We start from the raw sequence: 72089 nt of genomic DNA, 5'->3' as shown, positions 1-72089 counted from the left end.
ATCTAGCCATATGGCAAAATTTGCCATACCTTTGAATCTGCGAATTAGCCACGCCTTGGGAGTTTTCTCAAACTTTGCTACTTTAATACCTTATCTGAATACTTTTGCAGCAAAGAAAAAAATTGGTATCAATCCATTGCTACTAGTCATGGAGTGTCTTAGCCGTGCTGGCATCTCAGCCAAATGAAGCAAAAAAGGAAAGGTGTATGAGGACACATCTGTATATGAGTTCATTTTCTATACCCATGCACCTTAGATGTATATGATAGGTACAGATGTGTGGTGAAACCTGTAATTTCTAATAAGGAAAAAAAAACAACAACAAAAAAAAACATTTTAAAATATAAACATTGTATGGGAATGCACCTACATAATTTACATTACACATGTCCATATTTCATGTTGTAAATATATGGTAAACATCACACTGAACAGGGATGCTCATCTACATCACCATCACATTTTATAAAGTTACACAAGCCTCATATATTTACAGACACATAAATTGCAAGTACTGTAATAAAACATACAACATGGATCAGAAAAATACTCTTATTTATTAAAACTGAAAATATATTTAATAAATGTAATAAAAGCAAATATAAATGGGTCTCTCAATGCCTGGCAAACACCCGCTTCAAAAGCAGCAAAACCAGGAAACAAAACCAGGATCCAGCAATATGGTTCGCAGAAAGGGATATGGTAATCCAGGGCCAAATCACTGGGCAAGTCCTGTACCAGGTAGGGCCCAAACACTAAGACCAAAAAGCCACAATTCAGCCTCATGAAGCTAAAGATCCTTGTTGTGACCAAGCCAAACTGGCCACAAGGAATTTGGGGTCTTCAGCTAAGATCTAGCAAGAGATCACTGTGCAGTCCATTAGGTGCTGACACTTCGGTGCAGACTGAGCACTACAAGGTGGCAGCTTCCGTAAAATATCTTGTTTGTCTCTGGCCAGGGATGGGGAACTGTTGTTGACAGGTGAAGGACTGTGTGGCCATTTACTAAGCAGTGTTAGGAGACAGAGTGAAAAATGATAAGAAAGTGATAAGGTGCCAGCCAATCAGCTCCCGACTGTCATCTCACAGGCTGTGTTTGAAAAATGACAGTTGGGAGCTGATTGGCTGGCACCTTATCACTTTCTTATCACTTTTCACTCTGTCTCCTAACACTGCTTAGTAAATAGACCCCTTAATGCAGATGGAGGGGCATGCATCCTGATCACAAATTTATCCCTCAGTCTTTGGGCTAAATGAGCAGCAAGGATCCGTATGCCACCAATGCTGTCGCCGGAGGAGCTCATTCTGCCAGGCGACCACTGCATTATGTATAAAGAAAAACCACACAGAAAGGGGAAAATTTACATAAAGTTAAAGCACATAAAAAGGGGGAAAAAATATTTGCTTAACATAAACAGAAAAATTAAAAAGAAAACCATTTTATACTAAAATATACTAGCCACAGCATGCAGGATTTGTAGTGTAGGAACTTCTGAATCAATGTGTCCCACGCCTACCACCTCCTGCTTATCTATTGACTTCAGTGCCAGTTGTTCCATGTGAGTCAACTCCAAGGACTGAGGGATTTATCCCCCTTGCACAGTGTTTCCTAACCTTGGTCCTCAAGGCACACTAACAGTCCAGGTTTTAGTTATATTCATGCTTCAGCACATACAAGAGCAACACACTAAAATAGTTTTGTCTTTTTTTTTGACAATGTTAAAATGCTGTGTTTGCATAAAAACCTCATCATATAATATGTATACTCAGCTGCAGGGCTGTCATCAGAAATTGTTATGCCTGGTACTGACAAATATACATGCCCCTCCTTTATTTTTTTTTGGGGGGGGCAGAGGTGATGTGGATAATGTGGGTGGAGCTACAGCTTATGTGGGACGTCAATTTTGGCGTAAACCAGTTTAAAAATCTGGGGTATGGGCTGTGGGGGTGGGTGTTATGTCGATTCTACACACACAAACACACAAACACAAACACACACACACACACATACAATACAAAATCCAAATACACGTAACATTCATTGAAATAGCCAGATCCAGATAAAATACATTAAAATAGCCAGATCCACATAAAATACATTGAAATAGCCAGTTCCACATAAAATACACTGAAATAGTCAGTCACACATAAAATACATTGGGAAAGCCAGATCCACATAAAACAAACAATGAAAAAGCCAGATCGTTATTAAAGAAACACTAAAAAAGCCAGCTAAACATAAAAAAAATATTGAAAAAGCCAGATCCACATAAAAAAATATTGAAAAAGCCAGATCCACATAAAATAATATTGAAAAAGCAAGATCCACATAAAGTACCACCATAACACTTGTGCAGTTCATATGGAGAAGCCTTCACTGGCGAAAACTGGCAAATTTTACTTGTCAGCAATAGCAGCATTAGAGTTCTGGTCCTGGGCTTCCCTGGTAAGAGGCTGCAGCACAGTTCAAAATTCAAATAGGGGAGTCACACTAACTGTCACTTCACACGCTGCCAAACATCACTGGCTGGGACTCACTGGTAGTTGGTGTGACTCACCTATTAGAATTTTGGACCCCCCCTCTGGAGCCGCCACCAATCATAAATTACCAGGGAAGTCCAGGACCAGAGCATTGTGTCCCTCCTGGAGAGGGTCATGTTGGGAGGTATGCTGTATGTGGCATAATGTGTAATGGGCATTACTGTAAGGAGTGAAAATGATAATGTAAACTGTCTATGGGGGGGTGGAGGCGCATTTTTAACTGTTCACACTGGGAGCCAAATTGCCTAGAAATGGCCCTGCATTAGTATTAGCAAAATGCCATGGGGGGGAGGGCGCCAAAACCTCTTTTTGGCAAGTGGCGAGCAAAATGTATAGTTACACCCAGGGGCGTAACTATACCTACAGGGGCCCCATAGCAAAAATTATTATGGGCCCCCCTCTCAGCCCGTGGCCCCCAATCTCGTCCCGCTCTTGCCCCCCCCCGGTCTGAGGCCCCCCCGCCAGTGGCGTAACTTCATCCCAGGTGCCCGGAGGCAAGATAAATGTTGGTGCCCCCCCAAACTAAAATGTACCACCCCCCAGCACCTATGCCAGCCCCAGCTGCCGCCGCCCCCCCCCTTATGCAGTTCCTTTTATTTAATGTAGTGCTCCCCAGTAATGGTCCCCCTATGCAGTACATCCAGTAGTGAGCCCCCGGTAGTTGCCCCCAGTAGTGAGGCCCCTTGTAGTTGCCCCCAGTAATGAGTCCCCTGTAGTTGCCCCCAGTAGTGAGGCCCCTGTAGTTGCCCCCAGTAGTGAGGCCCCTGTAGTTGCCCCCAGTAGTGAGCCCCTGTAGTTGCCCCCAGTAGTGAGCCCCTGTAGTTACCCCCAGTTGTGAGGCCCCTGTAGGTACCCCCAGTAGTAGGCACCTGTAGTTGCCCCCAGTAGTGAGGCCCCTGTAGTTGCCCCCAGTAGTGAGGCCCCTGTAGTTGCCCCCAGTATTAGGCACCTGTAGTTGCCCCCAGTAGTGAGGCCCCTGTAGTTGCCCCCAGTAGTGAGGCCCCTGTAGTTGCCCCCAGTAGTAGGCCCCTGTAGTTGCCCCCAGTAGTAGGCCCCTGTAGTTGCCCCCAGTAGTAGGCCCCTGTAGTTGCCCCCAGTAGTGAGCCCCTGTAGTTGCCCCCAGTAGTAGGCCCCTGTAGTTGCCCCCAGTAGTGAGCCCCTGTAGTTGCCCCCAGTAGTAGGCCCCTGTAGTTTCCCCCGGTAGTGAGCCCTTGTAGTTGCCCCCAGTAGTGATGGCCCCCACCGCGCGCACACACAAAACAAACAAACAACTTACCTTATCCCCGCTCCAGTGCTGCTGCCGTCCATCCCCGGCGTCCGCTCCTCGGCACTATGGGAGTGACGTCATTACGTCACTCCCATAGTGCACTGCGGGACCCGGAAGACGGAGGGAGCTCCGTCCTCTGGCTACCGCCAGGAGGATAGGAGCCGGGTGCCCACTGGTAACACACTCAGCGGGCGCCCGGCAAATGGAGGGTGCAGGGGTGCGACCGCACCCCTTGCACCCTCCGTAGTTACGCCAATGGAGGTGGAGCGCCGATCAGCGGCGCTCCTTCTCCATGCAGCTCCCGGAGCAGGTAAGTGCAGTAGAGGGGTTTGAGGAGGTTGCGGAGGGAAGGGCTGCGGACAGCGGCCTGGCACCGTAGGTGCAGGGGAAAGGCCGGGCCCCGGGTTGGTCCGGGCCCCATAGCAGCCGCACCCCCTGCACCCACGGTAGTTACGCCACTGGTTACACCACTGCACGGCTGCGTTCTGACTTTGACTAGTTAGGCACAGTTTCTCCATCTAAACATGACCTCTGTATCTGTGGCTCTGAATCTGAGAGCACAACAGCTTTTACTGATGACCCCCACAACACTCCCATAACATGCCCATGAGACACTCTTTTGTGTTCACTTCTGGTCCCGGCCCAGGAACGCCAATCACTCTGCCGCACCATTTTCAATACCATCTGATCCAATCGCAACGGCATCATTGTGTGTACACTCAGGAAGTTAATGTGATGAAAACTAAACAGAATATGGAAGTCATCCTGTGGTCTCTCCATCTTTTTTTTGGATATATAAATATCTGTAAACAATACAGCAATATAAAAATGTACACTGCCTGTATACAACAAGGGGAAAGACAAAATTTTATAAAAACATTTGACCCAACATTGTATAAACATACAATTATTAATAAAAAAACAGCATGGGGCTATAAAGATTAATGAATTTTACATGTGCTTAAAATTGGACTGACCATGATTGTCATCCTGTGACCCATATAGAATACCACTATAAATAGCTGAATGTATGGGAGTAGAGGCCCGTTGTGTACTGCTGGTCTCTCCACCATAGTTGTGGTGTGGCTATAACTTGTTTGGGGGGATGTGGTTGGGGCTGAGGCAACAGTGGCATAAATGTATGCTCAGGCCTTGTTTGGAGGTTGGAGTGTTGACCAGCTAACCCTGTCCTAAATACATCATAAATAGTGCGCTCTGCATGGGTACGTTGATCATCTGTCATTTTGTGATGCTGTCAGCACTTGGCGTGTGAGCTACACGTTGTCGTGTTGACGGTAATTTTCAGGCTGAGCTACCCTCTTTCGGCAGCGTGGTGGAATAGGCTCCACCATTCTGACTGTGTCACTTTCAACATTGACGCTTGACACGCCACTTTCTTGTGACAACTCCAAGGCATCCTCAGGTGGTGTTGACAAAGCAGATGGCTGGAAAATATAAGTAAATATTACATGAGTATTTGTTTAAATATATATATATGCCATGAAATTGACATGTAACATTAAAACACTGACATCTATATTTATTTTTACAGTTACCCACAACTATGGAGGAGTGGAAAGCTAATGCGAAAGAATTTGAGGTTTGCTGGAATTTTCCAAATTGTGGAGGAGCCATTGATGGGAAGCACATCAGAATAACACCACCACCCAAACAGCGTGTCACAAACGTGGGATTTAGAGGCTGTGTTCCCGGACTGGGCCTTGGACCTGTATTACTTGGCACAGATGCTTGCTGGAGGAGACTTGGCTTGATAAAGTTTCTCCGCATGAGAGGGTGCAGCGAACAGATAAGGAGTTTGAGTAATACAGAAGTAGCGTGGTAGTTTGGAAACCACTTGGAATGGCTGGATAGCCGTGGGTAGACGTTGGTAGCCGGGTGGCTACGTAGAGCGGCTGGTTAGCCGTGGGTAGACGTTGGTAGCTGGGTGGCTACGTGGAGTGGCTGGGTAGCCGTGGGGAGACGTTGGTAGCTGGGTGGCTACGTGGAGCGGCTGGATAGCCGTGGGTAGAAGTTGGTAGCTGGTTGGCTACGTGGAGCAGCTGGATAGCCGTGGGTAGACGTTGGTAGCTGGGTGGCTACGTGGAGCGGCTGCATAGCCGTGGGTAGACGTTGGTAGCTGGGTGGCTACGTGGAGCAGCTGGATAGCCGTGGGGAGACGTCAGTAGCTGGGAAGCTACATGGAGCGATGGATAGCCGTGGGGAGATGTCGGTAGCTGGGAAGCTACATGGAGCGACTGGAGCACAGTGGGAAGGCTCACTTAGTAATCTAAGAAACTAGTTGCACTGGCAACTTGTGTCAGCATTGGGGAGCCTTTTATAGTGGACGCTGGGAGCTGAGAGAGAAGGAGAAGACTCCTCATTGGTGGTAGTGGAGTCACATGGGCAATCCAAGATGGCCGCGCCCATGGACCGGAGGACAGCGCTTCTTAGAAGAAGTCAGCGGGGACCAGCGATCAGCAGGAGCCAGCGTGGGAGCAGCAGAGCAGCGGGACCCTCCAGAGGACAGCGGAGACCGGCCAGAGAGAGAAGGAAGCAGCGTTCAGCGCGGGAGCCGGAAGACAGCGCGGGTCAGCGCCCGCAAAGGTAAGCGATGGGGTCTGATTCTGGGGTCTCCAGGGTGGCTGGAGATGTGGAAGGTCGAATGAAGCCTTTACCTAAGTTTTCATTAATGTACTCTGACATGGCTTGAGTCTCAGGGAGAGATAGAGGGTAGGTTCGGCCTCTAGGAGGATTCATCCCGGGAATCAGATCTATGGGACAGTCCCAATCACGATGGGGAGGTAATAGATCTGCGCTCTGTTTGCTAAAGATGTCCAGAAAACCATCATAGGCCTTGGGCAGGTCTGTAGAATCCTGTACGACGGAAGATCGGACAGGTACTACCCGCTGAAGGCAGCCTTTGAAACAATTGGAACCCCAGGAGGTTATTTGCATGGTGGTCCTATCAATTTGTTGTGAATGTCTCTGTAGCCAGGGTAATTCAAGGACTAAAGAATGAGAGGCTTTGGGAATCACTAGGAAGGATAGTTGTTCGGAATGGAACACCCCAATGGTAAGTCTAAGTGGTGTTGTGCGATGGGTGATGGTTCCACTAGTGATGCGACTACCATCGATGGCGGTTAAAGTGATGACTCGAGGCAACGCTTCTATGGGGATTTGATGTTTCTGGGCAAAGTCCGTAGTGACAAAGTTCTCTGCCGCTCCAGAATCCAGAAGAGCTAATACAGCTTTGGAACCTCGAGGAAGCTTTAAATGAGCCTGGATGGTGGAATCATACTTCCTATGTGATTCAATGGCAACTCCTAACTTAACCTCTCTGTCATAAGTTAGGAGGAGGCATTTCCCAGACGAAATGGACGAATGGGATAGGATATAACTAAATGTTGAGGAGATTCGCAGTAAATACAGACGTTCTGTCTCTGCCTTTTCTGTCGTTCCTCAGCCGAGAGACGAGAGCTGTTGACCTGCATGGGTTCTTCACCCATAGGAGGAGAGGGTAATCAGGAAGCTGGACGCGGCCTTCCACGATCAAGTCTGCCTCTTTCCAAGGTACGCTCTCTGTGACAAAGATCCACCTTGTTGCAAAGAGATATTAAATCATCCAAATTGGTTGGAAGGTCACGGGAGGCTAGGTTGTCTTTGAGTCTTTCTGAAAGGCCACTCCAGAAGGCAGCAATGAGGGCATCCTCGTTCCAATTGAGTTCTGAAGCCAGAGTTTGGAACTGGACTGCATATTGGCCGACGGTCCTGCTGCCCTGACGGAGGCGTAGAATATCAGCTGATGCGGAAGTGGTTCTTCCAGGTTCGTCAAAGATCTTGCGAAATGTGGCAACGAATTCAGGGTAGTTGGAGAGCAGAGGATCCGACTTCTCCCAAAGGGGCGAGACCCAGTCGAGTGCTTGGCCAGAGAGTAGAGAGATGATATATGCCACCCTGGCTCTGGCTGTCGGAAAGTTGGCGGATTGTAGCTCGAACTGGATCTCGCATTGGTTTAAAAAACCCCTGCATAGTTTGGAGTTGCCATAGACCTTGCTCGGAGGGGAAAGCTGAAGACAAGCAGGAGGTAGAACCTGGGGAGCAGGTGGCACCACAGGAGGAGAGGCGGCTTAGGAGCCAGCGGGAGCGGCAGGGCGGGATTAAGGTCTGTGGGGGTCCCTGGGCAACAAACATGTAGGGGCCCCTATTAATTGTGACAAACTGGGGGTATGTGCAATGGGGACCTTATGCAGAGCCCCCAGTAGTGTCAGTACCCACAGTGGTAGTGCCCCGTATGCAGTGCACCTAGTAGTAATGCCCCCTGTATAAATCTCCCAGTAGAAATACCCATGTAGTTGTGCCCCCAATAGTAATGCCCCCAGTAGTCATTCCCCCTTTAGTAGAGCCCTCTGTAGAAATGCCCCCAGTAGTAATGCCCCTCTACTAGTGCCCCCCAATACTAATGCTCCCTCTCTAGTAGATCCCCCAATAGTAATGCCCCCAGCAGTAATGCCCCCCCCGAGTAATGCCCCCAGTAGTAATCCCCCCCAGTAATGCCCCCAGTAGTAATTCCCCCCCCAGTAATGCCCCCAGTAGTAATGCCCCCGCCAGTAATGCCCCCAATAGTAATGCCTCCCCCTTCCCCGAGTAATGCCCCAGTAGTAATGCTCCCCCCTGAATAATGCCCCCAGTAGTAATGCCCCCCACCAGTAATGCCCCCAGTAGTAATGCCTCCCCCCTCCCCAAGTAATGCCCCAGTAGTAATGCACCCAGTATTAATGCCTCCCCCCTCCCTGAGTAATGCTCCAGGTGTAATGCTCCCCCCTGAGTAATGTCCCCTGTAGTAATGCCCCTGACCAGTAATGCCCCCAGTAGGCCACTTGCACTGAAAAAAAAAAAAGCGCATACTTACCTTAAGCTCTAAGCCCCACGTCCGCTGCAGTCCGCCCGGCTGCTCCTCTGCACCATGGCAGAGACGTCATGACGTCTCTGCCATAGTGCTCTGCGTGAGCCGGAAGCTGGTGCTCACGTGAGCTCAAGCTTCCGACTCCGGCTGTCGCTGCGGGGAGGGAGCCGGGTGCCCGCTGGCTACAGCGGGCGCCTGGTAAATGGAGCCTCCCTGCGGCGCCGGGGATAGGTTGGCCGGAGGAGGCGGAACTGGTTCCGTCTCCATCGGTCCACTTTAACCCCGATAGGTGTGGGGGCCCTTAACATGTGGGGGCCCAGGGACGATTGCCCCTGTCGCCCCCCCATTAATCCAGCCCTGGGGAGTGGGATGAGCCAGTAAGGACTGAATGTTGTCCAGGCATGACGACATATCTTGGATGAATTGGATCAACTGGGCCTGAGAGGTCTCCTGTCTTTCCAGACGAGATAGTACATCCTGCGAGGGATCTACCCCAGATCCTTAACCACTTGCCGAGTCCATCGGGCCAGTGCAAACTGTCACAAACGTGGGATTTAGAGGCTGTGTTCCCGGACTGGGCCTTGGACCTGTATTACTTGGCGCAGATGCTCGCTGGAGGAGACTTGGCTTGATAAAGTTTCTCCGCATGAGAGGGTGCAGCGAACACATAAGGAGTTTGAGTAATGCAGAAGTAGCGTGGTAGTTTGGAAACCACTTGGAATGGCTGGATAACAGTTGGTAGCCAGGTGGCTACGTGGAGCGGCTGGTTAGCCGTGGGTAGACGTTGGTAGCTGGGTGGCTACGTGGAGCGGCTGGATAGCCGTGGGTAGACGTTGGTAGCTGGGTGGCTACGTGAAGTGGCTGGATAGCCGTGGGTAGACGTTGGTAGCTGGGTGGCTACGTGGAGCAGCTGGGTAGCCGTTCGGAGACATTGGTAGCTGGGTGGCTACGTGGAGTGGCTGGATAGCCATGGGTAGAAGTTGGTAGCTGGGTGGCTACGTGGAGCGGCTGGAAAGCCGTGGGGAGACGTTGGTAGCTGGGTGGCTACATGGAGCGGCTGGATAGCCGTGGGGAGACATCGGTAGCTGGGAAGCTATGTGGAGCGGCTGGATAGCCGTGGGGAGACGTCGGTAGCTGGGAAGCTATGTGGAGCGGCTGGATAGCCGTGGGGAGATGTCGGTAGCTGGGAAGCTACGTGGAGCGACTGGAGCACAGTGGAAAGGCTCACTTAGTAATCTAAGAAACTAGTTGCACTGGCAACTTGTGTCAGCATTGGGGAACCTTTTATAGTGGACGCTGGGAGCTGACAGGCTGAGAAAGAAGGAGAAGACTCCTCATTGGTGGTAGTGGAGTCACATGGGCAATCCAAGATGGCCGCGCCCATGGACCGGAGGACAGCGCTTCTTAGAAGAAGTCAGCGGGGACCAGCGATTAGCAGGAGCCAGTGTGGGAGCAGCAGAGCAGCGGGACCCTCCAGAGGACAGCGGAGACCGGCCAGAGAGAGAAGGAAGCAGCGTACAGCGCGGGAGCCAGAAGACAGTGCGGGTCAGCGCCCGTAAAGGTAAGCGACGGGGTCTGATTCTGGGGTCTCCAGGGTGGCGTGTGACACAGCGGATCTTATTTTTACAACTATAAAGGATTCTTTAGCATTGTACTGATGGCTGTGGTCAATGCTAATTATCAGTTTATTTATGTCGACATTGGTAAGAATAGCCGATGTTCTGATGGTGGCTCCTTTCAGCAGACATCATTTTATGACAAACTGAAGTCAAACACTTTAAACATACCATTGGGGGAAGAAAATAAGCATGGACTACCGTTTGTATTTGTGGCTGATAAGGCATTCGCTCTGCACGAGAATGTTATGAAGCCATAGCCCCAAAGGACACTTACCAGAGAGAGGCAATTTTTTAATTATAGACTGTCAAGAGCTTGTCACATTGTGGAGAGTGTGTTTGGGATTCTAAGCAATAAGTTCTGCATTTTCCATGGACCAATTCATCTGAGGGTGGACAAGATTTTCTGGGCTGTCATGGCATGCTGTGTGTTGCATAACCTACTACGCTCTAAAAGCCAACAGGAAAGGCACACTAGAACATTTATGCCTGTTCAAGTGGATAAACCAGAAGTGGAGGACACATGGACATCACTTGGTGTTTCAAGTCTGCAAACACTCAGTGCTCGTGCAAAGCAGACACGGGAGGACTGCATGACATACTTCAATGGTGTGTGGGCTGTGCTATGGCAAGAGGAGTTTATTAATGAAATATAAATGTTCACCTTTTATTGCCAAATAAAATGTTGTTTTTCCATTGCTCTGTTTGTTTATTTACCATCTCCATGCAGCTAATTTCTAAATCCTCTTCCTCGTCTCTTTCTATCAGGTCAATTGAGTTGAGCGATGTTCTTTTTTCCCCTTGATACAAAGTAAATTTAATCAAATTATAACACCATAATGTAGGTATATAGATGTCATCAGTGCCAGCCCCAGATCTATTGGACGCTAAACTTTTTTCGTGTTCCTTTATGAAAACTAGTTTGAAATTCTGAATTTTCTGCTTTACCCATTTTGGATCTGCTTCACTATGGTACGGCTTGGAAATGGATATCAATCTCTGGATAGCTGTGGCTCTCTTATCTTTATTACAGTAATTTTTGGACCATATTTTCCAAAGACATTCAATGTCTTGATACCCTTGTATAAATTATTTTTCAAAATCAGATTTTTTTCTCCAAAGGCATTTGGACCTGAAAAGAAGGACAACATTTTTTATATTATAACCACACACACACGCACACACATGCAGACACACACACACACACATGCAGCACTCAGGGCTATAAGGATTAATTAATTTTTTACAACTATAAAGGATTCTTTGGCATTGTACTGATGGCTGTGGTCAATGCTAATTATCAGTTTATTTATGTCAACATTGGTAAGAATGGGCGAACTTCTGACGGTGGCTCCTTTCAGCAGACATCATTTTATGACAACTGATATCAAACACTTTAAACATACCATCGGGGGAACAAAATAAGCTTGGACTACCGTTTGTGTTTGTGGCTGATGAGGCATTCGCTCTGCACGAGAATGTTATGAAGCCATACTCCCAAAGGACACTTGCCAGAGAGAGGCACATTTTTAATTATAGACTGTCAAGAGCTCGCTGCATTGTGGATAGTGCTTTTGGGATTCTAAGCAATATGTTCTGCATTTTCCATGGACCAATTAATCTGAGGGTGGAAAAGTTTGACTGGGTTGTCATGGCATGCTGTGTGTTGCATAACTTACTACGCTCTAAAAGCCAACAGGAAAGGCACACTAGAACTAGAGATGTGCACCAACCATGTTTTGGTTTTGGATCTGTATTTCCTTGTGTTTTAGATATGGATCTGGTTTTGGATCTTTATCCTTGGTGTTTTGTTTTTAGGTTTTGGTTTTGGATCTGTCTTTTTTCCAAAAAATTATATAAACAGCTAAAACCACATAATTTGGGCCTGTTTTTGTTCCTACAGTATTATTAACCTCAATAACAATAATTTTCAGGCATTTCCATGCATATTTAACCACCTCACAGCTCACAATATTGATTTCACTAATTTTCACCAATATAGGCCAAAGGCTGCAGCGAGCTGGCTGGCTAAAGTAAGCGACAGAGCAGCAGCACAAACACACGGCAGTTTAAAAAAATATAGGACATCTATGAAACCTTACCACACAGCAGTGGCAGACAGGGTGGCAGTTTAATAAACTACAATAATGTCAGTCGGCAATGCCCCAAATTGTGCAAAATGTAAAGAAAAGAGGTGCAAGATAGTATTGGGACATGCACAGTTTAACAAACCAAGCACTTTAGTGACTAGGACTGAACTCCTTGGTTGTATGGGACAAATTATTAAGGAAGAGGTTTTTTTCTTGTGTAAGCAGCACTACAGGGAGCATTACTATGGGGGCATAACTATAGGGTCACTGCTGAAGGGGGCATTACTATAGGTTCACTTCTGCAGGGGGTATTACTATGGGTGCATTACTATAGGGGCACTGCTGCAGGAGGTATTACTATGGGGGCATTACCTTAGGGGGCATTACTATAGGTGCACTGCTGAAGGGGGCATTACTATAGGTGTACTGCTGCAGGGGGCATTACTATAGAGGTACTGCTGCAGGGGGTATTAATATAGGGGCACTACTACAGGGGGCATTACTATAGGGGCACTGCTGCAGGGGGCATTGCTATAAGGGCACTACTACAGGGGGCATTACTATAGGGGCACTGCTGCAGGGGGCAGTACTATAGGCAGGGCCAGCACTACAATTAGGCAGCTGCCTAAGGGCCTGATTCAGAGCCGGACGCTATTTGCGCTCGCTCATTCAGAAAAAAGGGGTGGCTATTCAAATGAACCGTTCGCTCTTTGCGGTCTGTTCGCGCCTCTATGTCTGAACGAGTGAACAAAACTTGCGGTAGTTTTTTGGGAAACTACGCCCTCTGGCCGCTCGCATCCTACGTCATGTCCGCTATTTATTAGATTAATCGAGTACATCGACCAGCGTATGAACTGCTCGCTATTCTTGTGGTTGGTTTTTCCTACTGCAATCATGCGAGCAGTTCTGACTATAAAATAACCCAGGGACGTGGTCAATGAACGTGCTGTATTAATTATGCACACCCATAAAACGCCCGTTTTGACCTTTTGGCACGCCTGCGTTCGGATCTCCACTCCCCGTTTTCAAGCACCTTCCCCTGTTACCACTCACATACGCCTCTTCCTGTCACTCAAAATAGCAGGCATTCGCTATTTAGTGAACAAACGATTTTCTGCCGCACTGACTGGTTCGCGCATGCGTATTACGATCCGTACGCATGCGCAGTTGTGCAAACATCGCTCAGAACGAACGAGCGGCCGCTTACGAGCGGCTCTGAATCAGGCCCTAAGTTCACAGGCCCTTGGAGGGTGCACTGAATCAAATAGGAAAGGAGAGAGTGCCTGCGCTAGCGCCAGTCTGCGGTGCCGCCTACCAGAACTTGCTTCCAGGACTCTCCGGTGACCAGCGCAGTGCTGCTCAGTAGCAGATCATCAGTGGTGGGCGGGAGTCCCAGGGGACGGAGCCTGGGTATGTCATCAGCGGCGCCTAGCAGCCATCAGGGCTAGCTGCCAGGTGTCTGCTCAGTGTGGCTGGGAGCAGCAACTCAGCCGGAGGAAGTGAAAGGCGGTGGTGTGTGTCTGACCAGCTTCCGATACCTGAGGCCAGCTGAGCGGAGTGTCAGCTGAGTACCAGCTGTCATCAGAAGGCATGCTTTCTGCAGACAGTAGCTGACAGAAGAGGGCTGGATAGCTCACGCAGAGCGAAGGTGATAAAGCTGGAGCTATAGCTGTGAGTGAATTAACACATCCACCGCACTATACTAGACATTTCTTCTACTCCTCAGCCACATTTACCTGGGTCCATTGCAGCTACCTCATTGCAGAGCTCATATGAGACACTGGAAAAGCAGGTGGTGGCTGTGGAGCTTCTAAGAGGCTACCTCCACACTTTCACCTGAAAGGCTGGAAAGTTTGTATTGGTGTATATGTGTGTGTGTCGGGAAGGGGGGGGGGGTAGGTCAAAATTCTGCCTAGGGTGCTGAGGGACCTTGCACTGGCCCTGACTATAGGGGCACTACTACAGGGGGCATTACTATAGGGGTACTGCTGCAGGGGGCATTACTATAGGGGCACTGCTGCAGGGTGGTCATTATGTGTAAATGGCATTATAATATGTGGCATTACATGTAAAGGGCATTACAAATAGGGATGAGAGGGTTCAGATCTCCGAAATCCGAACTCCCTCGAGCCCACCCGATCAGAGCCGGGAACTGAGTCCGGCTCGGGTTTTCCCACCTGGTTCGGAACTGAAATCGAGGCAAAACATCATCATCAGGCTGTCAGATTCTCACGGGTTTTGGATTCTATAAAAGGTCCCGCGATTGCCGCCATTTTTCATTCCGGCTGTGGAGCGTGCATGCAGAGGGAGGGAGCTGGGAGCTAGTATTGTATGATACTGTTGTGTGATACATACTGGGCTGACTGGCTACTGTGAAGAGGCTGGCTCGCTACTGTTGTCCATACATAGGGGTTGACTGGCTACTGTTGTCCATATAAGGGCTGGCTGTTGTCCTGTCCATAGGGGCTGGCAGAGAGAGGGAGCTGGGAGCTGTTGGCTGCTGTACTGTTGTGATAATAAATAAAAATAATAAACTTAGCAGTACACTACTACTTATATGGTTATATACATTACAATACTGGTCTGGCTGGCTACTGTGAAGAGGGAAGGAGCTGGGAGCTGTTGCTGACGCTGGCTGGCTACTGTGAAGAGGGAAGGAGCTGGGAGCTGTTGCTGACGCTGGCTGGCTACTGTGAAGAGGGAAGGAGCTGGGAGCTTTTGCTGACATTGGCTGGCTGGCTACTGTTGTCCATATACATACTGCTGATGCTGACCATAGGCAGTGGCGTAACTAGGGTCTTCGGAGCCCAGGGCAAGTTTCAGATTGGCGCCCCCCCCCCACTACACAGCTAAAAATGTCTTGCGCGTCTTTGGCGCACCACAAAAATATGGGCGTGGTCACCTACCAGAAGGGGCGTGGCAACTGAAAATGGGGCGTGCCAACATGACACGCCACCCATTTTTTGTCACATTCCTTTACATTCCATATGCTAGATAGATTTGAGTGCGCTGATCACCTAGATAGTATATCCTGATTATGACAGGCTGCTCCTACAGCAGGATCTGCACCTGCTAATATGATAAACAAGAGAAAAGGTGTGTATGGAGCACTAGTCAAGATCAGGTGACCACGATGTGTAAATTGTATTTATTAAAACTCTTATAACAAATTAGAACGCGCACACAGGATACAATAAATGATAAGTATCAAATCACAATAACAGAAAAAATGTGGGTAAAGAGCATCTGAGAACACCTGGAGATGTAATACGGAACAGCTATGAAAGTCCCTCTCCTAAGACAGAGCTTAAGACGGAGTCTTTGCTACCTTGTATTTATCCGTATTACATCTCCAGGTGTTCTCAGATGCTCTTTACCCACGTTTTTTCTGTTATTGTGATATGATACTTATCACTTATTGTATCCTGTGTGCACGTTCTCATTTTTTCTAAGAGTCTTAATAAATACAATTTACACACCGTGGTCACCTGATCCTCACTAGCGCTCCATACACACCTTTTTTCACATTCCATATGCACCTTACCTTTGCGGTAGTTTCTCACAATGTGGAACCTCTGAAGAAATGTATCCTCCCTGGAACGATGGCATCTTCAGTCAGTATTCACTATTCATGTAGGTCACGTCGACCGGAAGATGCCTGTTTGTGTGTTAAAAAAGTAATCATAAAACAGCGGTTCAACCAGACTCGTTCCCCCTGTGTAACTTCCTTCCCCTGCGCCTCTCAGCCACACCATCATCTCACTGCATCTTCTCCCTCCCTGTGTCATCTCTTCTTAGCTACACCATCGCCTCCCCCTGCGTCGTCTCTCAGCACATCATCACCGTCCTCCCTGCGTTGTCTCTCAGTCAGGCGATCAGCTCCCCCCTGCATTGTCTGTCACACCATCATCTTCCCCTGCATTGTCTCTCAACACAGATACACACACACACACTGACACATATATATATATATATATATATATATACACACATATACACATACACACAGACATATATATACACAATGAGATATACACATACACACACTGACATATACAGTACACACACACATACACACACTGACATATACACACTGACACATACACATACACACTCTGACATATACACATACACACACTGACATATACACATACACACACTGACACATATAGACATGCACACTAACATATACAGTTCACTGACACATATATACATACACACACTGACATATACAGTACACTGACACATATATACATACACACACTACCATTTACAGTACACTGACATATATATACATGCACACACTGACATATACAGTACACTGACACATATATACACATGCACACACTGACATATACAGTACACTGACATATATATATATATATATATATATATATATGCACACACTGACATATACAGTACACTGACATATATATACATGCACACACTGACATACAGTACACTGACACATATATACATGCACACACTGACATATACAGTACACTGACATATATACATGCACAGACTGACAGCCTACACAGACACACTTATCTATTTCACACAAATGCAGCCAGCAGCCCCCTCCCAACACATAACACACACCAACTTCCACACACCCCCTGCCCCACCCACACATAACACACACCAACCTCCCCCCCCCATTACCCACCTGCAGTCAGCAGAGAGGGCTTGGGACGGAAGAATCACTCCTCTCCTGGTACCCGGAGTCAGACGGCAGCTCGTCTCAGGCAGGTCAGGGAACAGGAAGAGCTCTCTCACTGTCTCATCAACAAGACTGCCTGTGAGGGGCTGTGCGCTTCCACTGCAGCTCCCCCTAGACACAGCCCAATTAGCAGCAGGCACAGCACACTGACCTGCTCGTTAGTCGGGATACAATGATGGCGGGAGGGGGAAGGGCGGGTGTGCGTGTGGGTATGATGCCCTGTCAGCGCCCCCTCTGCTGGGCTTGCCAGGGCGCCCAGGGCACGTGCCCCGCTCGACCTCCTAGTTACGCCACTGACCATAGGGGCTCACTGGCTACTGTTGTCCAGTGCTGTGCTGCTGTCTGTCAAGGACTGCTACCCCGAATTTTAAAAAGAAAAACACACCTGTCACTGTCATTGGTGTAGCTGTGCAGAGGTCCTGTGCTGCTGTCAGTCAAGGAGTCAAATATATATAAAAAACACCTGTCACTGTCATCGGCATAGCTGTCACTGTCATCGGTGTAGCTGTCACTGTCATCGGCGTAGCTGTCGCTGTTATCAGTGTAGCTGTCGCTGTCATCGGCATAGGTGTCACTGTCATCGCGTAGCTGTGCAGAAAAAAAAACACCTGTCACTGTCATCGGCATAGCTGTCACTGTCACTGTCGTTGGCATAGCTGTCACTGTCACTGTCATCGTTGTAGCTGTCACTGTCACTGTCATCGGCGTAGCTGCGTAGAAAAAAAACACCTGTCAATGTCATCAGCGTGGGTGTCGCTGTCACTGTCGTCGGCATAGCTGTCACTGTCATCATTGTAGCTGTCACTGTCATCAGCGTAGCTGCGTAGAAAAAAAAACACCTGTCAATGTCATCGGCGTAGCTGTCGCTGTCACCGTCATCGGCGTAGCTGTCACTGTCATAGTTGTAGCTGTCGCTGTCACTGTTACTGTCATCGGTGTAGCTGTCGCTGTCACTCTCATTGGAGTAGCTGTCGCTGTCACTGTCATCGGCGTAGCTGTCACTGTCATCAGTGTAGCTGTGCAGAAAAAAAACACCTGTCACTGTCAACGGCGTAGCTGTGCAAGGGTGCTGTGCTGCTGTCTGTCAAGGGGCTGCTGCCTCTTTCAGTGGTTCACCCCCAGTGTGAAAAAAACAAACAATTTTTTTCTTTGTGCGTGTTAGCCACACCATCAGTGAAAAAAATAATAAAAAATTTTGATAAATATTTTTATTGCATTTTGTAAACAAAACCAGTAATAAAAAAATTCTCTTTTTTTAAAAAACCAAACAAGAATATTGCAATGAAAACTTTTTTTTAAGTTATTGGGTTACAAACATTTTTTTGTTTTTAATCTTAAACATACTGTAGCAGAAATGTTATCCTAACAGCTTATAAAGTTATATGCTCTAAAAAACTAAAGCCTATATTTATTTACAAACCTATATAGAGTGGACATCCTAAATTTTAAAACTGTTCTATTCAAAATTGTAAACAAAAGCAAAGATTATAAGTCTAGTGTGTTATAGTGTGCTATTATGATGTTAGAATGTAGAAGGCAAAAAATTGGTTGGACCACACATGGCTGATTGACCAACCATGGTGACTGGATTAGTGTCATAAGAAAGAGGAGGCTGCAAACTGGGTGTCATGTTATGAGTTGGACATATGGGGTATGTTGCTGTTAAGGTGTCAGGCTGGTTATCAGTGGACACATTATTAGAGTTGCTGTTATTTTGGGTTGCCATCTCCTGAAGGGTGTTTATCAACAGACAGAGACTACCTATCAGCTCAGGCATAAACACTTCCTGAGGAACAGAGCTCTGCCCTCTGGAGGGAAGCCAAATAGGTGGGAGCCCCTGTTCCAACATCTGAAGCTCTTCTATCTCCACATCATATATTATAGATAAAAAAAAATATCATCGGGGACATGTAGCTCCTCTTTCTGTTCTCTGCTCACCCTTTTTGGACAGGAAGTCCAGGATGAATGGTTTGGAAGAAGAAGGCCTAGCAACAGATGGGGATGATCAATATCAAGACCTGGTCCCCCCAGTGGGTGTAGTCTGGGAGGTATTGGTTGGCATGCAGGCGGTGGAATGACAAAGGCATCCATGTTGTCTTTGCTCACTATTCCATATTTCAGTTTGCGATTCAGGTAGGAATAAAGTTGGCTACAGAACACAGAATCACTGGATGTCTTAGTGCATTCAGGCCAGATACGATCCATGAATTCCCAGACAGATTCCGGACAGATGAATCCTTTGCTTGTGATAGTCTTTGGTAATTCCTGGCAAAGGTGGGTGTTATAGCCAGACACTTTGAAGGCTGTAACTTTGAACTGCTTTATAGAAAACATGTGAATGAAACCTTTCCACACTGCAGAACATGATGGAGAAATCCCTTGAAGTTCAGCACCTAGAGCATCTTTGTTCATGTTCTCTGAGGCCTCTCCTGACTGTGAAGAAAGATTCTCCACACTGTAGTCTTCCATTGTGACTTTTAATGGTAATTTCAATGTTGTCCACTGGCTGAGATTCATCTCATCTGAGGGTTGGGTTTTCCCCATGCAAATGAGACAATTCACATCCAGACGGTGACATTTATGTTTAGCCGTGGTGTTAGTCTCTCTTTTGGCAGAATTTGCTGGTGAACAGGTGTATTCATTACTCAGCACCACATTTGAAAAGATCCACAGATGGAGTTAATTATTTATTACAGTTGTGATTCTGTGAGGAGACCTGGAAAACATGCACTGTTGGTATCTCTCGAGGACCAGGGTTGGCTACCTCTGCCTTAAAGCATAGATCTTACTTTTTATGTCCCTGTACAGGTTGGGAAATGCCTTTAGAAGGTTTGCAAAGGATTATTTAAGTCAATTGTTTATTTGTTTTTGGAAAGCACTCTTCCTGGTCCCCTTCTTGGATGAGAAAATCAACTCCCAGCAGCAGCAGCAGCCATGCTCAAGGATTCTTCTGTGGCAAGGCTGCTGGCCGAAAAAATAAATAAATAAAAAAAACTTTTTTTGTGTGTGCGTGTTAGCTACACCTTTCACTGTCATCGGCACACCTGTCATGACATCTTGCCTCTGTAGAGCCAGTTTGTGCAGGAACAGATTAATTTCCAGCTTGTTTTGTGGGGGCCCAAACGAACCAATCATTTCAGCCACAGTCGTGTGGCAGACCCTGGCGCTGAAATGATTGATTTGTTAAAGTGTGCATGTCCTGTTTATACAACATAAGGGTCCAAGGACAATTCCATCTTGCACCTCTTTTTTTTCTTTGCAGTATGTACTCTTTGGGGCCTAGTTTTACAAACTGCCGTCCTGTCTGCCACTGCAGTGCCACTCCTAGATGGGCCACGTGTTTGTGCCGCCCATTTGTGTCGCTTAGCATAGTTATCCAGCTACCTTGGCCTAAAAACAATATTGTGTGGTGTGAGGTGTTCAGAATAGACTGGATATGAATGGAAATTAATGTTATTGAGGTTAATAATAGCGTAGGAAAAAAAAAAAAAGTCTGTGATTCTAGCTGTTTATATGCTTTTTTCCAAAAAATTTCAGATCCAAAATACAAAACCCAAAACACGGAAGGGTGATTTTGGCAAAACCAATCCAGATCCAAAACACGAAGAAAGATCCAGATCCAAAAACCAAAACACAAAACATGAAAAGTGGCGGGTGCACACCACTAATTACAATATGTAGCATTATGTGTAAGGGGTATTACAATATGTGGCATTATATGTAAAGGGCATTAGAATATGTGGCATTATGTGTAATATGTTTGTTCTGTCGATATTTGTAATTTTAATAAAATAATTTGGACATTTGATGGTGTTACAGGAGAAATATATTATTTATCATTTAGGACTCTCAGATACTGATCATTTTGTGAATAGAAACCAGTTTTACTGGTTTCCATTAAGACTAGCTACTCTTACACACTATCAGCTTTTGAATAAAAATTACTTCCCCCCTGGATCAGGTTATAGCCAGAATCATATAAGTGAAGAAACAAAGGCTGTGACCAAACACATGTGCTAAGACTGCAAGCTGAACAACATCTGAGCAGGCCTGTGATCTCCAAGGACCAATAAGTATCTATATATATATATATATATATATATATATATATATATATATATACATATACAGGTTAAGTCTCCCATATCCAAATATTCTGAAATACGGAATATTCCGAAATAAGGAATTTTTTTGACATGACTGAGATAATAAAACCTTTGATTTTTGATGGTTCAATGTACACAAACTTTGTCTAAAGCACAAATTATTAAAGATATTGTATAAAATTACCTTCAGGCTGTGTGTATTCGGTGTATATGAAACAAATTAATTTCATTTCTGTACACAAACTTTGCTTGGGCCACAAAATTATTGATAATATTGTATAAAATTACCTGCAGGCTGTGTGTATAAGGTGTATATAATACATAAATGTATTCTATGTGTATATTTGGGTCCCATTCCCAAGATATATCATTATGGTTATCCAAAATACCCCTGGTCCCAAGCATTTTGGATATGGGAGACTCAACCTACATATATATATGTGTGTGTGTGTGTGTGTAAACTGTATTTTGTGTGTAATTGAATATATATTGTTTTGTAGTTAATTGTAACAGGGTATTGTATGTACTGTGTATCCTACTTTGATAAACTAATATTATACAGAGAACTCTATGGTTGTTTTATGTTATTTCATTTGATGATAGGACTTATATAGCGGGAACTAAGATTTATACAAAGAAAAATATGAGGAATTAAAGGGAATATAAGTATCCGCTAACAATGGCGAGCCAGTCCTACTGTTTTAATTGTAATGTTATGCTAGGATACAGCAGTGAATGTGCTAATCTGTAGGATAAATATTTGGTAGAAAAGCCAGGGATAGGTAACAAGTACACAGAATGAAGTGTTACTAGTGTGTTATTATTGCAAGTCTTTTCTAGAAATTTGGACAGATAACAAGCTTTTGCCTGAATACTAGACAAAAAAAATACAATTAATTACAGTGAACCTAGAAATATTTAAAAATTCCTGGATACTTGGTTATTTCTTTGTCTTCACAAATTTAAAGAGGTTTTTCTGCACACAGCAAGTTAAGTCTCGGGGGCCTATTCATCATCACTTAATTTATACAAAAGCAGGTGAAAAATAAAATTTTCACCTAATTTTGTATAATATAAGTGTCAGCCCCATTCATCAATCATGTAACGCAGGAGATATCACAGATATCTCCTGGTTACAATTCTCCCCCGATAATTTCCACAGTCCCCATACTATAGTGTGGGGATGTGGAAATTGTGGAATTCATCAAGTTACGAAAAAGCATTTTTTTCGGAACTTGACAGTGATGCTATTCGCCACTCTGAGGTGGCGAATAGCATCCGATACAGCAGAGGGATCTGAAAAGATCCCTCCTTGCTGTGCTCTCTCACCTGCCTGATGCTCCCTCCCGGCTCTCAGAGCAGTCCTTCTGTGAGCCGGAGCCAGGAGAGGGCACAGCGGTGGCGGCCAGCAGCCGCGGCCAGCGGCGGCGGTTATCCTACAGGGGCAGCTGGTATGACGGGGGGCCGGCTGTCTCCGGCAACAGCTTAGGCGAGTAGGTCCCCCGCACAGCAGTGGCGGCAGCGGGGGCCCTACTCGATCAGCGGGGGTGCACAGGATCCGGCGGCCGCGGTGATGGACCTACAGCGGTTGCAGCAGGGGACAAGGATCTAGCAGGTCTCAGCAGGGGGGGGACTCACAGTCTCCGGCGGCCACGGCAGAAAAAGAGTGCATCTGGCAGCTCTCAGCGGTGGGGAGGCTCCGGGTGACACGGGAGTAGCCGTCAGCTTTAAAAGACGCCAGCAAGGTTAGGTGAAGGAAGGGGTTAAGTCTCTCTTCGCTGCCTGTCTTCAAGCTGGGCATGTGCAGCTTGAAGACAGGCAGTGAAAACTGAAGAGGGACAAGAGAAAAGTCTCTCACTTCTGAAAAACTGCTTCGCATTTAGGGCAGGAGGCATGATGAATGCCTCCTAAACTGCGTTTGCTCGCAGCGAGTTCAAACCATAATTATCACATGTGATAATTATGTTTTGATGAATAGGCCCCTCGGTGACTTAAGGGGATCAGCTTTACTACGGTGAGAAATAACACAGATCACAGACAGACAATGAGTTCTGCAAATGAACAGGTACGTATAGATTTTATTACTTTTGGCAAATTGAGGAGAAACAGTACATTTCAGCCTGTAATTCCCAACAAATACACCTCAGCTGAGATGCTATGGAACACACTGCTAGAGCAGGTTTTTACACATGATACTTTATGTATAAATAAGTGCAGTGTGTTCAAAAAAAAAAAACAAATGTTTGCAGATGTTAGCCAAACTGGTACATGCATTTGAGGATACAATTTGGAGACCAGAACATGCTGAGATGTTGGTGAATAACAAAAAGATAGATGCAAATTCTCATTGCTAGTGCTGTATTGAAAAAATGAAAAAGGTGTGTACCCTATAATCACAATTACAAGAGAAAGATTTGAGCAATATTGATAGAGGAAGGCAAATTTGGATGCTCGATTCTCAATTGAAAAAGAGAGATATTATGTGGATGTTGATAATGAGTTAACAGTACTATATACAGATATTAATGAATTCAAAGATAAAGCAGCATCCAATGAAGCTTTAATTGTGGTGTTAAAGAATAATTTGAGCACCAAAACCCAAATGATAACAAATATGCAGAAAACTATAAATGATTTATCTAATATGGTGTCTAGAAAACAAGTCTGTGTAACTGAAAATAGAGGCAGTGACATGGGAAGCATGTGATATACTATGCCCATACTTACTCCTGAGGGTGTAACACCCCCAGTGGGTGACCTCAAGTACCCTGTAGCACGTACATTATTCCCCATCACCCATTGGGAGTGGATCTAATGTTCATGCACATGTTGATGACCATGTTTTTGGATTCAGCAATGCATGGCAAATGGTACAGTCTGCTCCTATTCTCCAAACAGGTCACAGTAATGGAACTGGATTGCACACTCCCTATAGAAATTATAGCATAGAGAAGATGCAATTTAAAAATTTGTAAGGAAATCCCAAAGTACGACCCCAGCATAGACCCCTTTACCGCTTGTGATATTTTTGAGTGACACTGCAAAACATTTAATGTTGCCCCAGAATATCGCATGGAGTTGTTTAAAGTATGGTCACCCACTCACCTTAACCAGAGGTATGCCGCAACTGGGAAGACTACTCCCAAAAATTTTCTATTTCATGATAAAGAAGAGAGACTTTCTGTTCTCATGAAATTGGCAACAGGTCATTGGGAAGTAACCCCAGATATTCTATCTAACTTTAAACCCACCATACATGATGAGCCTTTGTCTCTATGTGGTAGGTTTGAAGCCATGTATAGAAGTACAGAAGTCCCACAAGGCATGATAGCCATGTTTGTGGAAAGATTTATGTACATTGACATAGCAATTTGCTTAAGTGCGGCAAAAGAATCAATGCTTGCAGATGCAGTGTCGGTTATAGAAGAATACAAGCAAGATTTATTGAAAAACAAAAGATCACTGAATATCAGGGACCATGTTGTGGTAAACAGCAGATCACAAAATGGCCGATACAGAACTTATGGTAACACATACAGGTAAACACATCTTACTCCTACAGCTCCACCTCAGAAGAAATGGGATAAGGTTCATTGCCATGCATGTTTAAAGTATGGACATATACAACGTAATTGTCCACAAGGGGCACACAGAGAATATGTAAACAACCTGGGCAATAATAATGGATTCAAAAAGAAACCTTGTTATAACAGACAGGTAGAAGAGCAAATTTATGTTCACCCACATACTCTATTGAGGGATACTTTTCCCTTATAATTCCTTATACTGTTCTTTGCTTTATGAATCCTAGTCCCCACTGTATAAGTCCTATCATCACATGAAATAACATAAAACAACATAGAGGTATCTGCATAATATTAGTTTATCAAAGTAGGATTACACAATAAATATATAACCCTGTCACAATGAACTACAAAGCAATATATATTCAATTACACACAAAATACAGTTCATATATATTGATACTTATTGGTCCTTGGAGATCACAGGCTTGCCTTAGATGTTGTTCAGCTTGCAGTCCTAGCACATGTGTGCTCACAGCCTTTGATCATCATATATAAGAGTCTGGCTGTAACTTGACCCCAAAAAACGAGGGATGCAATCTCTATTCAAAAGCTGATAGTGTATGTGAGTGACTAGGTCTTAATGGAACCAAGTAAATCTGGTTTCATTCATGAAATGACCAGTCCAAAATGGTGAATAGATTTCTCCTGTAACATACTCAAACACAGATGCAGCCCATAGACCAGATGCAAAAATGCATTGCATTGGTGGGTACGCACACAGGACAAGTAGAAGAACTGACCCATGTGCAGACACATACATCGGGACCTCTACAAAAACAAACACAGGACATGTGATTAACTGCACAGTACAAAAGGCAGCGATAGCAGTTCGCACAACAGATGTCCCTACTGGAAGTCTGGTGCAACTAGACTGTTAGTTAGGGGTCCCTAAGGATCTGACTCCAATATGTGATCTTATATTGGGTTCCTCAGGGAGACCCCATATAATGGCCAGAATAAAAAAACAAGTTATTGAATTTCATACTTGACACTGGAGCAGAAATTTCAATCATCAATGTTGAACATGATTTACATCAAGACAGCCCTCAGTGTGTGGTGATTGGATTTGATCACCAACAAGGGGGGGTGAGAGCCCATAGAATTGACAAAGTCACTTTAGAAATCAGCAATGACCTCACATTAAAAATCCCAATGTGGTATTACTCTGGTTCTGATAACATCATTGGAACTGAATACACAGGATGGGTGGATCCTAGATTTAGTGAATTGCATGTTATGGAGAGGCCCGCAAAACTCAAAGGTCTGAGTGATAAAGCAACATCACCTAGAACCACCCATAAATGCAATTGATGACACTGCTATATGGTAGTACACAAATGGCCAGATATCTCTCACAATAGAGACCTTGAACCAATTGTGTACCAATACCCAGAACTATGGGCCCAAGGAAAACATGACTGTGGAAAGATGGTTGGTGTCCAAGTGGACATACAAGGTCCAGATCCACCACCTCAATGTCAATATCATTTTGCCCCTGAAGCCATGGAATCAGTCATAGAAGCTGTGACTGATTTAGAGTCAAGGGGGGTGGTCATAAAGGGGAATTCCAAGTGCAATTATCCTTTATGGCCTGTTAAAAAAAAGAGACAAATGCCTGGAGACTTACCATTGATCTCAGAGTTTTGAATAAGTATACCCCAATGTCAGCACAAGTTGTTGCAGAAACACTAGAGAATAAATGGCAAAAGGAAAGTATTCTCTACCATTGATGTAGCCAATGGTTTCTTCTCAATATCATTGGCAGAAGACTGCCATTACAAATTTGCATTCACGGTGCAAGATACACAATACATGTTTTGTTCCTTTTCCCCAGGGATTACACAGTAGCCCCACATATTTTCATCAGGCACTAGCAAAAGTGTTGAGTGTGTTTTCATGACCAGATTGCCTGTTGCAATATGTGGATGATTTACTCCTCCATACAGAAACTATGGAGGAGCACTTAATTCTACATGAATTGTTAGGCCTCCTTTTTCATGCAGGGCTCAAATTGAGTCCTCATAAGTCAAACCTGGCTATGTCAGAGGTCATATTCCTAGGGGTTAAGATTTCTCATGGGACAAAAGGTATAATGGCTGCCTGTATTGAAGCAATGGTCGTTTTCCAGGCCTGGCACTCTACAAGACTTACGCAAGTTCTTGGGGGTTGCAAACGTCATGAGGGAGTTCATAGAGGATTTTGCAACAAAAGCAAAGCACCTTTATGAACTGCTAAGAGCTGAGGAGCCTTCATTAAAAGACTGGGCAAAAACACAGGAAGTGGCATTTTCTACACTGAAAAGAGATCTTTCCTCTGCCCCAGTGCTAGCCACTCCACACCCAGAAGGTGAAATGGCAATTCAGGCCCATTCTGGCCCAGAGTCTATATATGCGGTCCTGCTACAACAAGTAGGATCTGTGAGTAGACCACTAGGGTATTTCTCAAGACTCCTTTCACCAGTTGAAAGAGGTTTTGATGAGTGTGCAACTTGCAGCCATTCATTATGCTGTCAAAATGACTGAGCATATTGTAGGGTTCAGGCAGCTCAATGTGCAAATACCACACTCTCCATTAACCCTCCTACTCTGGGACACGCTTCCTGGAGTTTCTCAACAGAGGTTTGGGAGGTGGATAATGGACCTCAGTGGACGGAATATAAAAATCTGTCACAAGGCTAAGTATGTCCTTTACCAGTTGTTAAACATAACTGGAATAGAGCATGATTGTGGTCAGGTAACACATTCCTTTACAACACCATTCTTTAGACAGGTAGTGCACCCTGATGACAGAATCATCTTTGTTGATGGGTCACGCTTTCATCTTGATGGGTCATATGTGACAGGATATGTGGTCTTGGATGAGACCACAGGAACCCAGAGTCTGGTTAGACTCCCAGGTCACTTGTCAGCCCAACATGCTGAATTGGAGGCAGTGAAGGAAGCACTCTTCCTCCATCCCCCAGAGAGATGCACTATATATAGTACAGCTCATATGTAGTGCGGTCTCTCACATTACATCTTGAAAATTGGCATATTGGAATAAACCTCTGGTGCATGTTTCAGTTTTAAGGGAACTTTGGGAATGGGGTAAGACCCATCCTGATGATGCAGCTATCATCAAAGTGCCTGCACTCCAAAGAGGAGTGATCCCTTAATCTTGGGTAACAATGCAGCAGATGAAGCAGCAAAAATGGCAGCAGTATCTGGGATCTTTCAGGATCCGGATGCTGAAACTTTGTCCTCAGTCCCGGTGGCAGTGTGTAGAAAAGTCCTTGAAGAAGGACCGGTGTCATTTGAAGAGGAACAGGCAAAAGACTCTGTTCTTATGACTCACAGAATTTCACCACAAGATCCCTGGTCTATCAGACAGGGTATAGGGTATACTGGGCCACTCACCAGGAGAAGGATTAAAATGTCTCCCTGCAGTACCCTCACATCTTCAAGTGGAACCGACAAGGCTCAATCATCAGCTCTTTGGATATCCTGGCTGGGATAAATTTTTCTCTCTTTTAATAAGCAATTTATACTGGTCAGGAATGTTCAAAACAGTAGAAAATGTCACCCATAAGTGTTTGGTGTGTGCCCAAATCAACCCTCGGGCACCAGCTCTTAAACCAGTGTTGCAGCATGTGTCTCCTGCAGAGGGACTCCTGTCAACCTTACAAATAGACTTCATGGGAACACTACCAGCTGGCAACCAAAATTTTCACTATGCCTTAGTAGTAGTTGACGTGTTCTCAAAGAGGGTAGAAGTCATTCCTACAGCAAATGACTCAGCGGCCACTACAGCATAGGTTCTATGGGAACAGATTTTGTCATGCTGGGGTATCCCTAGGATCATAGAATCTGATCAAGGGACCCATTTCACTGGCAAGGTCATGAAAGCCCTTTGTGAACTTCTGGACATAAAGCAAAGCTTCCATGTTTCTTATCATACCCAATCGGCAGGGATTGTGGAACGAATGAATCGGACCATCAAGGCCCGGTTAGACAAGGCACTGTTTCAGAAGGGCTCTTCTTGGGTAACAGCTTTACCTGCAATACTCATGGGTATTATGGCTTCGGAAGCATCCACCACAGGGATCACTCCATTTGAGTTCATGACAGGTCGCAAAATGCCACTTTGTTTCCCTAATGAGCCACAATTGTCAAATCCCATTAAAGATGCTGTCACGAGAGATATGTTCCTATAACAGGTGCAACATAATATCAAGGGACTTTTGCCTTATGCAGCTTTGCGGCTGCATAAACCCTATCTACTGGGGGAGACACCTATGCTCTCTGTAGGTGATTTAGTAATGGTTAAAGTTTTCTGTAAAGCAGGTCCTTGGGATGCAACTGGGAAGGGCCATATCAAGTTCTTGAAGTCATGGGTGATACTATGTTAAAAGTACAAAGATCATTGACAACAAAAAAAGAATTTTGAAGGAGGTGCAAGGTATTCTGGGTACATATTGATCAGTTGAAAACCACATGTGCTATTTCCACTCAATAAAGTTTGAAAAAATCTGTATATACATATTTTTTTGTTTTTTCTCTCCTACAGGCAATAAGAGTAGGTTGTTTAAAATGGTCTAATATTTAAAAAGGTTGCACAGGATGATTTTTGATGTATAATAACATTTATTTCTATTTTCACAGTACATCGATAAGCAGGCTAAAGTGGATCACATAGCCAAGACTTTTCTGATTCTCCTCAACAATTAATACACAGATTATTGTCAGGAGAAATATGGGTATTTGAAGGATGAAAATTTAGGATATTTTTGGAGATTTTCATTGGAAATGAGAAAAGCAAAGGCGTTGTAACAACTTGAATGCTACCTAGTGGAGGAAACAATGTAAAGTTCAGTCTGTAACACTCGCCAAGACTAATGATGTGTGATTATCATAGAGGGTTGGGGAGACAGCTAATGCTCGGAGAATCTGTTTTTCATCCATATAGGAAAATCAAGTCAATAACAGGGTATCTGAAGACTGCAGGCAGATCGGATAGAAGACAAGACGTCAGATTTGGTAGGAAAGGTACTGATATCTCTTTCTTATTCAGATGCTGATGAGGCCCAGCTGTAGATAGACAATATTTCTGGCAGATGACTGCATGGACCCTAAGATGATCGGACGGAACACAGATCGGAAGGACCGGGACACAGATGATCCAAACCAGATGTCCAAAGATGACTACACTCCAGAAGTGCTCCTCACCTCATTTGGCGAAGAAGATGACATCAAAGAAACAACTAGAGACTTTTTGTTTGAAATGTAGATGGACATTAGGAAAGGGCCTGCTACTTACATAGGAAGATTTTTTTGTCCTTGCATAAATACAAAAAAACAAGGTTTTTTTCCCCATCTACCTATGTCGTAGGAGAGAAAGGTTGCTTCTCAACTCTATCATTACTTCTTACTCTGAACTGTAAAAAGTACATTGTCATAATACACCTTCTTTCATCAGATGTTTATATAAACACTAAAATGGTGACATAATATACATATGTCAGTTTATCTGGTGAGAACAGGCAACTGCAATCAGGGGGACTTGTTATAGGAGAAATATATTATTCACCATTTAGGACTCTCAGATACTGGTCATTTCATGAATAGAAACCAGTCTTACTTGTTTCCATTAAGACTAGCCACTCTTACACACTATCAGCTTTTGAATAAAAATTACTTCCCCCATTTCCTGGATTAGGTTACAGCCAGAATCATATAAGTGAAGAAACAAAGGCTGTGAGCAGACACATGTGCTAAGACTGCAAGCTGAACAACACCTAAGCAGGCCTGTGATCTCCAAGGACCAATAAGTATCTATATCTATATATATATATATATATATATATATTTATAGAGAGAGAGAGAGAGAGAGAGAGAGAGAGATGAGCGGTTTCGGATTTACTCGGTTTTACTCGGATTCACTCGGATCTCAAAACTGCATTTTATTGGCTATCGGCTATCACGTGTTTTGGATAGCTAATAAAATAAATCCGAACTAATCCGAACTTGCAGTAAAATGGCGATAAGAACTGAGTAAATCCGAACCCGCACATCTCTAAAATTATATATATATATATATATATGTAAACTGTATTTTGTTTGTAATTGAATATATATTGCTTTGTAGTTAATTGTAACAGGGTTATGTATGTACTAAAAACAAACAAACAAACAAACACAAAAAAATCAGGTGCTCCAGAGGTACTAAGTAGTACAATCAAGATGCAGCTCACCACTTTTGGGGTAGGCAGACCCCAAGAGAATTTGTGGAAGAAAGAAAAAACAATTGGGGGAGCGCTAATTGGTTGATAACTACAGTACACATAAAAATTAAAAAGATATTTTAACACACATTTATTGTCTCTATAACATAAATACCTTAGTAGGTTAAATAAAATATGTATAAAAGGATGTACATCTAGTATGAATCAGCACATATAATCAAATAAATACATAACAAATTAATAAAAACAACAGCAGTATGTATAAAGATATATATAAATGTATGGGATACTAAAATATGAGAGTCCCTGAGTATAACGAAAGAGTCTTAAGTGGAACTGTACATATATCATCCAACAATTGGAGACAATAGCGACTTGATTTAGATCATAAATGTCTCAAATGTCTCATATGATGTGTAAAAAAAGGGGCAGCTTTCACAACCAAATAGTGAAAGGTTGTGCTAGCTTACTTACTGGTTGAAGAAAAAATCCTTCGGTAGTTGGTGGTGGGGAGCAGTAAGCTGTGTATCATTTGTGATATCCCGGCCGGGATTGACCACTTTGGTGGGTAGATGGGCAGTGCAGGTCGTGGTAATGCCATTTCAAAACACAGTGGAGCGCTAATTCCACTTGGTGATCTAGTTGTGGTAATGCCGTAGCTTGTAGGTGGAGCAGCTGGGAAGAAAGTGTGCCGCTCTGAGAATAAGCAGTGTCCCACTGAATGGCAGAGCTCACTGGGGGTTACCTAAGTTCAGGTAAATATGCAGCCGTAGTTTGGAATCAGCATGTAGCTGTGCTGGATCGTGCGTGTGGGGAACGCCTCCGGAGATGGTCTCTCACTTGCCTGGCTGCCGTGGGATTGTGAAACACAGTACGTCTTGTTCATCAGATAGCAATTGGGAGCACCTAATGCGTTTCTCGGCTCTGGTATACTGGCCGTTTCCTCAGAGGTATAAGCTCCCATTCTCATCACTTAGTCTTATAGTACACAATTCTTTTTACAAACACGGGGCACGGCCATGGGCACCAGGTTCGCTCCGAGCTAAGCCAACCTTTACATGGGTCTCTTCAAGGAGCACCACGTTTGGTCAGGCGAGTTCGGAGTGAACCTGGTGCTCTGTGGTCACTATATTGACGACATATTCATTGTCTGGGATGGTGGGATTGATAAGTTAGATCACTTTATCAATCACCTCAATCACAACACTTTTGGTTTGACTTTCACTCACACTTATGATTCCACCACTATTAATTTTCTTGACATTCAAGTTAAATTATCAGATGGGAGAGTACAATCAGCCACATATATAAAAGAGGTGGATTGTCAGAATTACTTACACTATAAGAGCAGCCACTACAGACCTTGGAAAAACAATATTCCTAAAGGACAATTTCTTTGTCTTAGACGGAACTGCTCAACAGAACATACTTTTAAGACACAGAGCCAAGATCTCTATCAAACGTTTGTGCATAAAGGTTATCCGACTTCCATTTTAGATCAAGCTCTCAATGAAGTTTACAAAATACCCAGATCATCCATAATTTCTAAAAGAGATCATGAAGATAAAAAAAACTGCCGACAATATTATATTTGACAGATAATTTACTTTTGTTACTCAATTTAATACAGCTGCACATGAGATTAAAAAAATCCTTAACAATAATATGACCGTTCTACGTAATGATAGATATCTTGGCTCTTTACTTCCATCGAAGAATGTTGTTACCTTTAGGAAAGCCCAGACTCTGCAAAACAAACTGGCTCCTAGTGCTCTCCCTACTGATATACCGACAACATCTATATCTTCTGTTGGCAACTGGTTACCACCCAAACCTAAAGGTTTTTATAAATGTGGAAGAGACAAATGTATAACTTGCAAACATACGATTAATAATACACATACCATCATTTCAAACAGCACTAAAGCAGAATTTGCTATTAATAGTTTTCTAAATTGTAGATCACAATTTGTCATTTATGTTATCCAATGTAAATGTGGTATTCAATATGTCGGTAGGACCACACAGAGTTTACATTTGAGATTTTTAGAACATAGAAGGAATATTCTAAAAGGCTTCAAACAACACAGCCTTTCATGACATATATACAATTGCCAAGCCAGCAATATGCAGGACATCACTATCACAGCCTTGGAAATAATAAACCCCACCAAAAGAGGTGGAGACAGATTTAATCTTCTATGCAAACGTGAGGCTTTTTGGATCTTCAGTTTAGATACTCTTTCACCAAAAGGTCTAAATGACACTATTGAGCTTAACAATTGCTGAAGTTGGTACAACTGTGGACTTCCAGATCCTAGGTCCCTAGGGGTGGTTGCCACCCACATTTGTTACTAACTTTTTGAATTATTTGGGCTGACCAGTTGCCTAATCCATCACCACCCCCTTTTCTCCTTCTTTTTTTTTCTCTTCCTTCTTTATGAATAGTGACATGTGCGCGATTCACCATGGTCAGTCCCTGCGTTTTGAGTTTAAATATATCTCAATGCTGAGACTGACCCCTGCTGCATCGTGCACATCTCTTCAGGGCTTAATTATCAATTATTTACTCACTTATTCACATTTATTTATTTATATAGTCACTAGATATACTCATTGTTTTTTATCTATTATTATTATTTTTTCTATTTTTCACATAACTTTATATTGGGTCTCCTTGATTTTGTACAAACATAATCATAATCAATATTATTATTTATATCTTGGATTATTATATCCATTACCCCGTTTTAGTTTTCAGTTTTTATACATAGACATACACCCGTGCGTGCTGTGGTACCGATCAGCCCCCACATCTTGAGTTTAAATATATCTACATTTTTGGGGGATGGTCACTGCCATAGCACATATGGGAGAATCTAACATATTTCAATAAATTATGTACATCACCGCATGTACATTCCTTAGACATATGATATACACTCCTATGCACTTATTTACTCCAGTTGCACTTATGTTCCAACATCATTTCTGTTGTCCCCCCCCTTGCATATCGAGGTTCATTAGACTTACTAGTCATCAGATGTCACGTTTTTTTTACTTTCCTATGTCTTTTTTTAGATTTATGATCCTCTTTTTTCAACATATTTGCTATATTGACACCCATCTTATTAGATCATTTGTGTGTACACATTTTCATGTGTATACACATATATATATTTATATCTGTGTATTTACCACGATGCATTTACTTTTTTCTTATTGCTATTTCTTCTACCTTATTCTATCAATATTTTTATACTTTTATATATATCTTTTCACACTAATGTGTATACATGGTTATATTAATATTATATATATATATATATATATGTATAATTTTATGGACATTCCCATTTTTATACTGCTCATATATGTGAAGGATAATCTAGAATTCTCCATTAATGTACAAGTGGTGGATAACTCCCAACAAATGGGTTACTTTAAAGCGACACTAATGATTGAATTCACAAACGCTGTGGTTCTCACCTGTAATTGATCATTATCACCCATAAGACTAAGTGATGAGAATGGGAGCTTATACCTCTTGGGAAACGGCCAGTATACCAGAGCCGTGAAACGCGTTAGTTGCTCCCAATTGCTATCTGATGAACAAGACATACTGTGTTTCACAATCCCACGGCAGCCAGGCAAGTGAGAGACCATCTCCGGAGGCGTTCCCCACATGCACGATCCAGCACAGCTACATGCTGATTCCAAACTATGGCTGCATATTTACCTGAACGTAGGTAACCCCCAGTGAGCTCTGCCATTCAGTGGGACACTGCTTATTCTCAGAGCGGCACACTTTCTTCCCAGCTGCTCCACCTACAAGCTACGGCATTACCACGAGCTGCACTGCCCATCTACCCACCAAAGTGGTCAATTCCGGCCGGGATATCACAAATGATACACAGCTTACTGCTCCCCACCACCAACTACCGAAGGATTTTTTCTTCAACCAGTGAGTAAGCTAGCACAACCTTTCACTATTTGGTTGTGAAAGCTGCCCCTTTTTTTACACATCATATGAGACATTTATGATCCAAATCAAGTCGCTATTGTCTCCAATTGTTGGATGATATATGTACAGTTCCACTTAAGACTCTTTCGTTACCTCACAAGCTACGAAGATTTACTCTGTTTGATACCTTCATACTCAGCGAGTCTTATATTTTAGTATCCCATACATTTATATATATCTTTATACATACTGCTGTTGTTTTTATTAATTTATGTTATGTATTTATTTGATTATATGTGCTGATTCATACTAGATGTACATCCTGTTATACATATTTTATTTAACCTACTATGGTATTTTATGTTATAGAGACAATAAATGTGAGTTAAAATATCTTTTTAATTTTTATGTGTACTGTAGTTATCAACCAATTAGCGCTCCCACAATTGTTTTTTCTTTATGTATGTACTGTGTAATCCTACTTTGATAAACTCATATTATACAGAGAACTCTATGTTTGTTTTATGTTATTTCATTTGTTGATAGGACTTATATAGTGGGGACTAAGATTTATAAGATAAAGAACAGTATAAGGGATTAAAGGAAATATAAGTATCCCCTAACAGATGGTATTATTTAAGAAACCTTAACTAATATTTTTAAGGGATGGATATTAAATTTATGTCAGAAAATGCCATCTTATGATGGGCAGGGTTTTTTTTTTTTGCCAAATTACTATCTTGCCCCGGGTGACAAAAATCCTAGTTTCGGCACTGTCCTGGTGCGTATGCACCCTTAGGGTTAGAATACTTAACAACGTGCATTGTGATTTTGACCGTCTGGATTCCGCTGCCTGTATTGTGACCATCAGGATGGTCACCGGCGGGACATTGTACCCAACCCATTACAGGTATGTAAATTATCACTCCAAAACAAAATTGTGTTAATATTAATGGCAACATTTTTGCAAATTTTTTTCTTGTCTTTTTTATGTAGATGCTGATGTAGAGAGGCCACTCTTTTGTCAGGATGTAAGAGCCAAATTGTTGAGAATGTAAGGAAGCCTGAATTTGCTGCAAGAGTCTATTGATAGACTGTTCAATCTATTTTATTAAAAATCAGCATCTGCGGTTTTGGCTTACTTTGCAGCATTTTGAAACGTGTCAAATACACCCATATGGAACAAAGATAATTGTAAATAATGCAATGCAAGTTAGGTACATGAAAAAGCACAAATATGACCTTGCTTGGTACAATGATTTTTAGGGGTAAGTGTAATAGCCTGTGATTTGGTTGTTTTTAATTTTTAAATGATTGTCCTTTTAAAAACATCAGACAGACTCACCGATAAGGCTATTACATTAATCCCTTAGTATCACATCTGTTTTTAGGCACTTAGGGCCTGATTTAGAGATTTACAAAACTCTGATGTGTATGTAAATCTCTGATGATTGAATATCTGCCCATGTGAAGGAGCCACACTGCAATGCGCAGATCAGGTCCTAGATTGTCTCTCCCAGTGCCTCAAAAGGCGTAGCATGATTGACATGCTTCTGGCGTTTGGGGATGGATACGGGCTGCATTACAGTAAACAGTGGCGTGTCTGCCCCATTTTCTGGACTTGCTAAAGTCAGTGGTAGCCAGGGGCGCCGAGAGGGTGGGGGAGCGGGTACAGATTACCCGGGCCCGGGCTTCCTGAGGGGCCCGGCGGTGGCCCGGGTCTGACGCCGCCCCCCCCTCCCTCACAGCAGCCCAGCACACAGCGTGTGCTGAGCTGCAGTTGGACACTGCTCGTGGCTGCTGAGCAGCAGCCACAGCAGTCTCCTATGCCTGTGTGGGGGAGCAATCACACTGATCGTGCCCCCCCTGGCTTTGCGCCGGGCTGAGGGGGCTCAGAGCGCCCCCCTCCCGCGCCGCTTCGCGGTGCTGCAAATCTTTTTTATTTATTTTTTTTCGGCAAGGGGGCGTGGACACGCCTCCCAAGATTAGGCCATGCCCCCTATTACCGGGGCCCGCCTTGGCTCTTGGCGGCCCTGGTGGTAGCGTCTCTGGATGCAGCTTCATTAGCCCCGGCTTTGTGATTTTGCCGAACATCCTGAGTAACCTGAGGTTACTCAGATGTGCGTGGTTCACACAGTTGATCCAATGCATCTTTGGATGCAGCCAAGGGATCACAGAAGCTGGCAGTGGGTGACTTTTTGCTAAAGCATGCATCTCTGAATTTGGCCCTTAGTTTGCATCTATTGTCAGTGGATATATAGTAGAGATGTGCACTGACCCCCATGTTTTGGTGGTTTTAAATCATGATCATGTTTTGGTTTTGGCAAAACCACACTCAAATGTTTTGGTTTTGATTTTCTTTTAAATGTGTAAAAACATATAAAATTATGTAAATTTAAATAGTTTTTGTTTCTACAGTAATATTAACAGCAATAGCATTCATTTCCAGCCATTACCAGTCAATTTTGATCTGCTCACAATATTGTTTTCACCAATATTGGCCAAAGACTGCAGCAGGCTGGCTGGCTAAACTAACCAACATAACTATGGCACAAACACATGGCAGTTTAAAAGAATATGGCACATCTGTGAATCATAGTGCCAATGCAGTAGTAGACAGGATGGCAGTTTAATAAACTATACGATCCCAGAGTAACATGCTATTCAAAGTCGAAAAATATGAATTATATGATTTGATTATACTACTCTGTATCTGTGAAGAAGCTGCCAGAAATGGGGCCTATATGCCTGAATGAGAAGTTGCAAGATGCAAAACAACATGAATGCCCCAGTAAAGTACAGTAATATACACTGCATGTCAAACACACACAATCTTGGCAAAGCCCATCTTGAATAATGGTGGCCCTGCCACCCATTCTTATGTTGTATATTAAAAAGGATATGCACAGTTTAAAAAAAACAAGCACTTCAGCGACAGAGTCTGCCGCTTTTGTGGCTGAAGTGCTTTGTTTGTTTGGGCCCCCACAAACCAAGCTACCAATGGGCTTAAGGCTGCTAACAATGTTGTTAATAACTGTCACAGTTGTAAGATATCATTAACACTTCATCATCACCCTCACCATTGTTGTTAATATCATCACCACGCAATATTAGCTCATCCTCACTGGAATCCACTGTTACAAATTCTCTCTATTGTATTTGGCGGCAAACATCTAGTGTGCTCCAAACTGCCTTTTTTCCTCTGAGTATTCTAAGGGAATGTGTGAGATGCTAATTTGTACATTGTCATTAAATAATCCTCCACCATTCTATTGATGCTTACTGTATCAAATTGAGTCATGGTAAAGGTGTCAATAATTGTGGGCAACTCTTTTAAGTCTTACCAGATGTCATAATGTTTCACTCTGGTGCACTGACTTGACTCATTATTATTACCAGTGGGTCTCTCTGAAAATGCCAGTGTTTTTTCTGACAGCAGTATTAGCAGGAGAAACTGAAGCAGGAGATGTCATCATGTGCCATTTGAGCTGACAACTTGCTTGCCAGGAGCTCTTTGCTTTTCTTAAGATCTTTGTCAGTTGAAAACAAAAGCATTACATACGACTTAAGCCTAGGATCAAGCACAGTTGCCAAAATGTACTGATCCAATTGCAAGATATTGCAAACCCTATGACCCTGGTGAATTGAAAAAAGAACTTGATCTACAAGTCCAATATACTAGTGCAATTGCTTAGTTTCATCACCTTCCACTTCTCTAGCTGTAGTATAAATAAGGGTATGACCTGACTCAGAATGGCAGTGCCTGAACTCACTTCATTGGTTGCTATTTCAAAAGGTTTCAGTAGCTTGAGTATTTTTCACTGAGCTTGACTAAAATAAAATGCCCCCTCTCCTTCTATCTCCTGATTGGCTGCCAGTCTGCAAGCTGTGATTGGCTTGTGGCCGGCACCACATTTAAAATACTCTTTCTCCATGGTTGCCGGTGCATTCCGCATCACTATGCTGCCACCTGGTTACCCCTCAGGGGATGACACCGATGCTTTTTCTCCATACCTGGAAAACACAGACATGTAGTGCTTGACCCTGCCCTGTACCCTACCCCTAATACAACCAGCCATCTCTGCACTGCCCCCCCTAATCCAGCCTGCCTTTCCAGTCTGAACGGTCTTCCCTGCCCTTTGTCACCTAGTCATCCAGCCTTCCCTGCCTTGTGCCCCCCCAGTCCACCCTTCCCAGCCCTGTGCCTCTCCTTTTCCAGCCATCCCTCTTCTATGCCTCCCCATTAAGGTGCAGCCTTCTCTGCCCTGTGCCACCCCCTCATGTCTAGTCATACCTGTCCCCGAATGTGTCCAGCCCCCCTGTGCTGCACTTCCCCTTCCTTCTGGCTTTTTGTGTGGATTTGGCTTTTTCAGTGTATTTTATGTGGATCTGACTATTTCAGTGTATTTTATGTGGATCTGGCTTTTTCATGTATTTTCTGTGGTTCTGGCTATTTCAATATATTATACGGATCTGGCTATTTCAATTGTTTTTTTTATTTGGATCCAGCTTTTTCAATGTATTTTATGTAGCTCCGGCTTTTCTTTTGTATATTTATATATATATATAGAATAGAGGTTGCTTTCCTTATAAATTTAGTATAGATTCTGGCTTTCTGTGTGTGTGAATTTACAGCAGTTTTCTCTCCTAAATTTCTGTATTTGTATAGTTTCATATATAATATATATTATAAGAACAACCACCCCTACAGCCCAAACTTTGAGAACTTTTAAATTGGTTTACGCACCAATTGATGCCCCATCCCCAAAGTAGTTCCACCCACATTATCCACAGCTCTGCCCACCATTGTCCCATAACCCTGTGCAGGGGTGCTGAGAGCCGGGCCTGGGGGAAGGGGGCATGGCTTAATCGTGGGAGGCATGTCCATGTCCCTTTGGATAAAAATTATTTTTTTGGTGCCATTGTGTGCTGGGGAGGGGTGCTGTGAACCCCTCAGCCTGGCACAAAGCTAGGGGGGAAGCGATCAGTGTGATCGCTTCCCCCCACAGGCATAGGAGACTGCTGCGGTTGCTGCAGTTGAGCAGTCTCCCACTGCAGCCCAGCATGCAGCAGCGTGTAATTAGTACCCGCTCCCTCTCCCTCTCGGCGCCCGTGATCCTGTAGGGGGGACTGCCTATTTTGTCAGTACTGGGCCCCAGAATTTCAGATTGCTGCCCTGCTTCCTGATGGCTTCCTAATGGCGTTTTTTATGCACAACCCACAGTCCCACAGTCCCACACCCTCTCCCCCCACTCTCATGTGTGAAATGGTACCTGATTATGAGGGAGGGACTCGTATGGAATCCAAAACATGCAAGATCCGACATTTCCATAAAAATTAAATTTTGCCTTGTCCTGAGACCAGAATTTGGTGGGAAGACCAGATTCACTCAGATCCTCTAAGTTCAGGTGTGTTTGGTTTTCAGAAAAAACGAACCGATCATCTCTAATATTTGCCATTGAAGGCACAGTACGGAACAGAAGAATTTTTTTTAAAAATCATTCATTATTTTAAGTTGCGTTATACTGGAAAGTGGTGTAGAGGGCTTCGCTATCCAGTAGATGGCACTGTGTCATCGACATTGGGAATGCTTTTAGAGATGCATTTCTCTGACTAATTGTGAGGTTAAACAGGTCAGTAGTGTTTTTCTTTTACCTGTAATTTGTATTAGATGTCAGGGCTGTTATGAAATATTCAATTTGACAGTTATATCATAATTATATGAATAGTCTAAACAACCTTGCAAAACAAGCCATTAGCATTCTGTTTTGTCTATCTTTGTTTCAAGGTAGTAATTGTTACATTGTAATATCACTGACAACCATGAACAATATTGAGACACACTTTTCTGTAAGTGTATCTTGCACTTTCTAACTCAGGCAAAATAAATATTGCAGAAGTCATCATGAAATGCAAATATCTTCATCATTTGTGCTATCCAATAACTGCATCTGCACAAACAGTAAAATGAGGATAGCTGGGCGATGAGCTCTAACCCTGGATCAATTGTTTCTAGCATTATTCTTTTAAAATGTGTCTTTGCTCAGGTATGTCGTGTTGTTAATTACAAGGTGAGGAAGGTGTTGCTTTTTATTAGTCACTTTGGGTCTGATTCAGAGATGGACGCAAAACTGTTTATGCAGCTGAGCGATTATTGGTAATCTGCGCATGTATCTGAGTCGCACTAAGCTCCAACAATGGCTCCAGGGTCTCAGTTATTGCGGCCATTCTGTGCAACTATAAGGTTACTCAGAAGGCCGGTTATCGACTGATCTGCGACAAATGATGTATTTCTGTACACAGTCGCTTGGATTTGTGATGCCGCCAGTGGGCGTCTCAATACAAATCCAAGCAGCTGCGACCTTTGCTTATTTTTCGCACAGCGGCAGTGTACAAATTCACAGCTGCGGCGGCATTAGTGTACATCTCTGATCAGGACCTTTGTCAGTTTGGACTGTGCCCTTTTGCTATATTTGGCTATCTTTACAGCATGAATAGAGTTTCCAACTGTCCCTAATTTACATTTGCGGTCCCAGGTTAAATTATTTTTACAATTATGCTATAAGTTCAAGTATTATCCAGGTTATAAAATATTTATTTATCTTGATTATTTCCTGGGCTATCTAACTTGATATTTGTTGAAGAATATTTGAAATGCACTTTAGATGGTAAATGTATTCATCACCAATTTGCTTAAGTCTCTGCTTTTTGGTGTGATTTGGAGTGAAGTTATTGAAGTAAAGTTGCCAGAAAATTGCAGCAAACCCAACATGCTATACATTGCCATCCTCGTCACTTTACATATAAAATATGCAGAATTCCATGATATACTAAAACAGGGGTAGCCAACCCTGGTCCTTGAGAGCTACTAACAGTGCATGTTTTCCAGGTCTCTTCACAGAATCACAAGTGAAATAATTAGCTCCACCTGTGGATCTTTTCAAATGCGTTAGTGAGTAATTACTACACCTGTGCACCAGCTAGGTGATCTGGAAAATGTGAACTGTAATACCCCTTTTACACCGGAGCTAAAACCCGGGTTTTTGAAGGGTTAACCCGGGCAGCTCCCTGGTGTAAAAGGGCAAAGGGTTGGATCGCCGGGTCGAGTGACCCGGCAATCCAACCCAGATAACTAGCAGGGTTTAACACGGGCGTAGCCCGTGAAACCCTGCTATGGGAACAGCGCATTCCGGGTCACGAAGACCTGGAGTGCGCTGCTAGCCGGCCGATTGGTCCGGCTTCAGTGGCGCTTGGAGATGACGTCATCTCCAAGCGTCCACTTTCACTCCGCAAAAGCCGGGTCTATGCAGACCCGACTGCGGTGTGAGCGGCGCTGACTCTGGAATATCCCGAGTCAGCGCTGGCAAAATTCCGGGTCTGATCCGGATAGGAACTTTGTTCCAACTCCGGGTCAGACCCGGAATTTAGGTGGAAAAGGGGTATTAGTAGTTCTCAAGGACTGAGGTTGGCTACCACTGTATTAAAACTACAGAAAACCTTACTGGAAAAATGGCAGAAAAAAAAGGAAAAAAGTTTGAGCTGTCTTGACTATCAGCCCGTGTTATAAAAAACCAGAGGGCCTGATTCTGAGCTGGGAGTAAAGCAAAGAAGAGCAAGTAACTGTACACCTGGACAAGCCATGTATTTTAAGATCCAGCACCGGGCTCTGTTGAGCTGGTCCCAGGTTCCCAAGTATTTTCCATAACCAGCACTTGACTCTTTCGAGGGGGGTTTGTAATGCCACAGCCGAGGAACCCTTTCACCAGGTCCCCGGCCAAAGCATTGCACCGGACTGTGCTGTTTCATAAAATACAGGGGAACCCTACACATTTTTTGCCATGTATTTTAAGAACCAGGACAGGCTCAATAGAGCCTGGTGCTGGTTCATACACTAAAGGGAAACCTACACATTTTTTTCCTGTATTTATTTAACCAGGACAGGCTCAACAGAGCCCGGGGTTGGTTATGCTTGTATGGGGGGCACGTAATTTAAAAAAAAATGTATTTTTTTTAAACACACAGAGACATGCATGGATTTCACGGATCTGTGCATCTTTCTGTGTAACTCTGACCTGCTCAGACTAGACTTGCTATCCTGAAGCAGGTCTGTTTTTTTTCGAGTTAACAGACAGTGATAGTGCACTGTGTTACATTACATAACTTTTATGATCACAATGGCAAAACATCTGGATGCATGTTTTGCCATTTTGAGTTGTGGGGGTGAGAAACATGTGAGTTTGCATGTTCTCACAATCTTTTACATAGTGTGAGTTACATAGTGAAAATGTGCGGGTATAGCTCTAGACTCGCTCATTTTCAAAACTCTCACCCTATTACATCTAGGCTAAAGAGTTAATGTTGAGAGAGATTTAGAAAGGAGCCAGGTCATACACTGTTTATATTAAATAGAACACAGGTTCTCAAACTCGGTCCTCATGACCCCAAAGAGTGCATGTTTTGCAGGTCTCCTCACATAATCACAAGTGAAATAATTATCTCCACCTGTAGCTCTTTTAAAATGTGTCAGTGAGTAATGAATATGCCTGTGCACCTGCTGTGTGACCTGGAAAATGTGAACTGTGTTGGGTCCTGAGGACCGAGTTTGAGAACCACTAAAATAGAAACATGAATTCTGGAGTCTTGGTATTTGAAGCCTAATACAGTGGCAGCTTGTAGCAACCAGAGTGGGTTTCAAATAGTTGCTTTAAATCTCCTGTTCCTGTGATGTTAGTGGTCACCTGACCACTAGTGTATTATGTACTGAGGATGGTACCAGCACAATACCAGCGAAGAACCAGTGCTGTGGAGCAGAGAAAGCAAGCAAGGGATAGCAACTAATACCCCTTTTCCACCTAAATTCCGGCTCTGACCCAGAGTTGGAACAAAGTTCCTATCCGGATCAGACCCGGAATTTTGCCGGCGCCGACTCAGGATATTCCCGAGTCAGCGCCGCTCACACCGCAGTCGGGCCTGCATAGACCCGGCTTTTGCGGAGTGAAAGTGGTCGCTTGGAGATGACGTCATCTCCAAGCGCCACTGAAGACGGACCAATCGGCCGGCTAGCAGCGCACTCCAGGTCATCGTGACCCGGAGTGCGCTGTTCTCACAGCAGGGTTTCATGGGCTATGCCCGTGTTAAGCCCTGCTAGTTACCTGGGTTGGATTGCCGGGTCACTCGACCCGGCGATCCAACTCTCTCCCCTTTTACATCAGGGAGCTGCCCGGGTTAACCCTTCAAAAACCCGGGTTTTAGCTCCGGTGTAAAAGGGGTATAACAAACCCAGTAAATAGAATCCTGGTGCCGCAAACAGCATTTTTTACAGTTTATTTAGAATCTGAAAAGGACCAATTCAGCATTCTACTAATTTCTGGGAAGGTCATTCTAAACTGAGTTTTTATTAGTAGAGTAATAGACTAGTGACCTGGGGCTCAGAACCTATTAGCAGGGTGCTGGGGATGTGGGTTGGATGCACTGTGGATGTGCGAGTGGGGGTTAGTCCACACAAGTAACTTAACCAGGAGGAAGGTTAATTAACCAAGGGCCTGATTCAGTACCAATCACAATTGCGATTGCAACTGCAATCGTCTACAGATCACAGCTGCGAAAATATTCTAATGCTTGCCAAAGCTCAGCCGGCATAAAGGGGCCCTCTACTGCTTTCTCATATCCATCCTACCTCGCACTTCTGCATATACATCGGTACCATTGATGCACATTGGCCAGTCACGCAGCATTTACAACAGGTCTGAACAGCTGCAAAAACTGCAAGTCTTGTTGCCCGCAGTGAGCTCTCATGCTACGTATGCAATCGCAGTGGCTAATTTATGCACACCTATGAAACAGCATCCATATGGACAGGCTGCAGCGAGCTGGCTGGCTAAAGTAAGCAACAGAGCAGCAGCACAAACTCACGGCAGTTTAAAAAAATATAGGACATCTATAAAACATTGCCACACAGCAGTGGTAGACAGGATGGCAGTTTAATAAACTATAATAATGTCATTCGGCAATGCCCCAAATTGTGCCAAATGTAAAGGAAAGAGGTGCAAGATGGAATTGTCCCTCCCACACACTTTTATGTGGGATATTAAAAGGGACATGCACAGTTTAACAAACCAAGCACTTTAGCCACTTGGACTGACACTTTCATGGCTGAACTTCTTGTTTTGTTTGGGCCCCCACAAAACATTTTTTGGAAGGACTACCTTCAATTATTAAGGAGGAGGTTGATGATGAGGGTGTTGGTGGTGGAGATTGCATGTGCTGGTCCAAACTGCTGGTAGCTGATACTGGACTGCTTGTTATTAATTTACAAAATATAATTTTGTTAAACAAATTGCATGAACTCGCTGCAAATGACGTAACAGGGAGGAGGTGCCTAGATGGTTAACGTCCTTTCCTCTGCTAACTTTGGCTTTACAAATGGAACAGATGCCTTCACAACTGTTGTCAAAATTTAGATTAAAATAATTCCATACCCAAGACGTTGCTTTTCTGGCTTTCTTTTTATCATTAGCAAGAACTGCTGCCACTGGTGGCTGATTTACACAAACCACATCCTTATCATCAACATCCACATTAGCGTCAGATAGGACACAAATTTCTCCCTCATCCTCCTTTTGCACTTCCTACACACTATCATCCTCATTTGTTATTATTTCACCATCTAATACTAGCACAGCCGTCATGGCGTCAGTGATCCGCTGTGAAACTGGGTGACAGCTGTTATACTTACTTCCTCTATCAAAGGACTGTTTAATAGTCAATTGTTTGATATCTGATGAATGCACTCCAAGTGACGTAACAAGGAGGAGGTTCCTAGGTGGTTTAGGTTCCTCTCTCTACTCACTTTTGCCCCGGCATGACAACAATGGGCTTTGGCTTTTTCAATCCATGGGCAACAGCTGTTGCCTTACTTACACAAAGGACATCCTTGGCATTAACATCTTCATCATCAATATCCTCATCATCCTTAGCACCTTTAACTACCAAAATATCCTCCTCCTCCATGTGCAATTCCACAGAAGCATCCTCACTAACAACGTCTGCAAGATGTTGACTGCCCTTCCCCACATTTACAGAGGGCACACAAATGTTGGAACTTGGAGGATCCTCCAGTACACTAGTATTTAGGTCTGGCTCACACTTGGCAACCACGGACACACTTGCACTCTCCTTGGGGATTTGTGATTTGGATTTCTCAGGGCACACAGTTGTTTTTTCCGAAGGGCTATCAGAATCAGAACCAGCAGTCTTCATAAAGAAAGGCCAAGGCCTTATCCTTTCCTTGCCACTTTGTGTAGTGAATGGCATATTGCCAATTTTTTGTTTATCTAAAGGCAAATTTCCTTTCAATTTTTTTTTCTTAACTTCAGTAAAAGTAGCTTTACCATATCGATGGCGTGACTTAAGCCCTGGGGCATGGGCCTTCCTAGAGGTCAAGGAAGTTGATGGCCTTGCACTGCTGGCGGCAGCTATAACACGTGGTTCTTGGCCTCGCTCTCCTGTCATGTGACAGCCCTCCATATTTTCTGCGGTCTTGAAGCAGTGTCACAAGCACCAACAGTGTAGCCAAGGTGCGGTTACAAAATTCACACATGTGCAGTCATGTGCACATAGAAAAAAAAATTGACAAAAAAATACACTATGTTTTTTTTTTTTTGCCAGTCCACAACTTGGGCCCAGAACACAGATTGATGACGACTGGAGTCGGGCAGCACTAAGTTGCGTTGCCGACTTGCTAGATCTTGTGCGGCTAACACGCACAGACACACAGACAATTATTTGAAAAAAAAGACAATATGTTTTTATTTGTTTTCCAGCTCCAGAACTTGGGCCCAGAGCACAGATTGATGAGACTGGAGTCGGGCAGCATTAGGTTGCGTTGCCGACTTGCTAGATCTTGTGCGGCTAAGCCTAACACGCACAGATACACAGACAATTATTTGAAAAATAAGACAATATGTTTTTATTTTTTTTCCAGCTCCAGAACTTGGGCCCAGAGCACTTGCTAGATCTTGTGCGGTTAAGTCTAACACGCACACAGACAAATATATATTACACAAAAAAATATATATTTTTATTTTTTTGGGGGGGGGTCCAGAACTTGGGCACAGATAGACAAAGCAGACAGCACAGCAGACAGCACCAGCCCAGATGGATCAGCAACAGCCCAGATGGATACAGTAGACAGCACAGTGACAGCAGTAGCACCAGCCCTGATGGATCAGCAAAAGCCCAGATGGACACAGCAGACAGCACAACAACACCAGCCCAGAATGGATCAGCACCAACCCGAGACACAGCAGACAGAACAGGACACAGCAGATAGAACAGCACATCACCTCTCCCTAGCCCTACACTACCCTCCCTCCCTGTTCAGTCTCCACAGCCGGAGTGAAATGGCGCAGCCGCGTCCCTTATATATAGAGACGAAAGCTTGCAAGCTGCGAGATTTCATCTCTATGGTTTTGCCTCGATTTGAGAGATCAGAGTAAGGCGGGAACATCCGAGCCGGCTTGGATCCAACTCGGATGTACAAAATTCGGGTGGATTCGGATCTCTGAAAACCGAACCCGCTCATCTCTACTTATAGAGTATGCTGGGTGTTGTAGTGCACCATCTAGTATTATCCTGTATGCCCTGGTGCTATTTAGCGGTATGCTCCCTATGGTATCCATTAGAATGTAACGAGCAGGGCCCTCTACCCTCTTGTGCTTCTTCTTACTTTCCTTTCATCAACTTCTTACTCTCCTCTAGGGCACCTAACACTTGGTTGCTTATGCTCTGCTGCTAATCTGGGTGTTATGGTCACTAATGTAGCAATGTATATTATCCATGTCCTTGCTCTGCATTGTATTGTACTGTAAGTCACTGGTCAACTATTTGTTTATGTGTTTTGTAAGACGCTGCGGAACACTAGTGGCGCAATATAAATAAATGATAATAGAAATAATCTGGTAAGCAGTGGTGGCACAGGGTATTGGGGCACACTGTAGGGCCTTCTATGGCTCTGTGGAGTGGAGAATCACTGGGTCACATCCATACAGCATGGATGCCAGATGCATGGTATTAGCTCGCATGCGCAGTAGCGCATGTCAGAGGTCAGACCTCCGTGAAATAGCCACAGAAAGTATTAGTGCCCACTGGATCTTGGCAACGAATTGAAGTAGCGCTGAGCGCTCCTTATAACAGTTCTACTTATACAGAGCCGTACCTGGTGAACTACTTGGAAAGAATAGTAAGCCCGAAGGATCACATGTAAACATGAGGGACATTAAACCACAAGTGTTTTGAGTGTTGCCAGTTTAATAACGTGTTGGATATTGCCATTTAAGTTTAGCTGGTTTAATGCAGTCAATGAATGTTTCATGGGGAGTGGTCTAAGAGTATATAATGGAGTGTTGTATGCAAATGTGCCTCTTTGTTCCATTTTTTGCCACCCTCCCTCCCTCACTCTTTTTGTTTTTCGTTTTGTTGAATGTATGATGGTTGGTTTTGGTGGTTGTGAAAAGAATGACACTTGGAGTTACTTTATGTTAATACTTAGGCTTAGTGGGTGCGCTCTCATTAAAGTGGAGTAAGGCGACAGCCAATTGTCCTGGACGGGAAATGGCTCTGCCACCTGGACCGGTGGTTGAAGGTAAAAGAGAGTTGATCACCAATGCTTGGCTTGTGTTTGTCTTTGTTTGAGCTGTTTGTGCGGGTGGAAAAGAATGACACTTGGAGTTACTTTATGTTAATACTTAGAATTAGTGGGTGCACTCTCATTAAAGTGGAGTAAGGCGACAGCCAATTGTCCTGGACGGGAAATGGCTCTGCCACCTGGACCGGTGGTTGAAGGTAAAAGAGAGTTGATCACCAATGCTTGGCTTGTGTTTGTCTTTGTTTGAGCTGTTTGTGTGGGTGGAAAAGAACGACACTTGGAGTTACTTTATGTTAATACTTAGGCTTAGTGGGTGCGCTCTCATTAAAGTGGAGTAAGGCGACAGCCAATTGTCCTGGACGGGAAATGGCTATACCACCTGGACCGGTGGTTTGAAGGTAAAGGAGAGTTGATCACCAATGCTTGGTTTGTATGTGTGTTTGTTTGAGTGTTTGGTTGTTATTGTCCTGTGCATTCTTTTTGTGCCGTCACCATTATTAGTATTAATTTATAGTCTAAAATTTAATGACTTGTCAAAAATAAATTTGACAAAATATTTAAACGTCAACACTGTTGTCTGTGTCCTTATTTTTAGAAGTTAAGTTACATTGTATTTAAGAAGGTTGTTATATGGTAACACGATAATACACGTTAGTGAGTTTATGGATATCCTTCAGAGTAAACTGGTGGAAAAAAAAGCAGAGAAATGCATTGAGGTGACCATTACACTCCTAGTTAGACATGCCTCTGATTTTACCAGAGCCTGGCACTCATCACGCTCCCTCTCTAAATGCTACATGGATGATTTATCTATTCTGGAGCCCACAAGAGGAGCACAAACCAACCAAAACATATGTGTAGGCCACACCACATGGAGGAGCAAATTGAACTCATGAAGGAGATTTTTAATATCAAAGCTTGGAGAGAGATAAATTACCAACTAATCATCTACTAATACCCCTTTCAGACATCCTGAGATTCCAGAGTTTTTGACCTGCCTCGGCCAAAATTCCCGCGTCTCGTGTATGTCTCACGGGGAGGTTGCAGCCCCTGCAATTCACCAGGGTATTTCCCGGGACTTAAGTCTTAATGGTGCAACCCGGGATTTTACTCCCGGGCTGTACCTAGCAGCTTCTGATTGGCCGGCAGCCGGAGAGGGAGAAACGGCGCACATGCAATGATACGTGTGGTGTGTGCGCTCTACCTGTGAGTGCTGCCTCTAGCGTGTGTCTGTTGGGTGCCCAGGTGGCTGCTACCTGCAGTGTGTGTTGGGTTTAAACTAGGGGTGTGCACCCGCCACTTTTTGTGTTTTGGATCTGGATCTTTCTTTGTGTTTTGGATCTGGATTGGTTTTGCCAAAACCACCCTTCCGTGTTTTGGGTTCTGGGTTTTGGATCTGTATTTTTTTTAAAAAAAAGCATAAAAACAGCTAAAATCACAGAATTTGTGGGTTTTTCTGCTCCTATTCTCTTATTAACCTCAATAACATTAATTTCCACTCATTTCCAATCTATTCTGAACACATCACACCTTACAATATTGTTTTTAGTCCAAAAGGTTGCACCGAGGTAGCTGGATGACTATGCTAAGTGACACGAGTGGGCAGCACAAACACGTGGCCCATCTAGGAGTGACACTGCAGTGGCAGACAGTATGGCAGTTTGAAAAACTAGGCCCCAAACAGTACATAATACAAAGAAAAAAAAGAGGTGCAAGATGGATTTGTCCTTGGGCCCTCCCACTCAGCCTTATGTTGTATAAACAGGACATGCACACTTTAACAAACCAATCATTTCAGCACCAGGGTCTGCCACACGACTGTGGCTGAAATGATTGGTTCGTTCCCATAAAACAAGCTGGCAATTAATCTGTCCCTGCACAAACTGGCTCTACGGAGGCAAGATGTCGTCCTCATCCTCCTCATCCACCGATTCTTCACCCTCTTCAGTGTTGTGTACATCCTCATCCTCACAGAGTATTAATTCGTCCCCGCTGGAATCCACCACCACAGGTCCCTCTGTACGTTCTGGAGGCTGGTCTCCCTGGAAGAGTTGAAAATACATTTTTATGAACATCATCTCCACATTTTGTGGAAGCAACCTCCTACGCCTTTCACTGACAAGGTTCCCGGCTGCACTAAACACTCTTTCGAAGTACACACTGGAGGGGGGGCAACTCAGTTAAAATAGAGCCAGTTTGTACAGGGGCCTCCAAATTGCCTCTTTTTCCTGCCAGTACAGGTACGGACTGTCTGACATCCCTACTTGGATGCTGTCACCAATGTAATCCTCCACCATTCTGTCAGTGGTCACAGTATCATATGCAGTGACAGTAGACATGTCAGAAATTGTTGGCACGGCCTTCAGTCTGGACCAGATGTCCAAACCGGCCCTTGACTTATGACACAGGCACACGCTTGGCACTGCTACTGTGCTGATGCACGTGCGCCTACAGCGCACACAAGTCACAAACACAGAAAAATTAAATTTTTTATTTTTTGGAGCACTTTGAGGTTACACCACCCTTTAACAGACTTATGGGACACAGGCGCACGCTTGGCGCTCTCCTTTGTTGATGCACATGCAGCTGCTGCGCATACTTTTCGCACACAAACACAGAAAAAAAAGAAGAATTGTTTATTTTATGTGGAGCGCACTTTGTGGGTTACACCACCCTTTAACAGACTTATGGGACACAGGCACACGCTTGGTGCTGCTCCTTTGTTGATGCACGTGTGGCTACTGCATATATATTTCGCACACAAACACAGAAAAAGAAGAAGAATTGTTTATTTTTTGTGGAGCGCACTTTGGGGGTTACACTCACCCTTTAACAGACTTATGGGACACAGGCGCACGCTTGGCGCTGTTCCTTTGTTGATGCATGTGCGGCTACTGCGCATACAGTTCGCACACAAACACAGAAAAAAAAGAAGAATTGTTTATTTTTTGTGGAGCGCACTTTGGGGGTTACACTCACCCTTTAACAGACTTATGGGACACAGGCGCACGCTTGGCACTGGTCCTTTGTTGATGCACCTGCAGCTACTGCGCATACATTTCGCACACAAACACAGAAAAAAAGAAGAATTGTTTATTTTTTGTGGAGCGCACTTTGGGGTTACACCACCCTTTAACAGATGAGCCAGCCGGCCCTTTACTTATGGGACACAGGCGCACGCTTGGCGCTGCTCCTTTGTTGATGCACCTGCAGCCACAGTGCACACAATTCACAAACACAGAAAATAATTTTTTATTTTTGTTGGAGTGCTCTGTGGGGGTTACACCACCCTTTAAGAGACAAGCCAGCCGGCCCTTTATTTATGACACAGGCGCACACTTGGCGCTTCTTTGTTGATGCATGTGCGGCTACTGCGCACACAATTCACAAACACAGAAAAAAAAATTTCATTTGTTTGGAGTGCACTTTGGGGTTACAGCACCCTTTAACGAACAAGCCAGCTGGCCCTTGATTTATGACACAGGCGCACGCTTGGTGCTACTTTGTTGATGCACATGCGGCTACTGCGCACACAATTCACAAACACAGAGAAAAAAAATTAATTTTTTTTTGGAGTGCACTTTGGGGGAGCACCCCTGATGGAGAGATCACCCCCTGGAAAACACTACAGCACCCCTCTAGGACTACAGCCTTTATGGGACACTGCACAACACAGTCCAGCCAGCCCCTATAGACTTTGGAGTGGACACAGCCCCTATGGACAACTGACTGCACAACACAGCCCAGCCAGCCCCTATGACAGCAGCACAACACAGCCCAGCCAGCCCCTATGGACAACAGCAGCACAACACAGCCCAGTCAGCCCTTATGGACTGAGTGGACACAGCCCCTTTGGACAACAGCAGCACAACACAGCCTAGCCAGACCTAGCTCTCACCCTCCCTCTTCACTGTCCACAGCCGGAGTGAGAAATGGCGAAGACGCGGGGAGCTTTTATAGAATCCAAAACCCGCAAGATCCGGAAGGCGGGATGATGACGTTGTGCCTCGATTTCAGTTCCCAGTCAGGCGGGAAAACCCGAGCCGGACTCGGTTCCCTGCTCGGATCGGGGGTGCTCAGGGGGGGTTCGATTTCAGAAATCCGAACCTGCTCATCCCTAGTTTAAACCTGGGGTGGGAACATGTATGTCATGCACCTGGTGGACTGCCCCTGTGCTGCAAAGAGTCCTTATCTGTAATGTCTCAGGAGTCACTGTACTGCTTTTCTTATCCGTGGAATTCTAATAGGTACCTGTGAAAGTGTCCACTTATGACAAAACTGTGAAAAACAATAAAAAACCCTGCTTATGTCTGAAAGGGGTTGACCCGGGAATTTCCTGGGTCTCCGGTGTAGTGTGAAATGGGGTTGACCAAAAACCTGGGATTTTGCAGAAGAGAAAATTCCTGGGTCATATATCTGAAAGTGGTATAATACCCCTTTCACACTGAAAATTGTAAGCTTCCCTATAGATTGTAAGCTTGCGAGCAGGGCCATCATACCTATATATCTGTATGTTATTACCCAGTTTTGTTCAATTAATGTTTACAAACGGAATATGCTGCGCTATATAAGAAACTGTTAATAAAATAAATTAAATAAAATTCCTGGGTGATTCATTTTTATCAGGTAATTTGCTAAACAACCCGGGATTTTTCCCTGTCATCTCGGGTCTAAATTCCCAGGATTTTTGCAGGATCGTAGACCCTGGGACTTAAGTCCCGAGATGACCCTTTCACACAGGGTACAAAAACAGTTTTTTTTAGCAAATTACAGAGTAATAGCCCTTTCAGAGATACTGAGATTCCCGGGATTTTGGCCTGCCTCGGCCAAAATTCCCGGATCTCATGTCTGTGTGAAAGGTACCTACCCGGGAACACGTTCCCGTGTAGCCGCCCCTGCAATCGACCAGGGTTTTTCCCGGGACTTAAGTCCCGGGAAATTACCCTGCTTCTGTCTGAATGGTGCTACCCGGGAATTTACTACTCCTGGACAGCACCAAGCAGCTTTTGCATGTAGCTGACAGCACAGAGCGTCCTATAGGACGCTCAGCGCTGCTGCTTTGAGCTGACAGCTCAGAGCGTCCTATAGGACGCTCAGCACTGCTGCTCACCACCCCCAGCACCAGCCGGCTGTGCCACAGCGGGCCACCCGCACTCCCACTGGACCACCAGGGGTTTAAAATAAATGTTAAAAAAATTATAATAATAATAAAAAAAAAAACTGCATTATGATTGGCCGACTTTTGGCTGCTGAATGATGACATCATCATCATTAGCCAGAGAGGGGATAGGCTAGGAGGAGCAGACGGCAGAGAAGAGGCAGGTAAGCAGAAAAACCCTGCTCTTGTCTGAAAGGGGTCTACCTGGGAATTTCCCGGGAAGACACTGTAGTGTGAAAGGGGGGCCTCGACCAAATACCCGGGAATTTGCACAGGAGAAATTCCCGAATCTGAGCAGGAAATTTCCCGGGTTGTATGTCTGAAAGGAGTATGAAAGTGAATTACCTGGGATTTTAATTTTCAGTGTGAAAGGGTTATAAAAGTGAATTACCCAGGATTTTCATTTTCCTGTGTGAAAGGGGTATCAGACAGAAAATGGCAAAAAACCTGGCACGCAAAATGCCAGATAAAAGCTGGGTTTCTTGCCATTTTCTGTCTGACAATGGTATTATTGTCAATTTTCAAACAGTCTTTACACTGGCAGTTAGAAGACAATCGGTTGGTACTTTGGGCCTGATTCCGACCCATTCGCTAGGCTGCGTTCGCACGTAGCCTGCCGATGTTTGTAATCTGCGCATGCGTATAAGACGCACTGCGCATTCGTGAATCAGTCCATGCGATCGCAAAGTGATCACTCCTTGTACATAGAATTCTCGCTAGGTTGAGTGAGTGGATGAGCCGTTTGTGGGTGGTGACGGGTTGGTCGATGGAAACGGGGGAGTGGTGGTGTGAACGCAGGCATGTCTGAGCATCTTAACGCCATTTCAGAGGCGTGCATAGTTAAGATGCAGCATCATTATACACGTCACCTGACTGAATTACACACTGAAGCACTCGCAGTGCTTGCGGTAGGGTATGATCCAGCCAAAAGTGCTGCGTATGGGTCCGATGTTACTCAATGTTACCGATTGTTGCATACACTTCCTGGAGATGACTTATATCACTAAGGGAAAGTGGGCATCTTAAGACAGGCTGGTAAGCATCTAAATACACAACGCGATCACACGCCAAGACATAGTGGGCGTGCTAATGCCTTGCCATGCGATCGCGGGATTTGCATACTTTGGCAGCGTGCAAACGCATCTAGCGAGCGGGTCTGAATCAGGCCCTTCATTTCTCTCCACTTTATCTCTCTCCAAGCTTTGATAAATCTCCTTCAAAGCTATGAGAGGAGCTGAGAGGAGACATTTTAAAGAAATAAAGTGACTGCCACAATTACTAGTAATATCATGATAAGAAAACAAAGAAACTCTTATACAAACATAGAAATGGATCTCCAAAGAGCAGAAGAAAAAAAGAGACCAGCTGGATAAGCGTGAAAAGTTTTATTCCTAAACACAAGTGAAACAGGATGCATATGAATCACATATTGTTGTACCATGTATTCACTATACGTAGCTGACCACCTGTTATATAGGCTGACAAATTCCAAAGCTTTACTGTCTCCTAAGTGACCAATGGATAAAGCATATTTGTGTCACTGTAAGATCTCTCTTTGGGCTCTGTTTACTACAATCCGCATATTGAATGCAGATTGTAGTGTGATATTATCGACTGAATTTACATTGCGAATTCAGGCAATATCACAGGGATTTACTACAAATCTCTTGCAGGGACAGAGCTTGCAATAAAGCTCTGTCCCTGTGAATCCCATCCGCACACTAGTCACGGTATTTTTGCAAAAAATACTGTGACAAAGTGCCTGCGCATGTGCCGACCGGCCGCCATTGCAACCCCCCGGCGCTAAGCCCCGCCCCCCACGATCGCGGACCCCCCCTCTCCCTTAATTACACTTACCTGCATGATCCGGGCCTCCGGTGATGTCCTCCATGCCTTTGATCAGGTGATCTCCCATAGTGCACTGGGACCCAATCACCTGATGACCGGGCCGCAGTGCACCATGGGAGACCAGTTGACTGGAGGGGAGACATCACCGGAGGCCTGATCACTGGTCCCTGGAGTCAGGTAAGTAAAAAATTTCTTTGAATTGCCCTGTAATAACTATAGGTGATACTAAAATAATGTGAAAAGGTGTGAAAACACCCTTTTTCACTTTATTTTAGTCAAAATAATGTTAATAAATAGAGCCCTTTGTAATTGTCAGTGGGACATATGTGAACGTCTGGCGGTCAAACATACTGATTCCATGTGACATCTCAGGGAATACTGTAGGTTTCCTTTCCTGGTAGCTGTAGTGATAAATGTTTTAAAAGGCCAAAACCAACAGTAGCCAGATTAGCTCCTCGAGGAAGAATATGCTCTGGGTGTTTAGGTGAAACCACAGTGAATTTGCTTTTGAATCTAAAGAATCTGGCTGGTATAGCTGTGTCCTCGCTTCTCCTTACTCCGGTCACGCAATACAGGCGCCTTAGTCACGGCATGGAAATTACATGGGTCAGCGTGGTAAGGCATGTTAAGGCTAAGAGGAATCACAGCATGCAATAAACAGCTTAACCTCTGGGTGGCCAGTGATCCACTGATGAAAACTACAGTACTTAAATACAATAGCAGTGGATAGAGATGGACTACAGTATATAGTAGCAAGCCAATTATACAGTAGCAAGGTTGGCCAATCACGTACAATGTAAACAGTCACAGATGTAAACCACCGGATCAATAGTGAACAGGGATTTTATTTTGCTTCTTCCTGCAAAGTCGCACAGCCAACTGAACACGTTAGGTGGCTGCAGTGGGTTAGTGTTATAGTTACACAGTATATTTAATATCACAGTAACGACACACTAGGGAAAGAGGGGGTGGACAAGTGAGGGCAGAAAAGTGGGAGTAATTATGTAGGATGGTATAAACATCAAGATATAAAATTAGATAAAAGATACCGAGGCACAAAAACCTGACAAACCCCATTATCCCAGACCATGTGGCACCCGGAAGAGAAGAGCACCACGCCGAACTCCTGCCGCCACCAGCTTAGAGACACTACTTGGAGGGACCCCAGAATGCGGCAGTTTGAGCAGCCACACCTACCGGTAAACTATTCCCCTCGTGCATTCATCTGACCCGCGGCCGGTCCATCTGGTCTGCCACCGCTGGGGATATCCTCAGCCACGGCGACCAGGTAGTGACCGCGGTCAGCAAGACCACATCAGCACGGGGAACAAGAGGCCGCTGACAGCCATAGTACAGGCAGTGGGCTTCAAATCCCGGCTCCCGTACAAATTTGGAGTACTAGCACCTGGCAATTTGCTCCGGGCTGGTGAGACACTCTCGACTGTGCCCAAGTGGACCCTTATTATTGTCCGGCTAGCAGTGAAGCTGGCCGTGTGCGGGCCACAGCTACTGTAGAGCCGTGGTTAATGTAATACCACCACACTGTATGGACTTAACAGACTGGATCAATACCTTGAACCTACTACAAGTTCACTTCACATGCACATAGATACTGTACCATTCTGCTTATTTAAGGATATGGAGCTTCTTTATTAAAGGAGAATCCGACTGCTCCAATACAATTCTTGGATCCCTTGACATTTACATCATCTTTTTTATTGCCCCATTCCATTTTGTCTTTTATGCAATTTTATATCTTGATGTTTATACCATCCTACATAATTCCTTCCACTTTTCTGCCCTCACTTGTCCACCCCCTCTTTCCCTAGTGTGTCGTTACTGTGATAGTAAATATACTGTGTAATTATTTCATTTGAATATACCCACCACCTTCATGTGGGAATAAAACTCATACAGATTTTCATTTATACCATTTACGGTTGTATGCTGCATGTTTAGTTTAATTATTGTGACATTTATTGTGTATTATTTCCTGGCAGTAGCATCTCTTCATCAAACATAACATAGGGCTAACTTTCATTTATTTTTGTATACAAAGGCAGAACACTATACATATATATAGACCTTGTCAGTAAGCTGCTCCCATTCAAACCAGCAGTATAGTTGACTGGAGTACACTTACCTACCTCTATTTTCTAGTGTTATAGTTAATGCTTATCCTAGCGTCCATCTGGGGTTCAGTTCCTGTTCAGGACAGAGGTACTGAAGAATAATTTTGAATTTGTTATCAATATTATATATATTTTTAATTTTAGATAGCTCTGCAAGCGAAATATTGACAATCAAGACACTAATAAGGGATCTATTTACTAAGCAGTGTTAGGAGACTGATACCCCTTTTCCACCTAAATTCCGGGTCTGACCCGGAGTTGGAACAAAGTTCCTATCCGGATCAGACCCGGAATTTTGCTGGCACCGACTCGGGATATTCCCGAGTCAGCGCCGCTCACACCGCAGTCGGGTCTGCATAGACCCGGCTTTTGCGGAGTGAAAGTGGTCGCTTGGAGATGACGTCATCTCCAAGCGCCACTGAAGCCGGACCAATCGGCCGGCTAGCAGCGCACTCCAGGTCATCGTGACCCGGAATGCGCTGTTCTCACAGCAGGGTTTCACGGGCGTAGCCCGTGTTAAACCCTGCTAGTTACCTGGGTTGGATTGCCGGGTCGACCCGGCGATCCAACTCTCTCCCCTTTTACACCAGGGAGCTGCCCGGGTTAACCCTTCAAAAACCCGGGTTTTAGCTCCGGTGTAAAAGGGGTATTAGTGAAAAGTGATAAGAAAGTGATAAGGTGCCAGCCAATCAGCTCCCAACTGTCATTTTTCAAACACAGACTGTGAGATGACAGTTGGGAGCTGATTGGCTGGTACCTTATCACTTTCATATCACTTTTCACTCTGTCTCCTAATGGAGCATACACACGGTCAGATTTTTTTTCAGATCTGAACGATAATGATTTAAAAAATCGTTCCATCGTTCATATCTGATAGAAAATCTGACATATCTGACATATCTGTCAGATGAACAATTTGAACTAAGCGCGTTCCCGATGGTCAGATAACGATATCTGACATCTGATGTGTTTGCAGTTAGACTTGGACAATTCCATTCATTTTAATGTAGTGAAAAATAGTTCAAATCATTCAAATCTTTGGTAAAATCTTTCAAATCGTTCATCTGACAAATCTGACCGTGTGTATGCTCCATAACACTGCTAAGTAAATAGACCCCCTAAGCTTTTATTTGTATATGTACATCTCTTACTGCATAGGTTCCCAAACTCCACTATTCCAGTCCAGGTTTTAAGGATATCCATGCTTATCAATGGATAGCAACTTATTGCTTTTGCACAGCGCTGGCCACCATTCACCAACAGTACAATAGTAGTTTAATGTTATTTGTTTTCTTATTAAATGTATACCGTGGGAAGTGGGTGAATTTCTCTGTGACAGAATGTGTAACAGGTTGCCCGCCCCTCTGATAGTGAAATTACTTTAATGTCCTGGGGGATGGGCTGAAAGAAAACATACAACATTACTACAAAAGGGAGGAAAAAACTAACTGCTGTACTTTGTAAAAAAGAAGAAACGAAGAAAACATTCAGTACATGATTAAAAAAATCTATGCACTTTCATCACAGTAAAATAGAAATGAAGTCAATCAGTAGTGTATCATGTACTGTACATATTGTACTGTAGGGCCTGACTCAAAGATGTATGAAAATGCTATTAGAGCAGCAATTTAGTACGCAGCAGCTGTGCCAAAGATATGCAAATGTTGTAGCTGTATTATGGTATCACAGATCCGCTGCTTGTGGACGAAGTCGCTATAAAGTCGGACACGCAGATGTAAACCATTGGAGCAGCGTGAACAGGGATTTTATTTTACTTGTTCCTCCAGAAAATTCGCAGAGCCGACTGCAAATAAACCGCACTCACAGTAACAAAGTCGCACATGCACTGTTTGATAGAATTGTTTTCATGAGGACACTTGTTGACTGTTGCTCTGGTGATCTCATAGGCCACCCCTCGCCCATAACGTTCATTTCCGACATTGCCGCTAGCAGCTTACAGAACATGTAGCTTTTGAAAGTGCACAGTGGCTGGGCCTGATTCCGATCTGCAGACAATGCCAATATTTACATAGTTTGAGTGATTGGTAGCAATTGCGCATGTGTGAATGCCGCACTGCGCATGCCCAGGGATTGTTTTGCGATCATGCACACAAAGAGCAATCAATCGCAATATGAGTGACAGGTAGTCAGCGTTTGGTGGAGATAATGGGGGTGGTTAGAAACACGCGGGTGTGCCGGACTGTTTACACACTGTTTTCTGGCCGTGCATAAATTAGCCACTGTGTCCTTGCTCGCAGTAGGATAACCCTCTGCATGTCGGGAGATCTGATGTGTCTGCATCTGTGACTTATTCAGAAGGCTGATGGCTTCCAGATCTGCGTTCAGTGTTTTTGATGTTCCGTATTTGTACGTGAGAAACAAATCTGAGATGCTTCAGTGGGTGTCTCTTAGCCTTGAATGGCAAGTGGGTCATTAGGGAATCGGTATGAAATACCGCCGGCCGCATGGTTCGATTCCTGGCAGCGCCTTGCCGGCTACAGCAGAGTTCCCAGCAGCGGAAGCCCGACAGCGCTGGAAACCCTAACCCTCCTTAGGGGTGCCTAACCCTAATCTCCCCCCCAAGTGCCTAACCCTAACCCCCCCTTCCCCGCTGCCTAATCCTAAATCCCCCGGGGGGGTGCCTAAACCTCCCTCCCCCTAGCCTAACCCTCCCGGGGGGGTGCCTAACCCTAAGTCCCCCCTGGGTGCCCTAAACCTATCCCGTCCCGTGGCTGTCCGCTCGCGGCGCCCGGCAACCCTTCGATCGGGATGCCGGGCGCCTGTCTCTCGCCGTCGGGGAAATGTCAGGCGTCTACATCTAGATGCCCGGCATTTCATCCCTCGCCGGGATATCACAGTCGGGAAGCCGGCTGCCGGAATTAAGGCAGCCAGCTTCCCGATTGTATACCGTCATTAGCATATTTTTGCAATTACATTTTGTGAGAAAACACAGCTGCAATGGCATTTCCATGCGCATCTGAATCAGGCCCAAATTCGCTAATAAAGTGTTAATACATTCGGTGTGAGAGTCTTGTCAAGTCTTCCTCAAATAGTAAGGGCTGGTGTCACCTGTAACCCCACTGTGAAGAAAAAAAAATACATAAATAACAAGACTCATGCACTGAATGTTTGAACACTTTATTAACCATTCACTCGCACTCACTCTCACAGTACATACTTACCCCAACTCAATGGCGCAGGTCAGTCCTCTTTTCCAGTAGGCATCCAAGGGGCTTGGAAAAATAAAATGCACACTGATCCCAAGGACAAGCAAGGGTGGTATGTACATACTGAGAATGACAGGAGGCATGAGAATGACAGGAGGCATGTGGGTTCCTGATCCTTAGCACTGAATGGCTAAGAGGCAGACATCTCTGACCACTAATTGGCTGTGATGCTCATGGTTTTTAGTTTCCTTTTCCATATAGTTCATCAAGATACTCATCTGTGCAAGCTTGTACAGTAGCCGCTGTACACTTTCAAAAAGCAACATTTTTCTGTAAGCTGATAGTAACATGATCGTTCGGGAGAGGGACAGCCGATGAAATTACTGGAGCAGCAGTCAACTAGAGTGTCATCATTAAAATATCTCATATTAGTAAACACTGCTTGCATGACGTAGGGGTCCCCTGTATCTTCATCAACCAGCATCAGCCTCAGTGAGCCGGTCCTGGATGTGAAATAATGGGGCCAAAAATAGTAGGGGGTCCCCCGTATTCTCTGCAACCAGCACTGGGCTCTTTCTAGTGGGGGTGTAATGCCACAGCTGGGGAACCCCCTTTCACAGGGTCCCCCGGCCAAATCATTATACCTGATCGCTAGTCAGCCCAGGCCAGGGATCCCTGGGGAAGTGGGGATACCCCCAATAAATGGGTTTCCCCTCCCCAAGGCACCCCAGGCCAGGACTGACAGGCCAGGGCTATCCCCGGCACCCCTGGACAGTAGGTGCTGAGTTGGCTTTGGAAGCATATAATTGTATAAAAATGTAGATTATAATCCAATAATCATAGAAAAGTGAATTCAGTGTCATTTAGACATTTATTTTAATAGAAAATATAACAAGTTAAGTATTGTAAGTAATCTGCTTACAAAGAATGACTCAACCCCATTTTCACAGTCAGATGACTTCTTTTATTTTTTCCAAATGTTATCACATCACATATAGAACCATCAGATGGCTTCCTGACACTAGCTATACATACCAGCCCCTACTCTATCGTACGGCTGGTACTCAGTGTTGGAAACCCCGCACACTGGATCCCACAATCCTTTATACCTTCACACACACCAAATCAGTCCAGGTAGTGCAGCTGTGTGTGAAACCTTTCCTGTAGTAATCAGTAGGATTCTTAACCCTATCTGTCCCTTTGGCTGGAGAATGAGTTCTGTACTGGACATCAGAAAGTGGCAAAGTACCCTCTTTGCCACAATAATAATCTGAGTGCCCCATATTTGAGTACTTTTTCGCTCCCTTTTTCCTTTTCTTCTTTACAGACTTCGGATGTCTGGATAACTGGACAGCTCATAACATGTGGCTCAAAGCATGGTTCGATCGGCTTCTCAGTTTAAGAAATTAGTGGATCGTCTTTGGAAACAAGCTTTCAAGTTTAAGGTTGGATATAAGGTAAAGCTATCTATTAAAACACTGAAACATTACGATAAGTTAATAATTATCTCTCTGATCACTTAAGACCTATCTCCGTCTATGAGAATTCCCAAGTTAATTTGTGTATTCTTGTTTATACCAGCTTTAAAAGTTCCTGTAGACTTTCTTATATGGTTAATTGGATGGGTTATGGACCGCAGAAAATGTCTTCTTTCTCTATAAGGATGTAAATGTCAAAAGACTTGAAAGTGACATAAAAAAGACTTATTTGGTATATTGGGCGTGATATACTAGGGTGGTTCAATAAGTAAGGTAACAAGACCTCTTACATGTGTAAGGTTCTCTCTTTCATTCTGATTTTCTGCCAGGCCAGAGCAGGTAGACCACTGCTTTCCGCAATGTCAGTGTGTAGTGTGATCGATTTCTGCGTCTGAAGGGCACATCTGCAGCTGAAATTTATTACCAACTTGTGGAGGTGTACGGTGATAACGTCATGTTATGGAAACAGGTTTGGGTTTGGTGCACTGGCTTTGGTAATGGCAGGACAGACTTCAAGACGAGCATCTTACAACTGTTGTTGGGACAGTATGACTGATATGAGGCACAGTCTAATGGCTGTGAGGGGATACAGTGATCTACCTGTTCTGGCCTGTCGGGAAATTAGAATAAATTACACGGGTGAGAGGTCTTGTTATCTTACTTATTGAACCACTCTCATAATACGCGTTGCATTATAGATACGGTACATCCCGCCATTTATCGAGTACAGTACATACCAGCGTTAATGATGCTGGTGTGTACCTAGAATTGGGATTAAAATAGTAAAGGACAACTTTTCCAAACAGAGAGCACTGTATTAAAATAAAAATGCTTTAGCAAGCCATCAGAGGAGTTAAGTTTAGGTTTTAGTTGTTTGAGAGAGTAGTTGTCTGTGAAGTGTGACTGCAGGCATCATTGTCACTGTTGTCACACACACTGCTCACTCATACACTGCAGTGCAAATAAACAGGATAGCTACTGTCTGTGTTACTGACTGCTGATAAGATTGTTTTTTGTTTCATAAGGTGAACCTGCACCTTTTTTCTGCAAATACTTGTTTATCTGTCCAAAATAATGCTCTACTTCGAGGCTCTTGCACCCCAAAGCAATTGTCACAAAGAACTGTTCCTCTCATTGTATGCAAACAACAGGCAGTGTTGATTATGTCTAAAAAACAAAGCCATTAGTGCAAAATAAATTTACGTAGTGTGTTATCCTTCCAGTCTAAGAGACAGTGTGTGCGGTGCTTTCCCACCATCATCTGCACCCCAAAACAATTCTCCCATAGATGACCTAATGATGTCTCCTTCTTCAGTGTCTCTGGCAAATGCTGCTTCCAGGAAAAAACTGACCTTTCCTAAGAGACCCACTGGTGAGGAGGAGTCAACTCAGCGCCCCAGAGTGACACACCATTATTATATCTGGTCAGGCTTTAATGAAGTACCCAAAACTAGTGACACATCTACCATGTACCAATCTGATATAGTAAGCATCAACATGGTGGAGGATTACTTTAATGACAATGTATAAGCATGCCACACAGTCCTTTTGAATACTGGGACAAAAAAAGCAATTTGGAGCCCCTTGTACAAACTAGCTTTGCTTTACTTATTCTGCCCACCCTCCAGTGTGTACTCTGAAAGCACAGTCGGTAATCTTGTGAGCGATCAGCATAGAAGCTTCCCTAAAAATGTGGAAAAATAAAAAAAATAAACTACAAATTATATGAAGAAGACCTTTGCTGCCAAGTACAAAGTCTTCACTAATGGTGGATTCCAGTGGGATGAGCTAATATTGTGTGATGTTAACAACACTGATGAGGGTGAGGGTGATAATGACATCTTCCAACAGTAGACATGATTAACCTTAAGATCATTGGTAGCTTGGTTTTTGGGGGTCCAAATCAGGCACGTGTGGTGAGGTCAATGGATGGGGAGGTACTGGCTAGTATCAGTGTCAGATTCACACACACATATATGAACCTGCCCCACTTGCACAGATCTCCCACTTCACACAGATACCCCCCACACAGATTCCCCGTAGCACAGATCCCCCTCACACATATCTCCCACTAGCACAGAAGATCATCCCTAGCACAGGATGTAGTCAGGAAGCCGGCAGACGAAATGCCGACCGTCAACTTCCCAACACTGATGCCTATCATTAGCCCCACGCAAAAATCGTGACGCCCTGCATACCGAACGTAGGTAAGCCGGGTGTCGGGAGCTGTTAGCTGCGGGGGGGAGAAGGGTTAGGTTTAGAAACTCCCGGGTTAGTTAGTCACCCTCCCAGGAGAGTTAGGTTGGGGGAAGGGGGGGTTAGGGTTAGGCATCACCGGGGGGAGGTTAGGGCCAGGCACCCCCCCGGGAGGGTTAGGTTTAGGCACCTCTGGGGGGAGGATAGGGTTAGGCGCTAGGGGGGAGGTTAGGGTTAGGCACCACTAAGGGAGAGTTAGGGTTAGGGGGCAGAGAGCAGTAGGGATAGCCTACTTACGTCCCCAGTCGAGATCTTCATCTGCTGACCTTCCGTCCAACGGTGTTACATACCCAAGCCCTTAGCACAAATGATTTCCTCCACACACACACAGATCTCCCCCTAGCAGTGGATCTTCCTCACCTTTTTATCCTTTGTGTGTTTCCTCTGTCTGCATATGTCAATTTCCTTCTCTCCTAAGTGCTACTGCTGAGCTCCGATGCCTGATTACTTCCTGGACTGGTCACCTGATCATCAGAGGTGTCCATCAGAGCTCAAAGCACGACCCTTCAGAGTGAGGCATGCTTCCATTAGCTCTTTTTCTCTGTTTCATTATCTAATTCCTGGCCAAGCACCCAGCTCCAGGCTGTGTCTGAGCTATCAGAGATGAAGCTCAGCTCTTACTGCCTCATCTCTCATCTCTCCCTGTATTTCCAGGAAGTGTTGAAATTTTGGTGAGTTTTGCCTATAAAGCATGTGTTAATTATCTGATACAGTAGCTATGGGCTGCACCTATGACTGCCCTATTTAAACCTGCTCCACAATTCTGTCTAGGCTAGATCATCGTGTCAGATTCCAGTGCTATCTGGAAAATCTGCTCCAGTAATGCTTCACAGCATTCTGTTCCAGTGCAATCCAGAATTCCTAATCCAGTATTGCTTCACAGCATCCCTGCTCCTTTGCTATCCAGAAAAACTAATACAGTGCTATCCGGAAAACCTGCACCAGTGTTTCGACACTGGACATCCAGTAAACCAGCACCAATCTTCCCACCTTGAACATCCTGAAAACCAGCACCTATCCTTGAGTGTCTGCATACAGACAGTCCCATACTTACAATAGCACCTGTTTCTGGACATATTTACAGCAGTGAGTTTATTTATACATCTGTTCCTGTGTATCTCACCTTGCTGCTTCCAGACAGCTCAACATTGTATCATTATCACTACCTGTTTCTGGACTTATACCGCAGGAGTAGCTTATATTGTTTATACAGTATATCTGCTCTACTATTATCCATTGCCTGGTACCATCCATGTTATTGCCTTTGGGGATTCCTGGACATTATTTTATTAGTCTACATTAGTCCACATTGCATTCTGGCTTATCAATTCCTAGACTATGTTCATTGGGAATCCGGTCAAAATATCCTGGCAAAGGGGATGCTGGCATTTAGAATACTGGCACTGGAATCCCAGCACCTGTCAAAATCCCGGTGCTGGCATCTCGACTGTCTGCATCCCGAAAGTAGCAGGGTTAGGGCTAGGAATTATGGGGGGAGGGTTAGGTTTAGGGTTCAGGGAGGGGGAGGTTAAGTTTAGGTGTTGGGGGGTTATGTTTAGACTCTGGGAAGGGAGGATTAGGGGTAGGGATAGGAGAAGGGTTAAGATACTTATTTACAAGTGTCGGTATACTAACCTTGTTGGCATTTTGACCACCGAGATCCTGAGCACCGGCATCCTGTACCCAACCTGTTCATTGCTGGCTCATTGAAATTCTGTGCAATCAGCTTGCTTCATTCCTGCTTAAGTATCAGCTTATTCACTACACTACACTGGGGGCCTGATTCAGAGCCGGACGCTCTGACCAGAGCGCTCGCTCTGAATCAGTGCCCTCCTACCTAAAAATGGAGCAGCCTCCTGGCCGCTCGCATAGCTGTGGGTGACCACCCACAGCTTATGTGAGCGGCCAAAAAGATGGTCGCGATGGTCAAGACCATCACAACCATTGTGCTTGCGACGAGACACTGTGGTAGGGTCTCGCTGCCGCAAGCCCAGGAGTGCTTTTGGCTCTATCAGAGCCAAAAGCATTCCCACTGACATCACTAGTGATGTCAGTGGGGCCGGACCCAGACGGAGGCGTTCCCATGGGACCCAGATGGAGGCGTTCCCAGCAACGCCCCCGGCACGCCCACCAAAGGGGGCGTGCTGTCAGTCACCATCGACTTTATTTATGCAAAGTCAGTCAGCTCCCTCCGTCGTGCACATGCACATTAGGGCACCATCGACCCGCTTGCGAGCGCTCAGTGCTCACGAGCGGGTCTGAATCAGGCCCTGTGTGTCAATAAGCATTACTGTTTAACCTATTGCTTTAGTAGTGCTTGTCTCATTCCTTACAATTACACACATAGGGTAAAGCCCATGGACTTGACACATAATGATTACCTAGTTTTTATAGCTTGCATCCGAGAGGTATAAAAGAAGAACTGGTAGAACTGGTAGGAGACTTGATGACACTTCCAGGCATCATCGCACATTCCTGCTTACCTTGCTACAGGTAAGTCCTCTCCAAGGGGTCCATTCATTATCTGAATTATTGACCCCGACAATTAAGTGTCCAACTCGCTGCGAGTAGAAGTGGTGGATACAAGTTCACCGAAGCACAGGGGCGCCGAGAGGGGGGGGCGGATACTAATTACCGGGGCTTGCTGGAGGGTCCCAGAGGGGGCCCAGGTCCGGCACCACTCCCCCTCCCTCTTATGTCACAGCAGCCCAGCACACATTGCTGTGTGCTGGGCTGCACTGGGAGACTGCTCGAGGCTGCTAAAGTAGCAGCTGGAGCAGTCTCCTATACATATGGGGGGAGCGATCATGCTGATCGCGCCCCCCATTGCTGTGCACACAGCGCCCACCTACCCAGCGCGCAGCGCCCTTAAGCGTCACTGCAAAATTTATGTTTTTTTCTTCTAAGGGGGCGTGACCACGCCTCCTGCAATTAGGCCATGCCCCCGGTCACCTGAGCCCGGCGCGGCTGTCGGCGGCCCTGCCGAAGCAATCCAACATTGCTCCGGTGCGGAGACAGCTGGTCTGAAAATAAGCTGTCTTCGAGTCTGTCTCAGCAGTGCTAGTGCACCTACGTGAACTGGGCTTCATGCAGGCGCACAAAGCCAAGTAGAAAAAGGAGGGTTTAACCCCCTATTGTTCCTCATCACACTGAATTATACTTGCAACAATATATGAAGACTATATGGTAATAGAAATTCACAGATATTAGTTGCATGCATTTGCAACTACATGGGAAGCTGCTAGGCCATGTCACTAGCAGTCCCTAACACTAAGGGGTTCACGTCCGGGGCGCAGAGAACCCCAAAAACGTCCAGCCCAGGACCCCCCCAGGGCATCACACGAAAAATGGAAAAAGAGTGACAGTGCAGTGTAAAGTATAGTTGTGTGCGAGTAGTTAATAAGTGTTGAAAAAGGCCCAGCCAGAGTAGCCTCGGGGGCCCTACGCCCAAACGCTCACCCCAAATGTAATATATACCAATTATAAGGCCTCATGATAAAGACACATATATATTTTGTCAAATGTAAGGCCTCATGATAAAGGCACAAACATAAATGCATACAAATTGAGAGGCAGCTTACCTGGGAGTCACCCCTGGGAACTGGGATCCCGGACGTGAACCACTTAGTGTTAGGGACTGTTAGTGAAAGAGAAGCCGTGACGTGGCCTAGCAGCTTCCCATGTGTTTGCAAATGCATGCAACTAATATCTCTGAATTTCTTTTACCATATAGTCTTCATATATTGTTTCAAGTATAATTCAGTGTGCTGAGGAACAATAGGGGGTTAACCCCCCCTTTTTTCTACTTGGTTTGATCCCTCCCTTTCATGCACCTGAAAAGTACTGCCCCATTGATTGAGCGGCACAAAGCCCCAGCGTCTGGCGGAAGGAGCCAGACAGGGGCGGAGGGATCTGAAAGTGGGACAGATCGGGGCTGAAAGGTAAGCAGGAGATAAGTTGTATCTACTGTATTATTATTATAATGAATAAATGAATATACTCGATCCTCAATTTCTACAAAAGTAGGTGAAAATGTAAATTTTCTCTTGCTTTGGAAGAAATTAAGTTATGATGAATAGACCCCATGAGAGCTGTTTGTTCATCTGGAAGTTTGGGAGTAAGATTCTCGGAGCATTAACATTTATGACATATATGTACTGTACATGTTTTTTGTGCATATGTGTCCTTTTGGAGTTATATATTTTTATTTATGCAAAGTACAGTACTTAGGTGCTAGCGTTCCAAGAACTGCAACTGCATTACAGCAAACATTATACTTCTACTAGCTTGATGTAAATACCAAGTTGCCTCTATTTATTATTACATTTTACAAATAATAAAAATATATGCAGCATTTCTCAAAATTTGTCCTTTCTCGTCACTAAACGTGTACAGCTATTTCCAGAACTTACTTCACAGCCTCTGAGCAGGTTGCATTATTAAAATCTCATTAGGTGTGCAGTGAAGATATGCCAATATACCAGACACTGCTTGCTGTCAAGATGCGGAGGTGTACAGGAAAAACATAAGGGAACAAAATGAAGAAATACGTTTTGGGTGGGCGGCTTTGTTCTTTCTGTGCTGCATTTAATTCCTTTTCTCAGCAGAAACGACAAGAGAGCAGGACAGTAAAACCAAGTGAAAGACAGTAATTAATCACTAAAAGATTCTCTCTGCTCTTGTTTAACTTTATATGTTGCATATATGTCTTTAATTATATTACCACATATATTTATACACCATGGAATATATATTTGTAAAGCATATTGACCAGAAATGTTGTGAGAGTTTGATCCTGGTAGCAATAGTAGTTGTAAGCCTGAAGGCTTGTCTAACTGCAATATGCCCTAATGCATGAATTACAGTATGTGATAACCTGACCATTGTTACATTGACAGTATGTGATCTAGTTCTATGGTGTTGAGAGAACTTACAAAAGTCTTTCAAATTATATTTTTCTTCTGTTAATTTTAGTGTTATGTGAGTTATAATTATTATTAATAATAATAAAATAATAATAGGGGTGTGGCCAGGGCCGCCATCAGGGGGGTACTGCTGGGACTGGAGTCCCGGGGCTGGATCCTGGCTCAACAGAGGGGGCCCTCCGCTCCTACCGTCACTGTACAGCCTGCAGCCCGCACTACCCCCTTAAGTAGAAGGAGGCCTGGCCTCTGCTACCGACTGCCACTGACCCAGTCCCCATTAAGTACATGGAGGAGGCAGCCAGGACCCTCCACCAACCTACAGGAAATCCACCGCAGGCTGCTTGTTCAATAACGATTGTTTTGGGATTTGGCGCGAGTGATATCATGACGTCATGCTGTGCCACTGGAGGGAGAGGCCGGCAGAGCAGCGACGCGTGAGGCGCAGTGTCTGCCGGCCGTGGAAGAAGCAGTGAAGAAGCCAGGGGGAAGAACTCTTAAGTAAGGTAAGTAGGAAAAATCTGTACACAGCGGGCAGGGCAGATGGCAGAGCACTGGATATCCTAACCAGGAGTTGGGGGGAGAGTGAAGTGGGGAAAAATAAGAGCTGAGCAGACGGGGCAGAGCACTGGATTTAATAACCTGGGGGGAGGGGAGTGAAGTGGGGAAAAAAAGAGCTGGGCAGGCGGGGAAAAGCAATGGATTTAGTGGTGCCCTGCCTAATTTGTCAGTCCCGGGCACCACAATTTCTGATGACAGCCCTGGGTGTGGCTTGGAGTAGCATGGCTTAGAGTTCCCCTGGCTGTTCCCGGACCAAATTTGGTGCAGCAGTGGGGTATCCACTCCTAACCTTCCTATGTGCTATGGGTGTCCCCCTGTGCTTACCTGCTGGAGTTCATCACCGCTGCATGCTGCTGCTCTCCTGGCTCCAGTCTCTGCGGCTCACTCCCCGGTGTCCACTCCTCTCTGCATCCTGTTATGCCTACTCCGGTGTCTCTGGTGTGTGGGATGCTGACTACCACCATCTTGGTCCTGCATTCCTCTGCAACTGCCTTCAGTGATTGCTGGGGCATATCTCCTGCTGGGGCAACTGCATGTCTGGTGGTTGGGACTCCTGCTCCAGTGGTGTCTGTGACCATCTGTCCTCCTCTGCTGTGGTCCTCCTGTGGCTGTGTTCTGCCAGCTTGGCCTGAGCTGGGGACAGCCATTTGGATCAGTGAGTACTGTAGCCCGAATCCCTCCTGCCTCCTATGTGTTACCTGCTGCTGGACATTGGCTTTGCTCCTTATTCTCAGGCCCTGTATGTGTTTTCCTGGTGGTGGTGGGCTTCTTCCATCTCTTATGCTATCCCCTGCTGTATGGTTCAGCTGTCTCTAGTACCCTCTTTCATTCCTCTGGACTCAGGTGGGTACCCTCCACTTACCTGTTCGGATGGCCTACCCACACTTGTTGACTGTGACTCTTTCTTTAATGCTCCATTTTGGACTATATGTGACTTTTATCTACAGTACTTGCTCTCCTGTTACCTACTGATTATCCACTAACCTCTGTCATTGGTTCCTGGTGGGAGTTTGTCTATACTATCATTTGGGTCTCTTCAATATGGGAAAATTGAGACATGCTGCAGGTTTAGCAAACAGATTGTTGAAATTTGCCCATTCTTCACAGACCCCCCCATCAACTGACCCTCCCATGGGTGGCCAGGCTTCTCCACCTCACACCTCCTCTAATGACACTAATTGTGACTCTCCTCCATTCTTGCAACAGATACTCCAAGCTTTTACCACTTTGGAGCAGCAGGTCATTGACAAGATAGGAGAACTGCAGTTGGACATCTCCCTGCTCTGCCATGATCTTCAGAAGATTCAGAAAAGAGGATTGGCCATAGAATATCCACTCTTGAGGATCTTACTTCTCCTATGAATGATAAGCTGTAGGACTTGCATTCCCGGCTTGAACTTTCAATACTGCGTTACTCCACACAATTATCAGTTAAAAGGTGTTGTGACAGAATAAAAACACACAGAATAAGATTATATAAGCAAACAGTTTAATTATTATATATATATATATATATACTCAGAAGGTATAAAAATATACGCAACTCTCAATCAGTTGTATTCAGTGGTTTATTCAGATAAGAGTCCCAGAGAGCCATTTTGCCTAGTAATTAGGTACCCAGATGATAGAGAGTGTTTTAGATGTCAGTATGGGGCACTCTCAGTCAGCATAGTCCCAAGTGAGGCTAACATGTAGCATACATTTACATTTTATCCCCTTGAGATTAGGGGAGGTGTAGTAGGCAGCAGCTTCTTCAGAATTTACACAAATATATAGCAACCATATACAGTATTAATGCTCTCCTTTTACTAACAGCAGGCGGCAGTATTTCCTAATGATGCATAGTAATTTGCTTGTTTATCTGCTTAAATGTCAAAGCCACCAGCTTTTGTTATGAGAACCACC

At 44.5% G+C, this 72089-nt stretch overlaps 1 long non-coding RNA gene across 1 annotated transcript; it reads left to right on the top strand.

Annotated features, from left to right (window-relative positions):
- The first annotated feature begins 56747 nt into the window (after window positions 1–56747).
- Window positions 56748–71588, top strand: LOC148524734 (uncharacterized). The gene is made up of 3 exons (XR_015878345.1): window positions 56748–56867; window positions 62295–62424; window positions 71391–71588. It is a non-coding gene; the product is annotated as an uncharacterized LOC148524734 (long non-coding RNA).
- Window positions 71589–72089: the final 501 nt, after the last annotated feature.

Source organism: Taudactylus pleione, unplaced genomic scaffold, assembly GCF_031769625.1.
Source record: "Taudactylus pleione unplaced genomic scaffold, aTauple2 ptg000116l, whole genome shotgun sequence".
NCBI lineage: Eukaryota > Metazoa > Chordata > Amphibia > Anura > Myobatrachidae > Taudactylus > Taudactylus pleione.
This window is presented reverse-complemented; position numbering and strand designations above follow the sequence as displayed.